This window comes from Onychomys torridus, chromosome 20 (assembly GCF_903995425.1).
Source record: "Onychomys torridus chromosome 20, mOncTor1.1, whole genome shotgun sequence".
NCBI classification, from domain to species: Eukaryota; Metazoa; Chordata; class Mammalia; order Rodentia; family Cricetidae; genus Onychomys; species Onychomys torridus.
Genome location: NC_050462.1, coordinates 38,031,815 through 38,103,903, shown reverse-complemented (window position 1 = coordinate 38,103,903; position 72,089 = coordinate 38,031,815). Strand labels below are relative to the sequence as shown.

Below are 72,089 nucleotides of genomic sequence, written 5' to 3'. Positions count from 1 at the left end.
AGAGATATTATTACTGTTACCAATTATATATATATGCCTGTTGAGGTTAATTTAAGTAACTTGCCTAACTTACCCAGCTTGTTGAGGCTTATTGTCTATCAGAAATAGTGCAAGCGTGGAGAGAACAGCCAAACCCAGAAATTACTTGGTGGCAATTTTTAAATAATAATAAAAAAAAATCAGCATCAAAAATAATGTAGCTGGGGCTGGAGAGATGGCTCAGCAGTAAAGAACTTGTTCAGCTCATCCAGAGGACCAGGGTTCGGTTCCCAGTAACTACATCAGACACCTCACTATCGCGATAGTTCACAACTACCCATCATGCCAATTCCAGACATTCTGACACCCTCTTCGGGCCTCTGCAGGCATGTGCCCTCATGTACACAAACCAATTCACAAGATACATAAACAAATATGCATAATCCAGAATAAAAATAAACCTTAAAAATAATTTTTCTAATCAAGAAAATATAAATCTCAATATTTCCTATATTAAGATAGTGGAGTTTTTGTAGATCTAACGGGGGAGGGGGGAACGTGCTACTAGAGAGGTAATTTTTTTTTTGGAGAAAAATTGAGTTTTAATAACAAAATTAAGTACTTACTTTGTGCCAAGTGTTTTATAATTGCTTCCCTTACACCTCAAATAACTCAATGAAGTAAATACAGCTCATGTTATTCTCATTTACAGAAGTTTCCCATGAATCCATGCTGTAGATATCGCTCTGTGTAAATAAAGTTCTGATTGGCCAGTGGCCAGGCAGGAAGTATAGGCGGGACAAGAGAGTAGAGAATTCTGGGAAGTAGAAGGCTGGGGAGAGACACTGCCAGCCGCCGCCATGAAAAGCAACATGTAAAGACACCAGTAAGCCACAAGCCAGGTGGCAAAGTATAGACTAACAGAAATGGGTTAATTTAAGAGAGAAGTAGATAACAAGCAGCCTGCCATAGCCATACAGTTTCTAAACAATGTAAGTTTCTGTATGCTTTCTTGGTTGGGTCTGAGTGACTGTGGGACTGGCGGGTAAGAGAGATTTGTCCTGACTGGGCCAGGCAGGAAAACTCTAACTACAAATGGCGCCCAACGTGGGGCAAGAATTTCCACCTAAAACCTGAAAAAAAAGGTTCTAAGATGGAGCTAAAAACAGCTTCCTAATTGTCTCTCTCAAGTTAGCGGCAGCCTGCCGGTTTGAGCTACTATGGCGGGTTCCTGGCATGTGCGTCTGACCTACAATGTAGCGGAAATGTGGAGTCTACAAGCGACACTTTACTCTGCTGCGTGGTAGATTTAGCCTTTGCTAGTTTAAAAAAAAAAAAAAAAGTTTCTGGGCTATGCACTACTTTGATAAAACTGCTTCTGATAGTTGATGGTACACATGGCTCCAGACCCAGAGCTGATGGTAAACTGTACCACCGCCATGTTGGGAAGCTGAGGTGGGCGGAGCCAGCAGCCACAGCGGCATTTCAGTCTTACAAAGATGGATATTACACAGAGAATCTGGTTTGCCTTGTCTTTGGGATTTTTAACTACAAAAAAAGATTTGATCATAAAAGTTGTTGAGTTAAACAAATATGTAAATTTTAAAGGTACCTTGACTTCAAAATTTGGATATAAGGATATGTTGCTTTGGAAAAGAGTTTCTGCTTTTGTTTCCACAGAAAGCCAGAGGCTATGGATTTGTTCAAGATTAAGATACATCAGGTTTGATCAGCCAAGACCACCTGAAAGGTCTCCGATGACACAATGGCCCAGATGATCCAACATCCAAAATGGTTTCAAGGCAACTGGCTCAGAGGTTCACCCTCATGGACTACTCCATAATCCTAAAATTTTCTTTATGTCCCCATAAGATACAGCGCCCCCCTCCAACAAAAAGTAGTAAGAGAAACTACGCCCAAATTCCCAGCTGGCTTTGGAGATGGAATTGGCTCACTCCTTCTCTAAACCCAGACATATTGCTAAAAGAAAAGGTTAAGAGATTCGTGTGTCCCAAATCAGAAGAGCCCTCTGATGTGGGACAGAAAAACCACGATTTTATTTAAAACAGGTTGATTATAAATACAATCTCTTTCTAAAGATAAAAAGGGGATATGATATAGATATAATAAGATGAAAGGGTAGATTAATGAACTTACTTCTAAATAGCAACAACTTGTTTAAAATGTTTTACATTGGTATAGATTTTAGTCTATTGATACAAAGTTAAAGTTAATTTTGCTATACTATGTATATATTTCTACTTGTGTTTAAGGTATTGTGTTTGTATAGCTCATTTAAAATTGTAATGGATAATTAAAAATAGATTAATAATTAATCATCTGTGATAATCATACTCATAGCCATGTTAGTTAAGTCTTCTAGGTATACATAGAGATATTTCAGATAGATAGGTAATCTTCAAATACTTCAAAGACCTTCAAAATATGGCATTTAAAATATTTTTAAAATTTAGACTTTCTGGACAGTGAGACATGTCTGCTCCTGGCAGCACCAATTTACTTCAGAGAGGAGAATGGGCATTGAAGACACTTCATATCTTATCTTCACCTTTACAAAAATAGCCATTTGGGCAAGAAACCGTTCTTGCCTGGACTGCTTGATCAACTGGACATGCAGAACCCATAGAAAGGTGACCACTAAACTTTGCTTGACAAAATGGTCCTTCAGGTTCCTGCTTCACAGAGGAAACTGCCAGACATTCTACAGGACACTGAGAGAAGTGACCGAGAGACTCTAGCCCTGTGGGCTGAAGACAAATGCCCCAACTTTACAAAGGAACATTAGGTGACTGTCCAGGCTGCCAGCTGTCTCTGTCTACCCTGCAAGACTCCCGAAAGTTGCTTGCATGCTTCTCCCATTTCTCAGGTAATATTATATCCTTCTGAGGTCTTTGATGTGGTTAAAGACTAGATAGTTATAATTTCCTCAGTTATGATACAAGATAAGTTAGATATAAAACTTTAGACTCACAAATATAAGATAGATAGGATATCTTCTTTAATATTGTAACTGTAATTCTTGCTTGATAATTGTTTTGTTGTATGTAATTGTACTATGTAAAAGTTAAAACCTTCTTTTAAAAAAAAAAGAAAAGGGGAAGTGCTGTAGATATCGCTCTGTGTAAATAAAGTTCTGATTGGCCAGTGGCCAGGCAGGAAGTATAGGCGGGACAAGAGAGTAGAGAATTCTGGGAAGTAGAAGGCTGGGGAGAGACACTGCCAGCCGCCGCCATGAAAAGCAACATGTAAAGACACCAGTAAGCCACAAGCCAGGTGGCAAAGTATAGACTAACAGAAATGGGTTAATTTAAGAGAGAAGTAGATAACAAGCAGCCTGCCATAGCCATACAGTTTCTAAACAATGTAAGTTTCTGTATGCTTTCTTGGTTGGGTCTGAGTGACTGTGGGACTGGCGGGTAAGAGAGATTTGTCCTGACTGGGCCAGGCAGGAAAACTCTAACTACAAATCCACATAAGTGGTCTTGTCAGGATTTGAATGCAGATCTAATATCATTTAGAGGAGACACTTGGCATCACCCTGCACTCTCGAATGCCATGCCAAGCTTAAGGTGGCTACAAGATTTAAGCAGAAACACACTGGAGTAGCTAAGAATATGGTGAGAGCATAAACAAAACAATTAAGTGTATGTTCAAGTTCTTGATACTATAAATATATCTATTAAGTGAAGTTAGCTGGGCAGCAATGGCTCATTTACTTTAAGAGCTTTTTCTCTATACTGGAGATCAAACTCATGTCCTGTGCATGCTAAGCAAGCGCTCTACCTCTTAGCTCCATCCACAGACCTAGGAACAGCTACTCATATGCCCTAAATCAAATATGCTCTTCTGGGGGAGTCCATAAAAGAACATCAAAGCCACTTTGACACTTAAAGTCTAAATAGTTATATTTTTCAGTAACATGCTTTTATTTTTATTATTTTGACTGTGTTATTGAAACACCATTAACGTCCAATAAGCAATACACTTTTTACAGTATACATGGTGATGAGTTTTGACATCTGTATGCACACGTGCAATCAGTACCAAATTGAAGTGTAAACACTTCTGTCATCCCCAGCTATCCTGGAGCTCTTTAATGATTAGTCCCTCTCCCCACTCCTAGAGACCACTGAGGTGCTTTGTGTTCTTGTAGATTAGGGTGCAGTGTCTACAATTATCTACAGTCAATGAGTAGATTCATAGATGATGTTTCACTCCCTTTCACCTGACTTCCTTCACTAAGAATTATTTTAAGCTTCATCTCCTGTGGTGTGTTCTACCCATGGTTCATCTCTCTTTGTGGCAGGAAAGCATCCACCGCATCGACATGATATAATTTATTTGTGTGTTACTCTGTTGGTGGACATTTGGATCATTTCCAGTTTAGGACTATTATTAATAGATTATTATGAGTGTCACGTTCTGTTTCTTGGCATGAGCATTTGCTTTCATTTCTCTTAGGTAAGTATCCGTGAAGGAAATGGATAGGTTATATGGTGGATGCATCTTTAACTTTTGAAGAAATTACTAAACTTTTCTACAGTTCACAAGAGTTCCAGTCATCCTATTGTCTTGATCAACACGTGGCATACTCAACATTTAGATTTAGCTATTCTAAGAAGTATATATTAGCATTCCATAGGAATTTATTTGCCCTCTGTAGCTTCTTTGTTGATGCGTCCAACCAAATATATTTCATACCTTAAAAATCAGGATTTATGCCAGACGGTGGCGCACGCCTTTAATCCCAGCACTGGGGAGGCAGAGCCAGGCAGTTCTCTGTGAGCTCGAGGCCAGCCTGAGCTACCAAGTGAGTTCTAGGAAAAAGGCACAAAGCTACAAAGAGAAACCCTGTCTTGAAAAACAAAAACAAAAACAAACAAAAAAAACCCACAAAGACACAAAAACAAAAAAACAAAAACAAAAACAAAAATCAGGATCTGAATCTTATTATTTAGTTGTATACACTGGTTGCATGTTATGAATTCTAGACCTTTTCAAATATGCCTTGCATGTGTTTTCCCTTGTTTTAGAGCTGGATTAAAGTGATAAAAGCAATAGCTCAATCAATAAATATTTTCTTCTGCACTGATCCTAGATAGTGGCATGGCTTAATGTTGAAAATAAATTACAGCAAACCAATAATGTTTTCTGGAAATTGACACATGCTTATAGCTTTTTTTCATGATATACATTGAGAAGTTACTTATAATGTTTTTCATAGGCCATATGAGAAAGGAAAGTGCCTATTTCCCAAACTGACATATACAAATAGTTGCTGGCTACTTTTATGTCTGCTTAACCCAACTGAGTCCTTTGAAAAGAGGGGACCTCATTCCCCCAACAGACAGCCTGTGGGCAAGCTTGTGGGACATTTTCTTAGCTAGTGATAGATGTGGGTGGACCTACCCCACTATGGGTAGGTGGTCCTGTGAGTGTATAAAAAAGCAAACTGAGAAAGCCACACGGAACAAGCCAGTAATCAGCACTCCTCCTTGGCCTCTGTCTCAGCCCCTGCCTCCAGTTTCCAGTCCTTCTTGGAATCCTCTCCTGCTCCATTTCCTGCCCTGAGTCCCCTCCATGATGGAATTTTCAGAGAGATTTTGGAGACTTTGGATTTCCAAGTGTTTGGAATTATAAAGACTGTAGGACTTTTAAAAGGTGGGATGTTTTGCATTGTAATCCTAATATTCATGTGAGATCTTTGGGGATTAACAAGAAGAGAAAGATTATGTCTTAGCATTGATGTGTTTGTGTGTCAAATTGACAAGAGGTCAATTGTATTGGACTTTGGTCATGTTACTTTATCACAACAGAGACTCTTAACTAAGACAAATAGTAAAAGCACATCTTATATAGCGGTTTTTTGGGGAGAGAGAGAGAGAGAGAGAGAGAGAGAGAGAGAGAGAGAGAGAGAGAGTTTTATTTAACCTATTAGGATAAGTAGTAATTATGTACTGATATTATTTCATAAAGCCCAAAACTATTTCTTTTCCCTCCCTCCCTCATTCCCTCTCTTCCTCCTCCTCCTGCTCCTCCTCTTCCTCCTCCTCCTCCTCCACCACCTCCTCCTCCTCTTTCTTCATCTTTTAGAAATAAGGTTTCATTTTGGCTCACATTCAAAAATACCGTGTATCATGGTGGGGGAAGCCATAGAAACAGGAGCTTGAGGCAGCTGGTTGCATTGTGTATGTAGTCAGAAAGGAGAGAGATGGACGCTCGATTTCTTTATATTTACTTTGATTAAAGTACTATTTTTCCAGCCTCACTTGCTTTAGTTTTTAAAACTTTATGATATGCAGGTTCATGACTTCTCTTTAAGTACCCCTTAACAGTTTTTCTCAAAAGCCAAAGCTTATACTGGTAGTAAGACTCTATTTTTAAACAAAAGGATGTGGCATCATCAACACAATATCTGTATTTAAAGAAAACCCTAGTGTTTGCTGGATTCTAGCACTTTCTTCTGCTTCCTTATGCCCCAAACAACAAGTTTGACATGAAGACAGTCATAATTGCATTAGTCCAAAAGTCCCAGGAAAACCCTCTTAGCAATTCATATCAGAAATATATGGCGTTTATTGCCTTTATTGCCAATACTGACTTTCATAAGTCAGACACTAAGCTAGAATGATAGGCATTCCAACGGAGCACCTCAATGACATAAATAATCTCTGTAATTTTCACTAATATGCTGCACATGTATTTCTAACTCTAAGAGAATAATTCCTTCACGGAAGAGCAATTACTTTTGATTTAGAGGACCACTAAAAATTAACCAAGTGTTCTAGCAGTTGTTTAGTAGAGAATAGATCATAGGAAGAACTATCTATTGGGTTGTTTCTCATCAGTTTGATATAAATCTCAAGATTCGTCTTATATGCATTTTCTTCGTTTGGCATCCAAGTTGAAGTTAGTATTGATAAATGATCCATAACAGGAAGCATTTGTGTCTATCTGAGTGTGAAGCTGTCTGCTCCCAAACACAAATCAGAACTGCCCTTTTCCCCCTCTATTAAAATACCCGCCTTGACAATCAAAGAGACATCCTTGTATCTTGGAAATGAATGACTAGTTTAATAAATAGAGCTCTCTTTTCTTTAACTCCACTCACAACAAATGTAGGAATTAATCATAGCCAAATTGACTTGGTAGAAGATTAATTTGAAAATGTAATTTTAAATTCGTTTTCTCCCAAAGATCTCTTATCCATCATAATCCAGCATTCAATTTAGAGAAAAATATCAAGAGAACAATGGTTTCCAAACTGAGTTTCCTGGTGTTTTCATTCCTTGAGATGGTAAATAGTTACTGTTTTAAACTCTGTGCCCAAGTGTATCTAGCACCTGGCAGACCTAGATGTTACTTATTCCTCTTTGGGACTTGGGATACATGTTTGCATATTAAGTGTTCTGAAACACTCCATAGACAAGAAAATGGTTTCCTAAGCTTTTTCTTTGAAAACATGTATATGGAGGCGGGGGGCGCCCATGAGTGTCACATATGCATATAAAAGTCAGAGGACAACTTGCAGGAGTCTGCTGTTACCTCCCAACACCTGGGTCACAGGGATGAACTCACAGCCGATTCCTTTGCTCACTGAGCAAGCTATCTTGTCAGCCCAACTCTTTGGCTTTTAAACACCACTCTATTACCACCAACAGTATATATTCCAAGACACCAGTGCTAGCTGGGTATGGTGGCGCATGCCTTTAATCCCAGCAGTTGGGAGGCAGAGCCAGGTGGATCTCTCTGAGTTTGAGGCGAGCTTGATCTACAGAGTGAGTTCCTGGACAGCCAGGGCTATACAGAGAAACCCTGTCTCAAAAACAGAAACAAGGGCTGGAGAGCTGGATCAGAGGCTAAGAGCACAGACTGTTCTTCCAGAGGTCCTGAGTTCAATTCCCAACAACCACAAGGTGGCTCACAACCATCTGTAATGGGATCTGGCGCCCTCTTCTGGCCTGCAGGCATACATGCTTAATTAAAAAAAAAAAAAAAAAAAAAAAAACAGAAACAAAACAAAAGTCTCAGGGTTGAAAATACTACATATAATTTGTCTTCATAGTTTTAAAAGCCATTCTAGTCAGACAGTCTGCCTCCCACCAATGTCCTCTCAGCTTCCGTGGGGAGAGTGGATGCTAAAAGAAATGGGGAACCTCTTGATGGGTGGAAAGCGTTGGGTCTTTCTCCCCCAGACTCACTATATAAACAATAATGACAACAACAGACAGTGAAGGAAATGAAAGACTCTTCCAGAAAGGAAGATTCAAGAGAGATTTCTGGTCAGTCCAGAAGTCATTCAGGGTGATGGAAAAAATGGACATTGTGATTGCAAATAATAAAGAAAGCATTCTTGTTGGTAAGCACTGCTGCTTCCTTATTCTTTGGTTGGCCACATCAGTGGATATTAAAGGAAATCAGAAGAGAAATACAGAGACATGGTGGAGTGGAGAGGGGCTGACTATGCAATGCTCTGCATTCCTTCTGTTATATGTAGCAAAGACCCATGGGTGTTTCAGCAGGAGACATGGACACATCCTCTAAAGTATGTTGGGTTTCAGTGCTCTGTAGTTTCCCATCTAAGAGTGCTGTTGCCACCTGGAGGCCTAGAGATATTCTCAGACCTATTCCATCATGGGAACTGTGCAGTGGGGTGATCTCTGAGACAATGTAAGCAACTCACAACCTCGGGCCTCACAAGAGAAGTGTTTGCGTATTTGGCAAAGACAGTGTTAACAGCAAGGATAGACTTAGAATGAAGAATATTTACCTCCTTTGTCTTATCTTCCTTTGTAATCTACCCTTAGCCTTACAGGATCTGGAAGCAAAAGGAAATGTCTGTATGATCCTGGTTGGTTCTCGGCTGCTCTAACGCAATCCTACTGACTGGGCAATTCTAAGGCATAGAAGTCTGTTTGGCTTGTGGTTCAGGAAGGTAGGACTTCCAAATCTGTGGCCTCAGCATGTGGTGAGGGTTTTATATCATAATACGGTGGAAAGGCCAGTGAGAATATGTGAGACAGAGAGGAGATCTGGGTGAACTTATCTCTTTAACCGGGATCTCACTCCCAGAATAATGGCACTAACCCATCTATGAGGACGGAAGACATGTGACATAATCATCTTTTAAAGATCTCATCTTTGGGCTGGGGATGTAGCTCAGAGGTAGAGTGCTAGAGTGCTTACTTAGGATGTCCAAGGCCATGCCAGCACACACACACACACACACACACACACACACACACACACACACACACACAGGGGGGGGCGGGGTTTAGGGAGCAGATGAGACACAAGCAGTTCTACCTTTTAAATTCATCATAGTGGTAATAAATTCCAACAGAGTTTTTGAACATGATATTTAAGCCACTTCATTTAGATTGGATTTTTAACACCTCCAAAAGTCTGGAAATCTATGATCTGCCCAGGAGGTCATTAAATGTCATTGAAAATATTTTATGTACACGTTTGTAATAATGTAACAGGTCATGCTGATGCATCAAGTACTCACTTAATGAATTATATGATATTTTCATTGTTGTCCCCCAGCCATTCACCTTTTAAAGCCCCACCCAGTCCTGTCATATTTAAACATGTTAAAGACAATGTTAAGTTCTACTTTTCATTTAAAATATCTACTAGAAAGCTATCTTGGTTCTATTCTCATGCTGAGATCCTTTTCTAAATTTTGTCTAATTTATGTGTGTATATGTGTTTGTGTGTGTGTGTGTGTGTGTGTGTGTGGTTAGTCACATGTATGTACTGAGTGTTTGACATCTGGTTTCCTTCCTTGTTTCTGTCTTAATTCTTAATTCTAAATAGATAGATAGATAAAGAGAGAGAGAGAGAGAGAGAGAGAGAGAGAGAGAGAGAGAGAGATATGTTTTGTCTGTGTGTACATCTGCACACCAGAAGAGGGCATCGGAATTCATGAGACTATAGTTATTGGCAGCTATGTGGGTTCTAGGAGTTGAACTCAGGACCTCTGGCATAGCAGCTGCTGCTCTTAATGGCTGAGCTATTTCTCCACCCCATTAATTCTTAATTCTTAAGACAGAGTCTCTCACTAACCTTGTGCTGTGTGACAAAATTTTCCTAGGAGGAATACAGACAGACAGACAGACAGACAGACAGACACACACACACACACACACACACACACACACACACACACACCTACTCACCCCAGATAGGAATCCCATGATAGACCAAAGTATGGATACCACTTAAGTACAAATTGGTGAACCAATGAGTGTTATTGGGGTGACTTACAGGACTATAGGCGAAGGGTCACTTACAGGAGCAGAAATGACTCAAAGACGGCTGTATCACTCCAGCATGAGTGACAGCTCACAGAAGCTGGGAACCTGGAGCACCCTGCACAGCCTGCAGGTGGCTTGACAGGTTGGAGGGTGTCCCTTCCAACCTCTTCCAGGCGTCTCTGCTGGTTTCTTCTTCTTTGCAGCCATTCTCTTCTCAGTTTCTTTTTTGCAGCTCATCTGCCTTCCATCTGGGGAGGACCTCAGCTTTTATTGCCTACTCTAGCCAGGGTGGGGGAGTGAGAGGAGAATGTGCTAATGAATCTGTTCAGTTTCAGGGACTTCCTGAAGCTATTTTGAGTTGTTTGCCTTCCCGTTTAAGAAGCTTCCTACAGGATTGAATGTTTTAATCTCAGAGGAAGCTGTTGCACAATTTGGGCCTCACAGATTTAGCTAGATTGGCTGCTAGTGAGCTCTCAGAATCCTCCTGTCTCTGTTTTCCCAGGGCTGGATTACGGGACCATGTTACCAAGAACAACCTAGGATATAAGGACTTTATATAAAATTTATGTTTGGATCAAGATGAGTGTTCAAGTTTAAAGAACGGGTCTTGTTTGTTGTTGTTCGAATCTTAGATGTTCTTTCAATAAAAATCCAAGAGCCAGATTATCAGGGTGAAAGCTGAAAGATCAGAGAAACAGAACAGCCAGCCACTAGTTCTTACCTCTACAAAGTCCTCAACCTAAAGAGAGTGAGTTCCTGTTTCCTCAGGTCTTATATACCTTCCTCTGCCCAGACATCACTTCCTGGGATTAAAGGTATCTGTGCTTCCCAAACAAAGGCACGAGATCTCAAGTGCTGGGATGAAAGGATGTGTGCCACCACTGCCTGACCTCTATGTCTCATCTAGTGACTGGCTCTGTCCTCTGATCCTCAGGCAACTTTATTAGGGTACATAATATACCACCACATTTCATCATTCTATCCCCACTGTCTACTACAGTGCTTGTCACAGGGTGGGTGCTCCAGATGTTTGTGAACTCTATTTATTGATGCTGGACATTTGTTGATGCAAGTCCCAACAGCTTGGACTGCATTTTCCTCACTCTCTCAAATTTCCCATCTGAACCTTCCATGCTCATCACTCTCTAATAGTAAAATTCTGAATTTAGCTTAATCTAGACTTACTTTTTACTTCTAGACTCCTGTTGACGTGGGGATTTTTGAAAAACATTCCTTTACTGTTCAGTAGAAGTGTTATTCCATATTTGTTATAGTTGTGTTAGTTAGCTTTCCATTTTGGTGACAAAATGCCTGAGATAAACAACTTAAAAGAGAAATAATATTCTTTTGGCTCATGGTTATAGAGAGAGTTGGGAAGAGAGAGCACTCCAGTCTTCAAGAACATCCCCAAGGATACCTCAGATTCTCTACCAGCCCACAGTTGTTCCACTTCCAAGAACACTAGTCACTACCTTGCCTGTTCTCCATAGTCTAGACAGGACTGGAACCAGTGGTTCTCCTGCCTAGGTTTCCCAAATGACTAAGATTATGGGCCAGTGCCGACATGTCTGACTCTAATTAAAAATTTGACTCTAGAAAGGCAATCTTCTAAAGTTCATTATTTTTCTCTCAAAGAAACTGAGGCTTGGAGACGTTAGAATGAATTTCCTAAGATGCATGGTAAGTGGCAGGAAAATGTGGTTTATATCCAGGGTATCTGGCTGCAAATAATGGAGTCTGTTGGAAACTGATAAAAAGAGCTGCACACCCAAAGACAAGCCATTTACTTGGTGTCTTCCTGGATACACACTAAAGAAGGACTATTACTAAATAAGTGAGGCTTCCAATTTTCAGATTTACATGAGAAAAGTGACCTGCTTGTGTATGTTGAGGGTTTACATTAAATATAATGTGAAAGTTACTTACAGATGACGAAAATAAAAGGAGACGTTTGGCATTAATGCAAAGAAAAAACCTACACCGATCCCATTAACGTCAAAGAAAGCATGAGGTGGGGAGGGGATGGACAAAAGCAGTGTGAGAAAATGGGGACCCTCACTGTGAACCCCATGTTTAATCCAATAGTAGTTGATATCGTAACTACTATTTTGTAATAGTTCGTTCGGTACTGTTACTTGGTGAATGTATCAAAAAGAAAACAAAATCAGGTAACTTAGCCTGGATTTGAAGAATTTGGAAGCAGAGAGCTATTTAAAGATTTATTATTGTTTGTTTGAGGACCGAAATAAATCCGATCCTTCCAATTCTTCACTGGGCTCTTTGTTCTTACAGACACATCCGCTAGCTAGTTCTCAGATTTTTAGTTCTTGATCACTGGCTGGCAAACTTTGGTGAAACATCTCAAATACTGAACAGGTTAGGAAACTTAGATAGTAAAGAAAGAATTGGCTATTTCACCTCTGCTCTCTGATGGTTGTACTGGTCTCTCTGAGGAAGACAGGAAGACACAGTCACGGGATCAAGTACACAAAAGCCAACCACTAAATGCTGTGAGCATAAACTGTAGGGACACTTTTTGTTTTCTTTGAGACAGGGGTGTACTATGCAGCCCTGGCTGGCCTTTGTAGACCAGACTGGTTTTGTACTTGTCAACAGCCTCTCTTACGCCTGCCTCTGGAGTCCAGGGATTAGCGTGTAACCACTCCCACATTTGGCCTTAGTAGGGGATGCTTACTGTAGAGGGGCCCCAAAACAGCTTGACCACACAGCCACCATGACAGGCTTAGGGGCCCAGACACAGCTTCTGTGATAGGCTTACTGGCAGGCAACACCAAGATCCACAAAAGCCTTAAGCTGACACCACCCAGGGATGGGGAAGTACCTAACACCCCAAACATTTCAACCATTAGATAAGGTGACCAGATGTCCCTGGGTCTAGCACACACCAGTTTTTATTTTACAGATACCCCTAGACAATTGTCAATCAGGGTCCTGAACCCTGGAGATCCCCTCACCCCAACCTCTACTGTAGTAAAACCCCACCCCACCTGAGCTCAGGGCTCCCTGCTCTCAAGGCTGCATTGGACAGAGAGACCAAGCCTGAAGCTTGAAGAAAATAAAGGCTCTTTGCTTTTATATGCAGGATTTGGTCAACGTGGTGGTCTTTTGGGGGTCCCCGAGATCTGGGCATAACACTTAGTAGGTCTCAACTGGTGGAAGGAAGCGGGTTCTATGCTGAATAAAGGGAGCGAAGTGCCCTGGCCCTGACGCCTTTTAGCAAAGCAAAGGTTAGTGCTAAGAAGTCTCAATTAGGACCCTTCCAAAACACCAAACGATACAGTGCGCTTGCCCGAACTAACAGCACAACATGAGGATGTGTGTATGTGTGTGTGTGTGTGTGTGTGTGAGCGCGCGCGCGTGTGATGCTTTCAGAGAAATAAACACTCAAGATAGAAACACAGACCAAGCCGAGGCAAAGGTTTTTATTTAGCAATAACCGCGTCGTCTGCCTGCAAATCCCAGCATTCTCTCTCCGATCCTGGCAACCAATGAGCAAGCTCCAGGTCAAGCAGCCAATCCCGTCCTCCGCGTATCGCCGGTTGAATTGTGGGAATTGTGGTTTTCACGTGGCCACCCTCCAGCATGGTTGCCAGGGCACAGTCCCGGCCACGCGTACCGTGCGGAAGGAAAGCTCATTTCACAGTGCTCCAGTGGGCCTGCAGGCCAGCTCTAAGCACCGTCACTCACGAGCCTCGCACGCTTTAAAACGCACCCATCTCTTTTTCTCTCCCTCCTCCCCCGCCCTCCGTTAAATGCCCTACGGAGGCGAGCACGCAAGCTCCCGCAGAAGAACTCTCCGGCCTGCGACGCTCACGGCCCGTCCTTTAACCGTCGCCTTAAGGTCTCGCGAGACAAGGCCCCCCCGGGAAGGCGTTGTCATTTCCCTCCCCCTCCCCCGGAAGGCGGTCCGCGCGAAGACGGACATCGGAGGCAGCCAACGGGAGCGACCTCCTTCAGCGGCGCCTGCGCAGAGCGCTCGGGACGGCCTCGGCGAACTCCGACCCCGCCTCCCCGCAGCGCCCTGCGTCGGCCGTCCTCCTCCTCCCCCCCACTCCCCCGCCCTCCCAGCGAAGGAGGCGGGCTTTGGCCTCTTGCCTTAGGGAAGCGAGTGCGGAGGGAGTGGGAGCGAGACGGCCCGAGCGCAAGTGCCTGCCTGGCTTCCCGGCGAGGCCCAGCCGTCCGTCCCGCCGCCCATGAGCTCGTTGCTCCGCGAGCAGCTCCGTCGTTAGGCCGTCACTCTCTGGTCCGCCCTCCCCCTCCCCTCACTCCCTCCCCGGGACAGGCACCACCCACCACCACCCACCACCCACCACCCACCCCATCCCGTCCAGCCGGGGGGGGGGAACCGGACATCGTGTCGAAGCGCCTTCCCCAGTCCGTGTCGCGCTGCGACCCTGGAAGCGGGCGCCGCCGCCAACGAGAGGAGGAGCCCCGGCCGCCGCGGGCCCCAGCAGCCACCGAGCCAGCAGGCGGGATCGAGGCCGGCAACATGGCGAGCGCTTCGTACCACATCTCCAACTTGCTGGAGAAAATGACATCCAGCGACAAGGACTTCAGGTGAGCCTGGAAATCCGACCCTCACCCCTCCCCACCTGGAGGGGAAGGTGGAGGGCAGACGCCGCCGACTACGCCGCCGCCGCCGCCCGGGCCTCGCGGCAGGCCCTGCCCCACCCCTCAAGTCCGGCGGGTCTCCAGCCACCCCCTCCCCCATCTCTCCCCCTAGGCCGTTGTCCGCTGCGGCCAGCGGGTCCCTTCTGCGTCCCGGCGTCCCCCAATCGCATCCTTTGTCCACCCCTAGGGACACGATGCTAGCGAGCTAGCGTCCCAGGGCACGCCAAGGGCCGCGGGCACCCGCTCGGCTAGGGCAGGAGTCTTTCCCGGCCCGGGGAGGCGAGCGGCCGGGCCTAGTCCCCGGCCCTCCCCGAGACACCAACCAGGCCGTCCCGGCGCTTGGGGGGTGGGGGGAACGGGGGACGGGGACAAGCTTGCTGCTCAGCAGCCACGCAGCAGCCGTCTGCTTTCCCGCGGATGGGAATGGGTGCCACGATCAACTTTTTTTTTTTTTAATTTACCCCCCCCCCTCTTTGGATAATTCTTGTTCGCGAAGGTGGGGAGAAGGGGGAGGGGAGCCTGGGTGGGTGAGTGGGGGGAAACTTGGCCTGCGGGGGTCCCCCCCCCCCGCCCCGCCAGCGTCGCTGTCACTTTCCCAGGTCAAGTGAAACCCCACTCAGGATCTCCGGGTTTCACTCCCATATCCCTGTACAGAATCATGGCCCCCAAGATCAGGCATGGCTGGTGAGCCTTTGGCCAAGCATCCGAATCTTGGAAAGAGGGGCTGGCTGGTGAGCCGTGAAGCTTAATGGTAGAGTTGTGTTCTAGGAGACCTGGACTTCTTTCCGTGCATGTTGATTGAAGGTGTTATATTTTCACGGATTAGCTTAGTCTGTTGTTTTTTGTTTTTTGTTTTTTTTTTCCCCCACGCTACACTGTTACACATCCTTCCCGACTTAAATAAACCCTCTGTCAAAAAGAAGAGGGAGAAAAAGCTATTACTTTGATACATAAGTTTTGTTCTGCGGTGCTTTGGGAGATACAGTATTGTGTACATTTAAAAAGAACAAGTAGTCTTTGGTTGAAACTAACCTAGGAGCTTGCTGTGTGAACTGTTTTAGTTTTAGCACCTGAAGATTTGTCCAAATTCTATCAGAAGCGATTTTCTGATCTGTGAAAGGAGACCTTCTCCCCCCCCCCCCCCCCCCGGGAAAATAATGCCTTTGTTCCTAGATAAAGTCGTTAAAGTGGTCAGTCAGGGAAATACAGGGTCGTTTCTGTGACCCAAAACCTTTCCTTTCTACTTAGGGATCTTCTGAGTCTTAACTTTTCATTTAAAAAAAATTAAAAGACGTTTCCTCCTCGGAGATTTCAGTGTTGTGATGTGGGGGAAAGAGAAAGAGAGAGCAACATGTTTGTTTGAAGCATTTTTTGAGGTTTTAGATTTGTTTGTTTCTAGGACCCAAGTTAAAGATCGAAGGGATTGTTACTAGACTTTTGAGGGTTAGAATGAGTTTGATTCCTTGTGGATCTTTGCTTTCTCACAGTTAAGTCTTGACATTGAAATAAATGAACTGCATGTAAACTCAACTATCAGAGGTGTGGGTGTTAAATCCCTCCTCCCTTCTGCCCGGTGGCCTCTTCTGGAGCACAGGGTTCACTCTGTTTCTCTGCTTCAAGACAGTACATTTGCTGGGATCATACATTTTTGTTAATTATAGACTCCTGGATGAATGTGTTTTGAAAGACTACAATCCTTTCCTGTGGTGATACAGTTTGGGCACCTATTGATTGAGGTAATTTCCTGTAAAACAATGTGTACATTCTTGGATTTTTCTTTTCTTTTGAAAACAAACTGGTATGAAAGAAGGATGCCTTGATGCCAAGCTACACTGATTTTTCTACCTTAGGTTGGAGTGAATCAAAACATTGACAAAACTATTGGCTACAGTTCTAGAATTTGGTGAACATTATCTTTAGTAACAACAACTTCCTTTAATTTAACATTAATAAATTTTTTTATTAACTCTTTCTTGGGAGTGGGGTGTCGACATAGGTTTCTCGGTATAACAATTCTGGCTGGCTTGGGTCTTGCTCTGTAGATCAGGCTGGCCTGGAACTCACAGAGCTCTGCCTGCCTCTGCCTCCTGAGTGCTAGGGTTAAAGGCATGTGCCACCACTGCCCAAGTATTAACCCTGTTTTTTTTTTTTTTTGAGCTGAGGATCGAACCCAGGGCCTTGCACTTGCTAGGCAAGCACTCTACCACTGAGCTAAATCCCCAACCCCTAACCCTGTTTTTTTTAAACTAAATTTTAACCATCTACTTTACAAATATTTGGGACTAAAACAGTATACATTAAATATTAAACATTTTTAAAGATTAATTAACACATTTGAGCTCAAGTCTTTTGAAGAGTTTTCTATATTTTCATTGTATAGACACATCATTTTTTTAAAATCATGCTTGGTTCTCATTAGAAGTTTAGTTTTTTGGTAAATGCCAAGATTTGTGGCTAAATATTTTTAAATACTTAATTGCCAGAAGGTTTGAAGGCAGGCTAAGCAGCATTATGTAATGTCTGACTTGTATAAAGCCCTCCAGGCACCCCTTGAGCTCCAGAAGAGCAGTTAGGTTTGGCCCAACACAGAATTGTGAGGCAAGCTGTTTTGCGGTTTTTGAGGTTTTATATATAACAGTTGTGTGGCTCTCTGGGATGAACTTTGTAAGTGACAATGTCATGTCACAATGCCAGAAGCTTGGACATGCTCAGAAGGAAAAAAGAACTACTCTCTCATGGTGCAGTACAGAGGATTAGGTCCAGTTACCAGGTCTGGGTTCTAGTCTGTGTGATTTCTTGGCTGTAAATTGTGAAGTCTTGGGAAACCTATGTAACTTGAGATTCAGTTTTCACTGCCAGAAGGCTTCATTATGTGTAGTCACAAAATCCTGAGGCTAGGTCTTTTTAGACAGCAGTGCAGTCCATTAAGGCAGAAAAGGTAAACAATGTGAACATAAACTTTAGGATATTTTTAAAGATCTATTTGTGGAATTTAAATAGTAGACTATTTTATTTAAAAAAAAACTCTACTAGCTCTTTAATTTTAGTGTTTTGAAGGTTGGTACTGGTGTTGTGAATAAAGGAAGTGTGAGGAGGTGAAATATGAACTTGGAAGCTAATGAGAGGGGACATTGGTATGTCCCAATGTCTAGGATGGATAATGCCTGTCACCTACTTGCTTTGATTTGGGGGAAAGATTATTTTTAAAATGATTGCCAATTCAAGTAATGCTTTAGAAGAAAAATAAAAAGACATCATTCATTGTCAGTGTACCTTAGAGCAGTTCACATTTCTCACCCCCCCCCCCACATCCCCTTCCCCATCCCCCAAAAAGCCACTTGAGTGTGCTCAGATACCTCTCCCCTAGATTTTATATCAATATAAACTAGTTACTTGGGTCCCTAGAGCTTTAGGGGTGTGCAAGAACCAGAGAGTACAAATGAACTGGTAACAGTTAGCAGTCAGCGGGCTCTATAGATAACAGTGAGCTTTAGTGATAGATAACTGAGTATCCATTTATGATTTGGTTTGTCTTTTGTTTGTTTTTGGTTTTTTGAGACAGGGTTTCTCTGTGTAGTTTTGGTGCCTGTCCTGGATCTCGGTCTTTCGACCAGGCTGCCCTCAAACTCACAGAGATCCGCCTGCCCCTGCCTCCCAAGTGCTGGGATTAAAGACGTGCGCCACCACCGCCCGGCCCGTTTATGAATATTAATAGTAAATATTCAGTGGCTTGTGATAACTTATGAGCTTTATCCACTTGATTTTGGTTATCCTCCTTTCTGGTAAAGTGGATAGTAACAACCTCCATTACATTTTGGAAACTTAAGAATTGGGTAAGGATTTGCTGGAAGTCAGATAGTAGAGCTGGGATTGCTCTTTATGCATGAGTGTCTGGTAACTGTTCTGTGTTGGTTCTCAGGACTTTGACTTATTGATAATCGGAGTCAGGTTTTAAATTTCAGTTGCTTCTAAAATCAGGTTGATGGAATGTTTTGTTCTGGAAGATAGATAGTTTAAATTCCTTTAGTAGAGCTTTGGGAAGTTTGGGCTCTGTTGCTTATCCCCCAAAAATCTGCTCGATGAATCGTTACCCTCACTGTAGAGGAGTGTAATGTCAGTAGTAAGTAGGTGTCTGGTAGTAAGTGGCAGACAAGCAAAGAGATGTCATGTCTGAGCTGATCTTACTGAGGTCTCGCTGGCAAAGTTCTTGGCAGAGAAAAGTATGAAAACACATGGCCTAAAACATGATTGAGGGGAAGGGAGAAGATGATTTATCCTATAGCTGGACAGTCATTGGTTCATTGGAGTCCTTAAGAATAGGGACCTGATTGTTAAAAATACTTGGGTTATTTTATTTTGTGCACACGAATGTTTGCCCTACGTGTATGTATGTGCAATGTGTGTGTGCCTGGGGCCCTCAGGTCAGAAGAGGACATTGGATCCCCGGGAACTGGAGTTATGGATGTTTGTGAGCCACTGTGTAGGTCCTGGAGACTGAACCCGAGTTCTAAGAACGACAACTCTTTAAGCTTGGAGCAGTGTCTTCAGTCCAGGGACCTGGTCTGTCTTCATACTCCTTTTACTTAGTTGTTGGACAGCTGGCTTCTGTGAGAGCTTGTAGTGCTTGAATTGCCTTTTAGTTCCAAGGTTAAGGAAGGAAAAAGCATGCAAGAATTTTGAGAAATCTCTTCAAGAAATCATTGTAAAACAATTCTGTGCTGCTTGATACAATCTTGAGATAATTTATGATGTTGACAGTAGTTGTTACAAAGTTTGTTTATATTGTTTTAAATATTAGAGGATGTTGCCCTTTGGAAACCTGAAGGTTAGTGAAAATGTAATCATAGGAGTAGGAAGGGAGCTTGGAGGGCTTGTTGCTGTAGCTGAAAGTGTGGTTCTTCACATAAACATAGAAGTGTAGCATCACACCTTGATTGCCTTTTCTTGAGAGCAGGTTTAAAGAGATGATAAGGTGATTTGGGATACTTTGTACATACTCTAAGGCAGATAGATGATGGTTACAGTTTGTTTGATCTTCCCGTATGCCTTTGTGCAGACAGCTTAGCAGTGAGGAGAGTTCAATACTGAAGGGGGAGAGAGGAATGTCAGAGGAAACTTGTCTCTATAGATAGATTACTCCAGGCTTATTCATAGGTCTAGTAAATACACGAGGGAAAGCTGGTGTGTGCACAAAATCTTTGAAAGGTAATTGCTGCATGATGCATTCTGGCTAAGTCACCTAGATTTCTGCTGTGGTTAAGAGTAAAGTTGTGTTTATGTATGAGGGGGAGTAGTGAAAGTTACCCGTTGTACAACACAGTATGCCACTTTCTGATGTCATTTCTGCTTCTTTGTGCGGAATTGACCTGGAATGAGTAAACTCTTCCAGCAGTAGAGTAAGTCAGGTGTGTAGGCTCTGGATTCTGACTCTTGTAAGTGACTATTTGAAGAGCTTCCCAGGAGCTCTTGATGCTGAGGCCTCCACTACCACGCCGCCCCCAAACACGAGTTGACTGTGTGAGTAAGGTGTCTTGCAGAGTAGGGCCTTTAGCCTCATGTTAGCTTATGAAATTAATGTTAGCTGGAAATTGCAAATAGAACAGCACCTGGATGCAACTCTTTTTTAGCCTTCCTCTAGTAAATATTTCTCAAACTATTCTCATGGCCTTAGTTCCTTCTGTCCATTAGATTTGTTTCCCCTAAAAATCTTAGCTGTTTTTTTTTTTTTTTTTTAAACTCTCTTACTAATTCTGATTGACTGCAAGAAAAACTTGGAACATCAAACTGGTATCTGAACTTATTAAAGTCACTCTTCCTAAAATCCCTAATAGTCTCTTCATGTAATAGATAGTGTACGTCTTCTGTTTTGTATTTAAACAGCACACTTGAAGTTTTCTTAAGTGCCATCCTTGATATCATTTAGTACCTCTGAAAGCTGTGAGTGTCTCAGAAAGAGGCTGTTGGAAGGAACCTCTTTATTTGAGGCATGTTTGGAAAGGCAAAAGGAAGCAGTTTTGCTTGAAATTGGATGTTATCAGAAAGGGGACAGTTTCATGATTGCATCTCAATAAATGTTATGGGGAGAACATACCTCAACAGTGGAAAAACTGGATCACTAGGAAGTGTTCACTCCTTGAACGTGAGGGGGATATATGATAGTTCTTATTATTATAAACTTATCTGCAGTGAATGTTCTTTGAGATTGTTTGAGTCCAAGGAAGCAATATGCTGTAGATGGAAGCATCTCATCAGTTTGTAGTAACTGGGGTTTAGGTGTGGGCCTCAGATTGTTGGTTTCTTAATGGCGTGGACTACTGTGTTTTTTTAAAAAATTTTCAGCCCCTGCTTCTGACTAGTGGCAAAGTTGAGCTATGGGACATTAATTTGTGATGTTCGTGTCTTCAAATTTGTTTGCTTCTGTTGCTTATGGTTAGAGGCATACCCAGTCAGGATAGTTTGGAGTTAACCCAGGTTACTCCCTTGTCGCCCTGGTGTGAACAGTGCCGCTTCATAACATGGAGATTCTGCCTCTCACAGAGATGCCCACAGCCTTTGCTCTTCTTCCTTGGCATCAGGGATGCTCTCTGATTCAGGTCTTAAGTCTCTTCCCACTTCTTTCTCTTAGCTCTGTCCCTGCACGCAATCCCTTAATCTCTTTCTTTACTCTCTCTACCTGTATGTAATTCACTCTGAAGAGAACTATTAATTTTACCCCTTAAATGCAAATACAAGGAGTTGCCCCTTAGTGTTTAGTGTAGTGACATGTCCTGGAAAATTTCCTCAAATCTGAATTAGCAGACATTGAACCCCAAATCATTGCTTTTAAGGAGATTATGAAGTTTGATTCCTGTGAGCCTCTGATTCTTGCATTTTTATTAATTGATATGTTAATAATTTTGTTTTATGTCTACTTGCATTTAAAAACACTTTATTTAATATGGTTGATTAAACGGTGAACTCATAGTCAATAGCAGTTTAACACATGCATGAATGAAGCTTATTTAACATGCTTTTTCCAGAAGGCAGATCACAGCCCTTTTGTATGTGGGAATGCTAGACAGTTCTTCAGATTATGCCTGCGGGCCATGTTAAGCAGCAAAAAAACGATCAGCAGAAAGTGTAAACGTGGACCACAAAGCTCTAAATAACCCCGGGAGAAGATTGGTTGTCTGTGATAGGACAGTTTGAAAGCAGAGCCCCACTGCAGTGAAGAGTGTTGGATGACTCGAACTTGTCATCACTTTGCAGCTCTCTGCAGGTGGTTCCAGAGTGGAGGGGATTTGTGTAGGGCTTACTGATTTCTAACAAGTTAATTCACAGGTGTGTAAGCCTTGTAATAAGAGTTGACTGTGTTTACCCCTGCCGGTTTCCGTTAGTCACTCATTTACTCTGCGTTACTGATGGTTGGCTCTCCGAAGTGTGGTAATGGCTCTTCTGGAAGGAAGTCTAGTATTTCTCTTCCCAGCTCTGCCCCACATGTCTTTGGGTAGCTTCCCAGTACTCTTAACCTAAAGTCCCAAGTTCTGGGATATTCTACAGATTTCTTTCATTCCCAGCCCTTGATCACCTGGTGTCAGTTTTTTCCCTTTTCCAGAATAATTCTGTCTTCTCCTCATAGCTCAGCATTCCTTGATGTGGGGGTATCAGGATGGTGTCCTTTCTTTTAAAATTTCTTAATTTTATTTTTGTGAATGGATTCCTTCTGTTCTGTGTGAGTGGATATACGTTAGTGTGTATTTGGGGAAGGGAGTGTCCTGTAGAGGCCAGAATAAGGAATCAGATCCCTTGGAGCTAGAGTTAACTGCTGTGAGCCCCGCCTGCGCGCCGCCGCCACCCCCCCCCCCCACCCCCCTATGAGTGCTGGGATCCAAACTCTGGTCCTTAGTACTCAGCACATTTAACCACTTACCCATCTCTCCATCTGCAGTTTCCGTGATGGGACTTTGCTTTGCTTTGTAGTATTTCCCCTTACTGGATTGTGTTGTAAATTCTGAAACAGCAGGGACTTGGTTCTGCTTTGGCTAGCCCCTGTAACCTTAGCAGTTTGTAGAATGCCTGGTATGTTGATTTCTTAGTACATGATTAGTGAATACCTGGGATCATTTCTAGCTTTACCTTAGCCTGCATTTCCATTCTCCCGGATTAAGTTTCTCTCCACTTGGTTCTGTGCTCCAGACACACTGCACAGCTAGGCATTATTCTGATGGGCTCTGTGGGTCCCCCCACCACCCTTACCAAAAGAGAAAGATAAGTCCTAGGACAACTTCCCGTTAACCCCCTGTTCCTGCTCTTGAGATCTAAACCAGCAGGTGCTTTGTTTGATGTGTTTGTTTGGACAGTCTCAGTAAGTGTTGTCTTGTTTTGTTAAGACGTATCTCATGTAGCTTTGTCTAGGCTCAAAGTCATTTAGCTGAGTATGACCTTGACCTGTCCTTCTGCACCTGGGATTATAGGTGTGCATACCATGCCAGGGTACTTTTTAGTGTTAGAAATTTGTAAGAAGAATAAAAGAAATAATTTTAAAAAGAGATGAATATATTTGAAACTTTAGATGAAACTAATACATTCTTGGAAAAAATTGTAAGGATGAGATTTTGTCCATTTATGTCTGTCCCATTAGATGAAAAACAGCAGACTGAGTGTATGTGTCATCTCTGCCTTAGAACCTAGAACAGTAGAGTGTGCTGGAGTCTTCCAAATTAGCTTTTCAGACTGGCTGAAAAACTTCCTTCCAAGAGTATTTATTATGCAGGTTTTTATATAGGACTAGGAAAGAAACTTCCAGAACTGTCTGTTTCAGCAACACCACTGAGAGGTAATCTTGGGATTATTGTACTTTCATCCAGGTTTTCTGACATTGAAAAATAATGTTGATAACTTTGCTGATTCATTTCAACTTTAAAAATTATTTAGCTCTTAATCACTGGGGTTTTGAAAATCAGTAGGCTTCTTTATTACATATTTTTGATGTCAAGGTGGAGGCTGGTTGACCCTTTGCTTGTGTTTAGCTTAGTCTTGGCTTTGTAGTTAATTAGACAGTGAATAAGTAGACGATGAGTAAAAGAAGTACCCATTCTTGTATCCAGTAGAACCCACCAGAACTATCAAACACCTTGCTATTGAGATTGTCTACCTTTTTTTTTTTAAAAAAAACTTACATTGATTATTGTTACTGGACTCAACAACTGGCATTACAAAATGCTGAGAGGTTGTAAACTAGTGAGTATTTAGTGTGTTTTATTTAAGGAAAGCATGCTAAAATGTTTTCAGTGCTTTGTGTAGTGTTTTGAATAAGGATGGCCTCATTGGGGGTGCCATATTTGAATGCTTAGACACCAGAGAGTGGAACTGTTTGAAAGGATCCTAAGGATTAGGAGGTGTGGTGGCCTTGTTGGAACCAATGTATCACCCTGAGTAGCTTTGAGGTTTTAGAACCCCACACCAGTCCCAGCCTCTCTCTCTTTTCTCCTGTGGATCAGATGTAAAGCTCTCAGTTACTGCTCTAGTGCCTGCCTGCGTGCCACCATGCTCCCTTCCATGATAGTGGACTCACTCCCTGAAACTGTAAGCAAGCCCCCAGTTAAATGCTTTTTCTCGTAAGGGTTGCCTTGGTCATGGTGTTTCTTCATAGGAATGGAATAGTGACTAAGACAATTAATATACCTTCATTAAAGTATTATGCAATTTTCCCCACTTCAGAATATTAATCAAAACTTTGACTTCAATATTGCAATTTTATGGAACCTGAAATAAATTGAATAAGACTTGATAAAAATTGAATTACATGCCTTTTTGTAGTTTAAAATTGACATTGGTGTTAAATGGATATTGATTCCTAATTATTGAAATTATCCTTAAAATTACCTTAAACTAATCACTTACTAAATTGTCTTGCCAGCTGTTGAGCCAGGAATTAGGGAAAACGTTCGTTTGGCTTCCAGCAGCTCCTAGTGCTTTATTTGTATGGGACCAACCTGTATCCAGCAACATTAATTCTAAACAATGTTTTTCTCTCTGTCTCTGTTTGGGGGTGAGGGGTTTGAGACAGGGTTTCTCTGTGTAGCCCTGGCTGTCCAGGAACTCACTGTGTAGACCAGGCTGTCCTTAAACTCAGAGATCCTCTTACCTCTGCCTCCAAGCGGGGATTCAAGGTGTGTGCCACCACTGCCCGACTGAGTTGTTTGAACTTTTCCAATTGGACCAGGTTTATGGCGACAAATGACTTGATGACAGAGCTGCAGAAAGACTCCATCAAGCTGGATGACGACAGCGAGAGGAAAGTGGTGAAGATGATCCTGAAGCTGCTCGAAGATAAGAATGGGGAAGTACAGAACTTGGCTGTCAAGTGGTAAGCGGGTCTGCATGCCCACTCCTGAGACACCGATCGATGTTCAAGTCTGCTGCCCGCCCTTTTCTGAAAGTTTCTGTTGGAATGTTCAAGTTACTGTGAATGCTGAGTGATGGCATGGGATGAGTGCAGGATGTTTCCTTACAGACTCATCTCATTAGTGTGGACTTCCATGAGATTGCTCAGCTGTTAGGAAGTATATGTAGAGAAATCCAGAAACAGTGCTTTTCATGTGACCCTGGCCTTTTGTTTTGTTTTGTTTTGATATGGTCTGCATTTGAAATCCTACTCTAGTTGAGGTGAAATTCAAAACCAGAGATGCAGTGAAAAACAACTTAAATCTTAGAAAATGGCAGCAGTAAAGACTGCATGTGCATGCCTGAAATCACAGGAGGCCGAGGCAGGAAGATCACACATTCAGGACTGCCAAGGGGTTCATTCCAAAGGGGGCGGGTGAGCAAGAAAGAAGGGAGGGCGAGTAAGAGGCAGACAACGGTTAAAACCAGAGTGAACTTGGTGTGATGCTGTGATCACAAGAACCTGCTCGGAATTGCAGAAATTCCAGTTGTTTTTAGTGTGCTTCTACTGAGCACTTCTTACTAGTTCGGTTCTTGGCAGTTGCATTTATGCGTAAGAGTATAGAATTTGAGTTCTCAGTAAATTCTTTTTGAGCAAATTTAAGCCCTGCATGTAATCCCAGGTACTCAGGAGGCTGAAGCAAGAGGGTCTCCAGACTCAAGGCCTACCTGGCAACTTAGTAAGACCTTGGCTCAGAATGAGGAAGTGGAATGAGACCTGGAAGAACAGCTCATGGGTGAGGGTTTGCTTAACATGTGTGATACCCTAGCTTCTTCCTCAGGGCCACAAATAATAATTATTGAGCCAGGTGGTGGTGGTGGCGCGGCGCATGCCTTTAATCCCAGCACTTGGGAGGCAGAGCCAGTTGGATCTCTGTGAGTTCAAGGCCAGCCTGGTCTACAAAGCGAGTTCCAGGAAAGGCACAAAGCTACACAGAGAAACCCTGTCTCAAAAAACAAAAAAAAAACAAAAAAACAAAAAAAAAAAAAATTATTGAGTCAATTTGTGTGCGCTAAGTCTTAGAAACTAATGTAGAAAGGAAGGTAGTTTCACTTGTGAACTCTGTCATTCAGTATCTATCCATTTAAAGTTTTGTTCCATTGCTGCCTTACTGGATTTGTATAAAGCTTTCAAATGAGTTTTTGCCTAGTCACTTCGATTTTTGTCTATAAGAAAAGCCTGTAAAAGGTAAGAAATCAATCAATGGTTGACATAGAATTTTTAGACTTTCAGTGCAGGTTTACGTAACCCTGAGACCGTTACAAGTTTAAGATAAGACAGGTCTGTAACCAGTGTTGTATCCCTGGCGATTTGGCTCAGCAGGTCCTGGCGCTTGCCGCCAAGCTTGAAGATTTGAATGCAGTCTCGAGTTCCCACGTTTGTCCCCCACTTTCTCTCATGCACTCTTGCGCATAGTGGAAGAATATTTAAAGTAGGACAAAATGTGCAAATATTTGTACAGGAATCTTTTGATCTTTTTTTGTTTTGTTTCGTTTTATTTGGTTTTTCGAGACAGGGTTTCTTTGTGTAGCCCTGGCTGTCCTGGACTCTTCTCTGTAGACCAGGCTGGCCTCAACCCAAGAGCTCCGCCTGCCTCTGCTGGGATTAAAGGTTTGTGCCACTGAGTCTGTGAATCTTTGGCTCTCTTAATGACCTCTTTTATGTTTTTGCATTTATAATTAAAGAGATTGGGGAGCTAAAGATGCAGCTTGATGGTAGAGTTCTTGCTTAGTGTGTGAGTTACTAGTTGATCCCTGGCACTATTACAAAATGGGGAAGAGACTTACATTATAGTCCTAGAGGACTTAGGATACACGCAGATACGACTGTTCGAGTTAGCTTTTCTGTTACAGTGGTAAATCACTAGCCAAAGGTGACTTAGGAAGGATTTTATTTCGTCTTATAGGCTATAGTCCATCATGGAGCAGAGCCAAAACAGGAACTCAGGGCAGGAGTTTGAAGTAGAAACTAGACAAAAACTACTTAACTGGCTTTTTTCTCAGGGTCACATCCAGCTCCTTTTCCTAGTCAGTCCAGGCCAATCTGCTTAGGGATGATACTGCCCGTCAACTGACAGTCAAGAAAATGCCCCCATAGGCCTACCCACTGGCCAATCTGATGAACCTTCTTCAGTTGAGGTCACTTCTTCATTCTGTCAAGTTCAAAAGGTCAGCCGTCATTGCAAGGCCAAGTCATGGTCAGGACTAAATAGTAAGAATCTTTCTGTGTGGTTAGAAGATGTCCAAGTGGAGTGTCCTTCTTTTGATAAAGGTAAAGCTGTGGGGTATTTCCACTGCAAGAAGAAAATGGAAAAAGAAGGCTCAGAATGGAGTCTTAATAACAGAGGGTAGCAAAAGCACCTTGTCCTTAGGAAACACGGTGGAAAAGGAGAGGTAACACTAGACAGATGGGGTCATAAAGGAGTCCACGGGTTCTGCCAGTAGCACACGAATTGTTCACTAAACATATCTGTACATCTGTAAATGGTTTCTTGGATATGCCCATTAGACCGAACATTAGCCTCTCATACCCGTGCACCTCCTGCAGCTGGTCTTTGTGGTCTTTGTGGTCACTTTAGTATTTGTGACTGCTCACAACTGTGTATGTACCTCTGTTTGTCAAAAAAGCGAAAGGGAGGCCAGGCGGTGGTGGCGCACGCCTGTAATCCCAGCACTGTGAGTTCGAGGCCAGCCTGGGCTACAAAGCGAGATCCAGGAAAGGCGCAAAGCTACACAGAGAAACCCTGTCTCAAGCCAACCCCCAACCTCATCCCACCCCCCACCAATATATGTGCAGAAGACCTGGTACGGACCTATGCAGGCCTGTGACTGCTGCTTCAGTCTCTCTGAGTTCATGAGCTTTACCCAAGTGATTTGGAGAGCCTTGTTCTAGGAGCTGTTTGATTATTATGTGTTCTGGCCAGAGTGTGGGTTTGCTGGGTTATGGACTTTTCTAGCTTTTAGAATTGGACTCATCTTTATTATCAAGTTGTAGGATTTTGTTTTGTTTTTCGAGACAGGGGTTCTCTGTGTAGCTTTGCGCCTTTCCTGGAACCCGCTTTGGAGACCAGGCTGGCCTCGAACTCACAGAGATCTGCCTGGATCTGCCTTCGGGAGTGCTGGGATTAAAGGCATGTGCCACCACTGCCTGGCCAAGATGTAGGATTTTTAAAGTATGTCTTTATATCAATCCATTGACATTTATTTTGTAGATATTTTCTAATTTGATGACCTGTGGTTAATTTTGATTTTTAAGTTTGATTTAACTTTCAAAGTGTTTATTTTGTAGTTATTTTTTTCATGTCCTAAGAAATAATTTGATTTAGTTTACAAAGATTTTCTTGTAACTGTGTGGAGGTAATTTTATGGAAAATGTTAAGATCAGAGCTGTTCACGTCTTCCCATGTGGATGGGCAGCTGTTGCAGCACTGTGTGTTGAAGGGATCCTCCTTTCCCCTGCTGGACTGCATTCAGAATTTACCTGGCATCTTTGAAAAAGAAAGTGGATGAGTATGAAAGTGTGTGCTTTAGACTTTTGTGCTCTGTCGACCCGTCTCTGTCCTAACAGCAGTGTTAAGCTGTTAGGTTGTCACTGTTCTCTGTCACGGCTTTCCCACTATTGTGTCTGTGTAGCACATCCCTGCCCGTTTTCATTGCTGCCCAGTACCACCTCTGCTTTCCCAGATGTCAGTGACAGATGTTTACAGATGGTGTCAAATACTTCTGAGAGCTATGATGATATAGAGTGAGTCTGAAGTAATGTGGCTTACGTTGTCTAGCTTGATTTTTTTCCCCCCTTTCTTGGGACTATATTGTTTCTTTAAAAGCCCTTATTTTAATCACTCTGTCAATTTCTAGATTTAAAATGTCAGCATGTTCAACTGCAGGTGTCATTATGGCAAAGCTGGAGGAATGTTTGAAAAGAACCCGCATACTACCTTGTTCTGTCTTTCAACTAGGAACCATGGCTTTTCTTATCTGTTAGTTACATTCATTTTTGTTCAATCCTTGGAGCTTTGTACGTAACGGTCACTTCAGTGTGAATCTCTCTCTTTAAGTCGTGGTTATTATTTTTTGGGTATTGGAGATAGATCTTCTCTGGAGTTTGGTTTGAATAATCTATTGACTGAGAGGGATTTTAAGGTTTCTGTGATACTGTTTTGCCATTCTTAGTAATATCAATCTTCTTCGCATGCATTTAAAAGTCTATGCTGTTAAAGGTGAATAAATGACTGATACTTGTTAAACAATAGGGAAGCCTTTACTCAAACTAGGCAGGCAGTTGGTTGTGATAAGTACCCGATTATTGCAGTAAGGAGAGAGATTGGATTCACCTGTGACTAAAAAGGCCGAGTGGGGAGTAGAGCCAGAAGGTAGAAGGAGGACATTAGGAGATGGGAACTAACACAGGTGGAGACATGAGTGAGGGGATTCTTAACTCACTGCTTGCTGTGCATACGTGCCCAGCAAAGATGGAAGCAAAGTCAAGGCCTTTGTGGAAAAGAGGGCTCTAGGGCTCCATCTTTATCAGTGATTGGGCATACACAGTTTTAATTGCTCTAACTAATGCGTGATTGCTTCACAGTACAGGAGTCTATTCATGTTTTGTAAACGTTGATACAGTTGGATTTGGAGAAGTTGCTTTGCTTGTCTTGTGTGGTTCCCACCAACCCACTCCTTTCGATTGCTTAAGCAGTGGCTCTTGGGGTGGTCTGGGGACCTCCTGAGGCGGTCCATTACCTGAGGTTCAGACTTGTCGCTGAATGCTGCTGTTGAGGACTTGTTTCCTCCTTGGATTCTAATGTTTTTATCAGCACACCAGTAATTATCCGGAGACTGCGTGACATGTGCTCCCACAACGAATTGAACACAAAACTGTCTATGGAAATTACGGGAATTCTTTTTTAAACCTCAAACATTACAGAAAATTTAAAAAAATACAAAATAGTACTCTACTGTTTTTGAGGCTATAATTTATTATGTTTGTGGTGTGTGTGTGTACTTATGGAAAGCACTCCACTAGCTGAGCTGTCTCTTCGGCCTCCTTTCCACTCATTTCTTTCAGTATATATTCAGTCTATTGTAGTTTCTGGTCTTTAGAAATGGTGGTTTGTTGGTTTTTTCCCCCTGTATATATTGTAACATCCTACCCCCCCCACTAAGTCTCATGACTTTGGTGACCCATGTATTGATTAGGGTTGCTTACCTGAGTGAGAGCTACTGAAATAGTCTTCTTTCCTAACTATCTCTTCAAAGCCTACTACCAAAAAAAAAAAAAAAACTCACTTATAAGTCTGCCAATAAAACTGAATGTGAAAGTTTTAGGAAACTGTAAAATTGTTAGTGCCTTTTTATATTTCATAGTTACGTGAGTTTCTTCTTACCTCATAAGCTTGATAGTAAATCCTCTATCTTAGGGCCCATGCCTTCTTCATCAGGAATCTTGACTAAAGGTGGTTTCCTGATGAATAGTCATATACCGAACATGCCTGCTATGTGCTCCAGTGTTTGGGCAGGACACACAAGAAGGATTTTATCCTCATGGAAGGGTTCACCCAGCAGGAGTAACACACCAGTACCAAACAGAAGATGTGCACTGTACTTTTAAAATTCAGACAGGAAATGAGAAGAATCTAGAACAATAACAAGAAAGGCCCTAAGTTGGCAGTGTAACATTGTATGGAGCCTTTCTTGTAGGCAAATCTTGTTGTGAGCAGCACCTGACTCCTAAAGCTTTGCTGGCTTGTTTTTGTGTGCTTGGAGGGCTAGCATGCAGGATGGAAACCATCTCCAGTTTCTTGGTACTCTGTTGGAAATCAGTGGGGAAAGCCTATCAGTCAGTTCCCCTTCATCCTCAGTTACATATCACTTATGATATAGGCATCCATGGTTAAAATTGACAGTTACTTTTTCTGTTTATTATGTGTTTGTCTAGATGTTAAAAGAACTCCTTTCTGTTGCAGTCTTGGCCCTTTAGTGAGTAAAGTTAAAGAGTACCAAGTGGAGACGATCGTTGACACCCTCTGCACAAACATGCTTTCCGACAAGGAGCAGCTGCGGGATATTTCCAGCATTGGCCTTAAAACGGTCATTGGAGAACTTCCTCCGGCTTCCAGTGGTGAGCAAGCGTGCTTTGTCTTATTTTCTTTCTATGGAGATACACCCTCCCTCTGTGGTCCAAGGCAGAGAGGGCTGGTTTGAAGCTGTATTTCTCTTAAACACAAGTGGAACTTTTGAGTAAATGACATTTAAATATGCCGAGTCAGTTCTGCAGGGTATTTATGTTGAAGCAGGGTGTTAATAGTGCTGCATGTTGTACAGGTGAGAGAGAGAGTGCTACTGTGTGTGCAGCTCTGCAGTGTGGGAAAAGATAACCCTAGCGACTTCTCATTAGTTTGCAGTACCAAGTTTGATTGAGGTTTTTCATCAAAGCTTATTATGTAAAATTTTTAAAAGTTAAGGCATAGCTATGAAATAGTTTGTACTAGTAGCTTTTTATTTATGTTTGAGCCCTTTTTGGTTACTTGGTAATTTAATAATTAATGAATTTGGTAATTAGCTATTGGCCTCTGCAAGAATTATCTAGGTACTGTGAGTATGCAGTTGGTTTTCACTGTGGTATTAGTGTTTAAATTAGAAGTCTGAAATGGGAATTGCATGCCTACTTTGTGGGAAGATTTGAGATTGGTAACACAGTGTGCATTTTGTGGCTACTAATAATTCACTGTACTTGTCACAATCAGTGCTCTGAGTCGCTTCAGTGAGTCTAGACATCACGCAGTTGAAATTTACAGAGATGAAGTTAGCACACAAAGTTTTGATCCTGGCTGTGTAAAGATGAAACACTTTGGGGCGCCTCTGAATGTGGTTCAGTGGTAGAGCATGCCTACCATGTACAGGGCCCTGGGTTCCATCCCTTGCACCCCAAGAAGGAAAGCCATTCTTTCCATCTTAAATGGGTGCTCATCTGCCAGAGCATGCCATCATTGCTTCGCTCTCCTTCTGCAGCCAGTAGTCTGTCAGCTCCCGAGCATGCGCCATGGGATTGTCTGACCTGTCTTCGCGTTCTCTCTCATGCCGCCCTGGGCTGGTTTTAACGAATTGAGATTCTAACTTTCACAGTAAGTTACCTGGTCCCTTTTCCTGGCATTTATCAGTAACACATCACCTACTTTAAAGAGAAGCGGTGGTGTGTGTGTGCCTGTCACAATCTCCATTTGGTGTGAAATAACTACGGGATACAAACATATCAGAACATAAAAGCTGTTGCTAGAAAAAGTTCAAGAACAGAAAACCCTTGATGCATTTCAATCTAGGCATTTGTTTGCCACAAGCACTACAGGCTTCTAGCCAGCATTCAATAGTTGCCCGGCAAAATGTGAATGGTGATGGTTGTCACCTTTCCTGCAGCCCTTTGACACTTACTGTTTCTTGGTTAGGTCTAATAAGGTGTTTTGTTTTGTTGTAACATTGTCTTCCTTAGCAAAGATCTCTGAAGTGTCTTGACCAAGTTTAGTCGGTTGGATATTTGGTAAGCAGTACGGCTCTTAGATAGAATGTACCATATTTGAACTTTTTCTTTCCTTCCCTACAGGCTCCGCACTAGCTGCTAATGTGTGTAAGAAGATTACTGGACGCCTGACCAGCGCAATAGCAAAGCAGGAAGATGTCTCTGTCCAGCTCGAGGCCTTGGATATTATGGCCGATATGCTGAGCAGGTAAATGTGCCCACTGTTTATTTGTATTAACGTGTGTTAGAAATAGAATGAGACTTGGCCTAGATTTCTGTGGTTAAAGGAAATGTAAGCTATTCTTATGTGTCACAGATATGTTGTGATTCTGAAAAGTCTCAAGTTTGTGATTGAACATTTTTTAGCAGCTTATGTTTTATTATTGTGTTCATGTTCAGTAATCTGCTTCAGTGAGGAGATGTTTTAGTGGAAGTCACTAATCTGCAGTTAAACAATAATAACCTCTCAGAACCGTGTTTCCACTGCATGTTTGTGGGGCGGGAGTTGGATTTCACTCATTGATGCTTTCCTTCATGCTCTGGCAGGCAGGCTTTGGAAGAAATAAGCCACTCCTAAGAAAATAAACCTTAAAGGGTATTTCAGTCTCAGTATGTCCTGTTTCTAATCATTATTAGTTCTTCATTGTTTGTGACTACTACTTGTAATTAATTTGGTTTAGTATAAGAATAGTTGAGAGTTTTGATAGAGAAATTGTGTGTATATTAACTATATGTGATGAGGGTATTATGGCCCTGTCATACAGAGTATTTATGGGTTGACTCTAGGAGATAAGAAGGGAGATGGCTGAAAAGCTATAGGGAGTCAGGACTAAGCGGGACTGGGTTCAGTGAAGCTTTTTATGGAAATACTGTAGTTTGAAGACTGGGCAGCACCTGGGTGGTTAAATGTGCTAAGGTGTAGAACGCACACGTGTCAGAATGTTGGAGCCGAGTTGTTATAGTCTGATTGTCCATGATAAATACAAAGGCAGTAGGAGGTCCTGCTGTGGTGGGTGGAAAGCTACACTTAATTGATAAGCGGTGATAACCTATTGTCCTGTGTGATTTGCTTATGGTACTGTGGACCCATGACGTTATGAATACTGTTGGCTAACCGTGCATGTTGAGGGATTGGGAAACACAATTTGGGGAGCAAATGAACCAATAAAACTGAGCGTGCGATGGACAAAGGAAAGAAGAGGGAGAAGGATGCAGAGACATCTGGGTTTTGATGTCATGAGTGCTCAAAAAAAAACAGGACTAAGTAGTAAATACTTTGAAGTCGTGGAAGGAGGAAAGTGACAAGGTCATTGTGCTTTTCGTTTGGTTTGGTGCTTTCACAGCCTGTGTGTAGTAGGTGATACTGGCCTCACTTCCAGGAGTTGGTCTCCGTAGCTTAGGGTTTTCAGTTGCAGTGGTAGGTACAATGAAAGGTCAGCTTTTCTTAACTCTGAGTTCCAATTTGTCTCAACCTAATTTGTACCCTAAGTATGTACATTGAGTTTAGAGTCTAGACATATTAGCGTTGCTTTGGCATGTTGAATTTATTTGTTTTCTTTCTGTTTTTCTTTCTTTCCTTCCTTTTTTTTTAAGGCAAGGAGGACTTCTTGTAAATTTCCATCCTTCAATTCTGACCTGTCTACTCCCCCAGCTGACGAGTCCTAGACTTGCAGTGAGGAAAAGAACCATTATTGCTCTTGGTCATCTAGTTATGAGCTGTGGGAACATAGTTTTTGTAGACCTCATTGAACACCTGTTGTCAGAGTTGTCCAAAAATGACTCCATGTCAACAACAAGGACCTACATCCAATGTATTGCTGCTATTAGTAGGCAAGCTGGCCATAGAATAGGTAAGACATTTTTAAATGTTTCAACGTTGTCTCTTTTCTTCAGTTGTCTGTATGTTGTTTGTGCATGATGTATGTGTGACTCAACATGCATGTGAGGTCAGAGAGCAAATCTGGAATCAGTTCTCACCTTCCACCTGCACACGGGTTTGGGGAATTAAACCTGGATCAAGGCTTGGGCAGCAGGTGCCTTTACCCTCTGAGCCCGCTCACTGGCTGTCCCCCAGAGATTGTTTTTAAATATTTAAGTGTGTGGTTTTAAGAAGCAATATGCTTTTCTTAGGTGAATACCTTGAGAAGATAATTCCTTTGGTGGTAAAATTTTGTAATGTAGATGATGATGAATTAAGAGAATACTGCATTCAAGCTTTTGAATCATTTGTGAGAAGGTGAGTTTTTAATATCTGTATTTTTTTTAAAATCTTTGTATTTAGAAAAGTTTTTCCTTAAGGTTGGAATAATTAAGATCAGGTAAATGAAGAGAAATAACAGGATTTCAGATGTATTTTATCTAATTTTTCATTAAGTAGTGATTGATTGCTAATAGAATATTTGTAACAAATGCCATCTTACTATTTACTTTGAACATGTTTGTCACTATAGAACTTAGAACACTCAGACAAGGGGAAATGCCATGTAATATAGTCTGTCTGCAGTCACAGCAGATATTCCAAAGAGAAGCATAGAAGATTTAATGTTTTCAACCTTTGTGTGTTAGATTTGTCACACCTGTTTTGCCAATACAGGTGCAGTAATTTGGAAACATGGACTCTGATTTTCTTTATAAAATCTTAATAAAAATTGTGTGAAGGCATTATTAGCTGAACATTTGCCTTTAGCTAATAGAGTCTGTTTGGATGGAGTCTTGATACTAACTGCTTTTGGTCTGAACTTTGCCCTTTTGCCTCACGGTTTAGGGAGCACCTTTATAGTTATGCCAATTTAAAATACTTTATCATTACTGCTATAATGTGCATGGGTGTTTGGGCTACATGCATGCCTACACCATGTGTGTGCCTGATGCTCATGGAAGCCACAAAAAAGTATCAGGTGTCCAGGAACTACAGGCAGGTGTGAGCTCCAGCCTCCATGCTAAATTTTGAAAATTGGGAATGTTGAGATTCATTTTATTAAGAACTACGGATTGCCCCTTTAATTTTGACTCTGTGGGCATATGTGTATTTTTATTGATAATTAGCATAGAAAGAGAGAAGACCATGCTAAATGAATGTTCATTAACAGTTTTACTTTACAAGTGCTAATGACTTAAAGATCTCTGTACTGCTCCCACTTGAACCATGTAGTTACTTGTGTGGGGACACACATCCTAAAACTAAACATCATTTGAAAGGGAAATATCTTGTGACGCTCGTGGGACAAAAATGTAAGTGGTCAGAAACCACTTTGGTGTTATTGCTAGTAACTGAAGCAAGAAGAAAAGTCTAGTTTTGTGTGTGTTTCAAAGCAGCTCTTATCTTTATATTTAGATGCCCTAAGGAAGTTTATCCTCATGTTTCTACCATTATAAACATTTGTCTAAAGTATCTTACCTATGATCCAAATTACAATTATGATGATGAAGATGAAGATGAAAATGCTATGGATGCTGATGGTGGAGATGATGACGATCAAGGTATCTCAAGTTTTATAGACGCAATCTAGCTGTTACTTCATAAAAGAAGCCAGCGTTAGAGGTGGAAAGACGACGTGGAACTACAGATTGTACCATAGTTTTGTTCCTTAGAATAGTTCTTTTTTTCTCATGGTGCTCAAGCCTGGAGTCTTAAGCCAAGTGGTGGATAACAACACTCTTCTTTATATCCCTAGTCCGGTGTCTATACTTTCTTTTACAAAGCATTTGTGAGCTGGGTGGTGGTGGCGCACACCTTTAATCCCAGCACTTGGAAGGCAGAGCCAGGAGGATCTCTGTGAGTTCAAGGCCAGCCTGGGCTACAGAGTGAGTTCCAGGAAAGGTGCAAAAACTACACAGAGAAACCCTGTCTCGAAAAACCAAAAAAAAAAAAAAAAAGCATTTGTGCAAGATGAGTCATTGTTTTTGAAAAATGAATCTAAATACATACATATTCAGGGTAGTTTGGTTGGTATTCAGAAATGCTAAATATTGTTTAAGAGCCTGTTTAATGTTCATGAATAATGTAAACATTTCTGTGACTTAAGTACATTGGTTAGTAGGTGTTCTGTCATTCTTAGTTTTTAGTTTGATTGTGTGAACTTATGTGATAATTTTTTATATAAAATCTATCTTATATAAAATCTGATTTAAGCCATCTGAAAAACAAATACATCGCCCCAATTCTATCTAGTCCTCTAGCAGGTACTCCCCATTTTCTCTCCACAGCAGCTTTCTTCCCTCACACAAGTGCTATTCCGTCTGTTTCTTCCTCGTCTGTCTTAAATGCGTGTCCAATACTGGACACGATTGTAAATGCTTGAAAATGTGTGTTACCCTCTCTTATTTAGCATCCAGGGACCAGGGTATCACACTTCTGTCTTTCTTCTGTTGTGGTTCTTACTCATCTCTGACCACTAAATAAGGATATGCCTGGGTTAAATCTTTGTACCTACCTGTAATACTATACTCTTAATTTTCCTTTGGGTCTCATCACCTAAATCTTCTGAGTTTAGTATCTATTAATTAGCTCAGCTCTATACCTTTCCTGTAAATCTGGGTTCATACATGATTGTTTAATTGATGTTCCTGATTGCTTAACTAAAATATCCATACCCTTCCTCCAGCCCCTGCTTCTTCTTTAGTCTCTTACATCTTAGACTAACTCCTTCATTCCTCACACCCCAGAACTTTCCCTCACTTGGTATAACTTTATACCCCTTTAGCATTTTTATTTTAGCACACTTAATCATTTTCATACATATTGTAACAGATTATCATCCACCTATTAGAATACAATCTTCCAGAAGACTAGCAAATGTAACCTGGATTGCTATGCTTCCAGGGTAGTGTCTAGGGTAATGCTGGCCCCGCAGTGGTCACTTGGTAAATGTGTTGTATTAAGGAAGAGAAGCCTTACGAATGAAATGTATGTTACAGGTTTTGATTTGGTGTTTATCATGCTAAATAACCCAAGTCCTTCAGCTGCTTTAAAATTAGAAATATTACTCAACCGTGGTGTTGCAATTTCAGTGATTAAGACATTTTTGGGTTTTTTTTGTTTTTGTTTTTGTTGTTGTTGGGTTTTTTTTTTTTTTTTTTTTTTTGAGACAGGGTTTCTCTATATAACTTTGTGCTTTTCCTGGAACTCACTTGGTAGCCCAGGCTGGCCTCGAACTCACAGAGATCCGCCTGGCTCTGCCTCCCGAGTGCTGGGATTAAAGGCGTGCGCCACCACCGCCCAGCTGACATTTGTTAATTTTCTATTAAACATATTTCTAGGATGCAGTTTTCATGATGTTTTGACAAAAGAAAGAATTTGGTTTGTTTTCTTGTTAAATTGTCTTATGTTGGTGCTACCTTGTAATTTTTAAATAGGTATTGTTAAATGAATGTGATGCCTTGTATTTTAGCAGTATTTGGTTGGCTTTTCTTATGAAAGATAGATGTCCAGTTTCTTTAGGCAAATTGATCAAAAGTTGAAAACATATCTTTGTTCCGATAGCATACACAAGAGGTTCAGTGAAAAGCTATGTACAAAATCAGTAACAGGATTCTTCTTGCTGAAATTTATTCATAACTTTTTTTTAACTACATCTGTAGCCAAATCTGTTTCATAGATCATCTTATAAATGTCCATTGATTGTTTTTTTTCTTCTCCTATTGAGTCTTGAATTTGGTTCAAAGACTGAGGAATTTGTGAGTTTCTAGGCATTCATTGTTGATAAAAAGGTTGTAAGCCAGTTTGTCACCTTCCTAACAAGACAGTGCTTAGCAGATTGAAACAGGCATGGTTGCAATGAGTTCTGTTTTGTTATCTACTTTTTAAAAGCCACCTGTTGCTGTAGATGTTAAAGCTAGACGGACTAATTGTCTTCATTGAAATAGCAGTTCACGTTCTGTATTAAATTATGTATTTCTCTACCATTAATAGCCTGTTCAACATTAAAACTTCCCTTTAGGGAGTGATGATGAATACAGTGATGATGATGACATGAGCTGGAAAGTGAGACGCGCAGCTGCTAAGTGCCTGGATGCCGTAGTTAGCACAAGGCATGAAATGCTACCCGAGTTCTACAAGACCGTCTCTCCTGCGCTGATATCCAGGTTTAAAGAGCGCGAAGAGAATGTAAAGGCAGATGTTTTTCATGCGTACCTTTCTCTTTTGAAGCAAACTCGTCCTGTGCAGAGTTGGCTGTGTGACCCTGATGCAATGGAACAGGGAGAAACACCCTTAACAATGCTTCAGAGTCAGGTCAGTGTGTGTGCTCTGAACGGCGTTGACAGTGGTGTTTACAGTTGTTCTTAAGGAGAACGGGAACGCTGAGACGATGGAGAGGAAAACACAACAACACCAATTTGGGTGTTTCTCCATAATTTCCTTTCTTGTGTTTTTCTATTTACAAATTGTATGTTTCAATGTTTGGTTGGAAGTGATTGAAGTCATTGAAGACTTGTTGCTTGTTAGGAAGTTTTTCTCCAGTTCCTTGATGCTGTCGAGCAGATATAGTTATAGTACAGTATGTACAGTGCATGAGTACATTTAAACTGGGTTCCTATATAATAGTGTCTGCCGCAGCAGTATTGGAGAGCTGGACTGGAAATGTGACCAGAAAGAGGCTTTGTCCTGTAAGTCATATTAAGTATATGGAGGAAGTACCTTTGGCTGATAAGTATGTGACAATTGCAGGTTCCCAACATCGTTAAAGCTCTGCACAAACAGATGAAAGAAAAAAGTGTAAAGACCCGACAGTGTTGTTTTAACATGTTAACTGAACTGGTGAATGTATTACCTGGAGCACTAACACAGCACATCCCTGTACTTGTACCAGGTATGTGGGGGACAGTCTCTTGGGGTACTTATTAAGTACTTTTCATTTTCGCACTTAAATCTGCCTGAAGGATTGTTTTGCTTAAAAGGGAAGTTTGTGACAATTTGGACCTATAACACTTTGTTACCATTTGAACACATGAAGTCATCCCCCTGTAAGTAAAGGGGATTTACTATTTTCTATATATAGATTGTAAGGCATCTGCTGTTTTAGAGGTTTTATGCAGATGGAAATTGTAACATTCTTTCAGGGGCTGTTTTTTAATTATTTCTGAGAACTGCATAGAAATGATTAGATGTTTTTGTTGGCTTTTCAGGAATCATTTTCTCACTGAATGATAAATCCAGCTCATCGAATTTGAAGATTGATGCACTGTCATGCCTCTACGTAATCCTCTGTAACCACTCCCCTCAAGTGTTCCATCCTCACGTGCAGGCTTTGGTCCCTCCGGTGGTGGCTTGTGTTGGAGACCCATTTTACAAGATCACATCAGAAGCACTTCTTGTCACTCAGCAGCTTGTTAAAGTGATCCGCCCTTTAGATCAGCCTTCCTCATTTGATGCAACTCCTTACATCAAAGATCTGTTTACCTGTACAATTAAGCGGTTAAAAGCAGCTGATATTGACCAGGAAGTCAAGGAAAGGGCTATTTCCTGTATGGGACAAATTATTTGCAACCTTGGAGACAATTTGGGGCCTGACTTATCAAATACACTTCAGATCTTCTTGGAGAGACTCAAGAATGAAATTACCCGGCTAACTACAGTGAAAGCGTTGACACTGATTGCCGGGTCACCTTTGAAGATAGACTTGAGGCCTGTCCTGGGAGAAGGAGTTCCCATCCTTGCTTCGTTTCTCAGGAAAAATCAGAGAGCTTTGAAACTGGGGACCCTTTCGGCCCTAGATATTCTGATTAAAAACTACAGTGACAGCTTGACGAGCGCCATGATCGATGCGGTCCTCGACGAGCTCCCTCCTCTCATCAGCGAAAGTGACATGCATGTTTCGCAGATGGCCATCAGCTTTCTTACTACCCTGGCAAAAGTCTATCCCTCTTCCCTTTCAAAGATAAGTGGAGCTATTCTCAATGAACTGATCGGACTTGTGAGATCACCTCTACTGCAGGGCGGAGCTCTTAGTGCCATGCTAGACTTTTTCCAAGCTCTGGTTGTTACTGGAACAAACAATCTAGGATACATGGATTTATTGCGCATGCTGACTGGTCCAGTTTACTCTCAGAGCACAGCTCTCACACATAAGCAGTCTTATTATTCCATTGCCAAATGTGTAGCTGCCCTTACCCGAGCATGCCCTAAAGAGGGACCTGCTGTAGTGGGTCAGTTTATTCAAGATGTCAAGAATTCAAGGTCTACAGATTCTATTCGTCTCTTAGCACTCCTTTCTCTTGGAGAAGTTGGACATCATATTGACTTAAGTGGGCAGTTGGAATTGAAATCTGTAATATTAGAGGCTTTCTCATCTCCTAGTGAAGAAGTGAAATCAGCTGCATCCTACGCACTAGGCAGCATTAGTGTAGGCAACCTTCCTGAGTATCTGCCATTTGTACTACAAGAAATAACCAGTCAGCCCAAGAGGCAATACCTTCTGCTTCATTCCTTGAAAGAGATCATCAGCTCTGCGTCAGTGGCCGGCCTTAAGCCGTATGTTGAGAACATCTGGGCCTTGCTGCTAAAGCACTGTGAATGTGCAGAGGAAGGCACCAGAAACGTTGTCGCTGAATGTCTAGGGAAGCTCACTCTTATAGATCCTGAAACGCTCCTTCCTCGGCTTAAAGGGTATTTGATATCAGGTGGGTATCTAGGGGCGTCTAGATGTTCTTACCTCTAAGTTTGTGGACTTAGTTGCCTTGAAAGATGTCCACTGAGGAACTAAAACCATCTGCTTTTGTATTTTGGTGTGTTAAAGTCACGTATGTGATGTATGTATGGCATGTGTTGTAATGTGAAGTGATATTCAAGGGACTGTTCTGAGAAGGATAAAGCCTGATTGGGTAATTCTTAAGATTTATTTATTTATTATGTATACAGAAGAGGGTGCCAGATCTCATTACAGATGGTTGTGAGCCACCATGTGGGTGCTGGGACCTCTGGAAGAGCAGTCGGTGCTCTTAACCTCTGAGCCATCTCTCCAGCCCTGAGTAATTCTTAAATAGTATGGTCTAGTTCTTTATGCTGACAACATTTTATTGTTATTTTTTGAATTAAAATAGAAGACAGGTCTTGAATTTAAAAATAAGACCTTGGTAGTACTTACTATATTAAAGTTGCAGAAATTGAATTTAAATGCAAGAAATAAAAGAGATTTTTGATTTATCAGTGTTTACCTAATTAGAATAAATAGGTGATAATGCTGTTCATTCTTAGAATGTTGTTTAGGTTAACAATTTGATAAACAGTTTATATAGACTGAACCAGTCCCTTCATGGAAGACAAGTTTTCTTGTAAAATCTAGTAAGATTGTTTCTTTAAGGTAAGAAAACTCCTGATTTAGTATCCCAAGAGCTAGAAGACAACCTTTGGGGACAGTTAGGAGTTTTACAAAGTTTGTGACATGGTTTTAAAATGTCATTCATGAACATTAGTGGAATGCATACCAATAGACTTGGAATTTGTTTTTGATTAGGGTCTTCATATGCCCGAAGCTCAGTGGTTACAGCTGTGAAGTTTACTATTTCTGATCATCCTCAGCCCATTGATCCCCTGTTAAAGAACTGCATAGGTGAGTGGAGACGTCGAAGACTGGATAGCTACTTGAGAAAGTACGGTTTTGTCATGGTACTGTTACTTCAGTAACTAAGACCAGCACTGCGAACGTTTTTATTACTGAGGAGGTAAAATGCACCAAGGTAATTGTTCCAAAGATCATGTATGGTTTTACAGGTTTTGCAGGTAAATTTATATAGACATATCTTTATCAAAAAGAACTACCAGATGATTTGCTCAGCACAGAGGTCGCTAAATATGGTAGCATGTCTTCATAGTTATCCTCCTTGGTCATCATGGTTTTGGTGATGACCTTAAATAGCCTTAGTGAATAAAGCAAATAGTTGTTAAATCTGTCTGACCAGTTAGAAGTTTCCTCTCAATAGAAAGGAATCTTACTGGAGTTGTTAGAACGTCAATTTTGATGGTTGCTTGGCACCCTCTATCTCTGAGAGGGTCCATGGAGAAGTTCCCACATAAGGGGAAGAAAACCCAAGAACAAAAAGGTGGAGCGCTCATTTTCAGAAGTATTGAGGAAAGCTCAGGAAAAACTAGAGCTGTCCCTGGTTTTGTTAAGACAGGAGTTAGCTTCTGGAAGTAGACTTGGACAACTTTGAGATGTTTTCTTGTCTTCATTGTCGACTATCCTGATGCTGATCGTAACCCAAACCCCTCGGGGTACAATCTGCTGTTTTAAGGACAGGTGATGGGGCAGAGGAAGAGACTAGGGATATGGCTACCAAGAGTGAGTTATCAATGAAAAATTACACACATTTATTAATAATGGTTTGTTTCCATACTGCTAAAATAAACTTTTTTTTTTTTTTTTTTTTTTTTTTTTTTGAGCTGAGGATCGAACCCAGGGCCTTGCGCTTGCTGGGCAAGAGCTCTACCACTGAGCTAAATCCCCAACCCTGAAATAAACTTTTAATGGCCCACTTAATCTGGTTCTCTGACTTGCATTGAAGAAATAGCTGTGAGACCCTTAATAACTATGTCAGTTTAGAAAAAATACTGTTTAGCTTGTGTTCAAAGCTAACCACAAGTATATTGTTTCTTTTACATTTTTCAGGTGATTTTCTAAAAACTTTGGAAGACCCAGATTTGAATGTAAGAAGAGTGGCCTTGGTCACATTCAATTCTGCAGCCCACAACAAGCCATCACTGATACGGGATCTTCTGGACTCTGTTCTCCCGCATCTTTACAATGAGACAAAAGTTAGGAAGGAGCTTATACGAGAGGTAAGTGAGAGAGGTCACATCAGTTCCCTTGCACTTGTCATGAGTTGTCACGTGCTCGCTTGCATGGTCCTTCTTGTTCTTACAGGTAGAGATGGGTCCATTCAAACACACGGTTGATGACGGTCTGGACATCCGAAAAGCAGCTTTCGAGTGCATGTATACACTTCTCGACAGCTGTCTCGATAGATTGGATATCTTTGAGTTTCTAAATCATGTGGAAGATGGGTTGAAGGACCATTATGATATTAAGGTAAGATGTTTGTGAGTATCTGTAGATTGACTTAATAGACTTTGATATAACAACTTTTATACTTGTAATTTACTTAGGGGTATGTAAGTAAGAAAAATTAAGCCATCTACCAGAATTTGTAGTAAGCATCTTACAAACTGTATGTGCAGAAGTCGTAGAAAGATATTGTGATATCAGTTAATTTACAAGAAAAATTCAAAACCTTTTTTTACGAAAGAAGGAAGAGAAGTGGACCTCAAATGTTTAAGAAATGTATTTCTGGCCTCCTTAATGAATAGTGCTTACCCATATTCTTTGCCTCCATCCAGACACATTTCACTGCTGAAAGCACGTTTCAGGCCTGTCCTAATGAGACACTAGCAACAGCTTTCTTTCTTTCCCGGTGGTGTCTTGATGAAGTTTCCTGAAAGTTTTGTTTTGTTTTTTTCGAGACAGGGTTTCTCTGTAGCTTTGGAGCCTGTCCTGGACTAGCTCTGTAGACCAGGCTGGCCTCGAACTCACAGAGATCCACCTGCCTCTGCCTCCCAAGTGCTGGGATTACAGGCGTGCGCCACCACTGCCCGGCCTGGTTTACCTTTTTATCTCAATACAACGTCAGCTGTGTTAACAGCAGGGACTGTAGTAGCGGAGATCTGCAAGAGCTGTCCTTTCAGACTCAGCAGTTGCAGAGCCTTAGAAGGAGTCACATTGCTTCTTAGGTTTAGAGCATGGATTTCGCTTTTTTTCCTATTTGTCCTATTAGTCATTTTTCTTTCAATATGTCAATAAATGAGTGATTTAAAAGACAATCAAGTAAGTGAATTATATCCTTTCCATGATACTCTTTTTTTTTTTTTTTTTTGCCAGAGCTGAGGACCAAACCCAGGGCCTTGTGCTTGCTAGGCAAGCGCTCTACCACTGAACTAAATCCCCAACCCCCTCCTTTTCATGGTACTCTTTAATGAGGGCCTTTGGCCTTCTGCTGAGCTTGAGCCATGCAAGGTACCAGAATTTCAGCTTTCATGATGCAATCACAGGCATTCATAGTCCAAGGAAGAAAGGATGTTTGAATAGAGATTCTCCAGGTTTTGTATGGACTTTGAAGAACATCTGCCCTTCCAAACTCCGCTGAGAAATTGGAAATGTCTATAGTTTGGCTTTTGGTTGAGCACATTCCTAATGCAGTGAATTGTAATTTACATTGCATGTGAGCACCTTCCTTCTGACAGATGAAATAACTCTCTAAGGGTGGGGCTGAGGAATAGGTATTATTAATGCATTCACCCAGGTGATTCTGCTGTGCAGTCAAAATTGAAAACAATTTTCTAGTTTTGTATTGTAGAACCCACATGGAAGCTGATGTTTCCCTAGCATTCACCTTAGTAAGGTTTGCAATGAACCTGACTCTGAGTAACAGATTAAATTACAGTGATGCCCTAATTTGAATAATAATCATTTTCTATTTACAAAAGTGTCAGAATGTGGATTTTTATCAGAAAATTTGTATCTTTTTTCTTCCTTATAGATGCTAACATTTTTAATGTTGGTGCGACTGTCTACCCTTTGTCCAAGTGCAGTACTACAAAGGTTGGACCGACTTGTTGAGCCGCTGCGCGCTACATGTACAACCAAGGTAACTGTTGCAAGGCAGCGACTTCCGCTACACTGGGCATGGGAGTTACGGGCTGTGGAAAAGAACTCTTTTCAGATAAAATGCTCAAATTTTGTGACCATAAATTTTAAAATTCTTAATTAGTATGTGACGTTTACATGGTATGTATGGGTGTGTGTATTCAGAATCTTAGGTTTTAGGTAGGCTGGCTTCCAACTCTCCAGCTTGTCTCAGCCGTCTAAATGCTGAGACTCCAGGCATACGCCACCAGGCAAGGCAATGGATTTTTGTTACTGTTTGTTTCATAAAATTAATTTAATAGTAAACAAAAAAAGCTAAGCAGTGGTGGTGCACACCTGTAATCCCAGCACTCAGGATGCAGAGGCAGGTGGATCTCATGAGTTCAAGGCCAGCTGGGTCAACACCCAGGGCTACACAGAAACCCTATCTTGACGGGGAGAGGAGAGAAAGAAAAGGAAAGATAAAAAAACTTTTCTTTTTTTGGTACTTCACAAACTCTAGATTCCTAGCTTATTATTTTCTCTGACTTTTCACATTTAATTTTGTTCTCTTTCTGTTTCACGGAACACTTTGAGGAGCATTGGTGTCTTCAAGGTCTGGTAGAATTCAGAAGTTCAGCTCTTCAGTCTAGGGTTGTCTTTCTTGGGAAAAATCCCATTGCATTTTAGTGTGCTTTCTATTGCTGTGATACAGACCATGACCAAAAGCAGCTGGGGAGGAGAGGGTTTATTTCATGTTACAGCTTATAGACCACCACGAAGGAAGTTAGGACCGGAAGTCAAGGCAGGAGCTGATGCAGAGGCCAAGGGAGGAGTGTTGCTTACTGCTTGCCTCTCCTGACTTGTTCACTTTGCTTTCTTATTTACTCCAGTACCTCTGCCCAGAGACAGCATCACTTCCAATGGGCTGCTGGGCCTTCCACATCAGTCTGTTAAGAAAATGCCCCCGCAGACTTAGCTATAGTACAGTCTGATGGGGACATTACTCAGTTGACGTTCTCTATTCTCAAAATTCTAACTTATATCAGATTGACAAACAACTACCATAACCACAGTTTTTTGTTGGGTTTTGTTTGTTTTTTGAGGCAGGATTTTCCATTGATTTGCATCTAATTTGTTAGTCTTCCCTAATGGTCTTTTTGGATTTCAGTGGTATCTGTTGTAATATTTCTTATTCTGTCTCAAGGCTAATTAATTTGCCTCTTTCTTCTTCCTCTTGAAAGAAAATGGTTTGTCAGTTTTGTTTATCTTTTCAAAAGACCAACTCTGTTCCATTAATTTTTGTGTGTGTTATTAGGGATCTCTTGATTTCTTCCACACTGATTTCAGCTCTGTTCTTTATTGTTTCTTTCTTTCTGTTTTGGGGGTTTTGTTTATTATTATTTTTCTAAAACTTTTGGACATTTGAGGTAGAATCTCACTCTTGAGTACAAACTGCCTTAAACTTGTGTAGCCCAGGTTGGCTTCAATCTCTTGATTACTGGAGTACATCATTAGCTTACTGGACATTTCTGATTTTTTTTTTTCATTGTAGATACTCACAGCTATAAACTTGTTATCTTATACTGAACTCAGCTGTATTCCACATATCCTAGTAAAGTGCTGTTGTACAGAGGGATGGAAGCCTGGTTAACTCAGAGCAGTGTGAACTCTGCTGTCAGAACCAGATAAAGACAACAAAAGTAAAATTGTAGACAGTTCCCTCAGTGGTCTTTGAACCAGAAATCCTTGTGTACTTAGGAGAATTGAGCAACACATTAAAAAGATCAAGTTGGTTTTAGTACAGGTTATAAGAGCAGTTATATACACAAATCAATAAATGTAACATGAAATATAGCACATAAATAAAATGAAAAGCAAATACTGTATAACCACTTAAGTAGATGCAGGAAAACGTCTTTTATAAAACTAAGCATCCCTTTGTGATGAAAGTCCTGTGGAACTGGAAAACAAAGGATCATTCTGCAATATAATAAAGGCAGTGTGCAACAAATTGAAGCCAACATTACACTTAATTGGGAAAAACTTAAAGCATTTCCTCTTAAATAAATGACAAGGTTGTCCACACTTGACATTCTTACTCTGTAGTTCCTCCAATCTTAGAGTAATAAGGCAAGAAAAGGGTAAAACAGAAACAGAAAAGGTAATTCATCACCTCTTAGGTGATGTTTTAGCATAGTGTGGCCTTATACTTAAAAGATATAGACTCTTAGCAAAGTAAAGAGACGCAGTAGTGAGTGGCTTTTCTGTGTACCAGTACAAACCGTAGAGAAACCATGACAACAAATTAAAAAACCATCACTAGCCAAAGTCATTCTGAGCAAAAATGTCAACATTGGAAGCATCCCAGCATGCTACTTACACGTAGATGCAGATCCATAGTAGCAAAAGCAGTGTGATATTGGCACGGAATCAGACACAGAGATAAGAGGCCCGAAACAGAATACTCAGGAATAAGCCTACACAGCTACAGCCATTTAGGTTTTACTGTATTCTTGTCTGTTTGCGATTGTTTTTAATAATCTGTCCCCTCCCCCTACTTTTTCATCTGATTACTGACAAGATTGGAGGAAAAAAACAGCCCTCTAAAGCTGATACTGGGAAACTGGACATCCTCGGATGGAGACTACAGTTAGAGTCTTCCCTCTCTTGTTTGGTTGGGTTTGGGGTTTTGTTTTTCTTTGGTTAGTTGGTTGATTGGGGTTTTTAAGTTTGTTTGTTTGTTTGTTTTGGAGACAGGGTTTCTCTGTGTAACAGCTCTGGCTGTCCTGGAATTTGCTCTGTAAACCAGACTGTCCTCGGAATCACAGAGATCCACCTGCCTCTGCCTTCTGGAGTGCTGGGATTAAAGATGTGTGCCATTCCTGCCCAGCAGATCCTTTCCTCTTACTCTGTACAGAGATCAACAACTCAGTATGATCAAAGGAGAAAACCTTGACCAGCTGTTCATGTGATAATGGGCTTGGTACCTAGAATATAAACAGACTGACAGAACAGACAATTTAGTATATAAATAAGTAATGAGTTGGACAGGTACTTTGCAGGTGAAGGTGTACAAGTGATCAGTATGTAATGAAAGAACGTCATTAAGGAAATACAAATCAGAAGATTTCCGTCTCACGTTCTCAAGTGGTAGTAAGGATGGAAGGAGAGGCGAATTGGAGACGTGCTGATAGACACAGAAATAATTTCGGCCACTGTGGAAGTCAGTGTGGCTGATTCTCAAAAACAGTAAAAGTGGCATGAACTACTATGACATACACACAGTACAAATACATGCATACCATGTTTATTGTAACACTCTTCACAGTAGCTAGAAGAAATGAAAGTAAAAAGTGGACTGAAGTAATGATATCTTCCGAGAGGGGTGCATGGCTGACACAGATGAGGGGCGCTTGAAATGAGTCTTGGAGAGTGAGGACTTTGAACCCTGAAGATGAGTTTGGTTGTGTTTTATTCAGAGTAATTCTAAATAAAGGCGTGCATGGACATAGTACTGGATTGTTCGGTCTTTTTATAATAGGGCTTGTGGGAATACCCACACTAGGAGAGAGCTAGTGCCTCCGGAAGAGGTTTGGTGCACAGTGCACTTGAGAGCAGTGTGTCTTCTGAGCTGTGAGGGAGTGTGAGTGCCTGTTCATACCGTACCAAGAGTTCCTGTCTGCGTGAGTTTTGTTCTGTTACAGCATGTAACCCGGTTCTTCTTTGTATTGCAGGTAAAGGCAAACTCTGTAAAGCAGGAGTTCGAAAAGCAAGATGAGCTAAAGCGATCCGCCATGAGGGCAGTGGCAGCATTGTTAACCATTCCCGAAGCAGAGAAGAGCCCACTCATGAGTGAATTCCAGTCACAGATCAGCTCTAACCCGGAGCTGGCGGCCATCTTTGAAAGTATCCAAAAAGATTCGTCATCCACTAATTTGGAATCAATGGACACTAGTTAGATGTGTGTTCCACATGGGACCATTACATTTGACCGCACAATGCACTGAATTGACAAGTTGACCATAGACACGGAAGAGAAGTGTCTAGAAGCTTCAGGATGTTCCGCTTTTATTTTCCTCCATGGAGAGTTTGTTCAGCTTTCTTCCATTGTTGTTTTTATAGCATTTACTTCAGAAATCTGTATTTCCATAATCCAGAGGTTGTAAAACCACTAATGTTTTTAGTGGTTAGGGCAACATTTGAAATGGGAACTAAAGTTAGGATTTATGGAATGTGGAGATAGGGTCCAGTATCTGTTTGCCCTGTAATGTGTAGGATTAAAATGTTAAAACTTTGTGACCATGGATTTCTTGTTTTATAAATTCTCATTTAAAATCAGTTCTTCAACACACACAAAAAAAAACATGTTTCTTTCCTTGTATAACCTCTTCTTTCAGCAACAGGCAGATTTTTAACAGGCAGATAAGAATATCCATTTAAAATGTTATATTTCAGAGATTGGCATCTTAGCAAAGATAATAAAGTATCACTTAAGTATAAGGCTTAACAATATCCCCTGTGCACACTGATTTTTGCATGAACAGGGTTACAAATAAGTATTGTCTGTAACAGCATGTGCAGATTATTCACAATACCAGTTAAAATAAGCATTAATGCAATTTTCAGATACTTTTGCACAGAAAACATCTGGTGAGAGAGGAGTTAATGTTGAAACTAGTTTCCTAACCAACCAGTATGAGTTTATAGATCATTTCAGCAAATCAAGTTACAGCAATTTGCAACTTTTTCTATTCTAAATTATCTTCACATTTAAGTACTTAGTTTTTCTGGGTTCCCCGTGTATGCGTGTGTTTCCTCAAACACTGGTTCATTCCTGTTGAGTGTCTGCCTTTGTTCCTGAAGGATAGACACCTCACCTATGCTCGCAAGGTTCCTTTTCAGGACATTCTGAAGCTGGCCACCTCTCACTTTGTTAGCTGCAGCTTTCTCGTAATTGAGTTACAGTCCCTCCCTCCCCAGCCGTCTCTTGTCAAGCTAACCTCCATATTGTCTTTGGTAAGTGTTGACTGTTTGCTGGGGGAGCAAAGCTTTTGCAGTTCTTTCTGTTGTAGCTGAAGTTTGATCTAACATTCCATGAAGCTCATTTCACACTGTAGCTCCTTCAGATTGTGGTGCTCCTGTTAACAGTAAGAGCTGTTCTGAAATAAAGACATCTCTCCATGCTGTGCAGATGGAGTTTACATGCATCGAAAGGGGGCAGTTGTTTGATCGGGTGAGCAGTTTCAAGTAATTGGTTTACAAACGGCACCGTTAGATATAAAACTGTGAATGAACTAAAATACTTCTCCAGTTATCAAACTTAGGTGCTGTAGTAGTAAAATGCAGAGTTGTTTTAGGTGGTAACAGACTGGCTATTCTAGAACAGCTTGGCTCTGAATGCCAGATGCTGCAGAAGACATTGGTACTGGTGAGCAGTTCCATTATACATTGGCTTGGGACATTATTAGAAGTTGGTGCCATGTCAAAATACGGCAGGTAACAAATTTTATACCATAATTTGCATAAAGCTAATAGTTTAGTGGATTGTGGACTATGCATTACTATGGTATAGATGAGGATATAGTTAAGATTTGGGTTAATGGTTTCACAGTTAGTTACATCAGGCTCTAGGACTGAATAAAATTGTGACAGTCATGTGTGCTGTGACTGTCCTAGTTAATTACCTAAAGTTAAACCCATGTACTTTCATTGGGTTTTTCCTTGGTTTGTCTTGAACTCAAGGTACATGTTACATCGTTTTGTTTTTCTGTTTTGAGTCTTGCAAGTCAGCTCATTTTCCTCCATTGATAAATTCTTTTCCGAAGAAAATGCTGCTTTAATAGTCCACTACCTATACATACAGAGCAGAGGAATGATATCTATACACAGGCCATCAGAAGAATGTCAGGTTTCAGTGCTGAGCCACACTAATGCGCTGGTGATGTGGTCAGATCTGAAATGAAGTAGTAAAGAATGGAATCCAGACACATCACCACTCCCACCAGAACGGTAGGGCTCTGCCTGGCAGCTCTCTACCTGGGAGGTTCCTAGAAGTCAGTAGTGTGAGAGCAGGCTGTTGGCACTTTCTATGAATACATTGAAGTTAGTTTAAAACTATCTGAAATTATTTTAAAAGAAAACTCAATGTGCATTGAGTTTTAGGTTTAGACTGTCTTAGGAAATTTAGGAAGAAGTCTAACAAGAGTTATTTATAAAGTTAGTAGGATTGAGTGCTACTATTCATATATTTTGTTAGTGATATCTAAAAGCTGCTTAACTACTAGCAGAATTCTTAAGAGATTGGAATATGATGGCTTTGTTAAATGTTTGTATATTTACATGAAATAATCATAATTAAGCAACCAAATGAGTCCTTTGTAATCTACACATTCCTTGTGTAAACAGTAACACAGGGATATACACAATTAACTTCTAGGATGTTTGGCTATTTTTGTATCTAGCTCAGCCTTGGATATACGTCATGATTGAAGTTCAAAATGGTGAAGTATATAAAATCCTCAGCTGCTGAAGAATTTGTTTAATTTAATTTGTTCATATGTCTTCAGAGCCACGTTCAGTTATGTGATGAAATTTATAGTAATGCTTCGTAATGGAAGTGATATTTTCTTCTCACGTTAAATTTGAGAATCTTCAGGAGGCTGACACAGGATCATGAGTTCAAGGACCGCTTGGGCTACATAACAAGACCCTTTCTCAAACGGGTGTGTGTGTATGTGCGAGTGTGTAAACCTAAGTTGTCAAAATTAAATTTTTGATATTTGGATGTGGAAGCTTCCAAGAAAAATTCAAATTGTACCCTTTATTCAAAATTTCATTTTTACTTTTAAGTTACTGTCTTCTTTAATTTCTGTTGAGTTGAAAAATTGACATTTGGTTGAAAAAATAGTACGCAATAGAAGTGTGCCAGCAGCTATCCAGAGCTCACCAGATAAAGCTGTTTTCTTAGGAAAAACACAAAGTGGTATTTATTTTTCCCTTTTCAGTACAAGAGTAGCTTGTTTTCCTAGTAATACTAATAAAGATTTTGTGAAGACCTGTATTATGCTCTAGGGCTTTTGGGTTTCAGTAACATGGTGGTTTCTATGTTGGAAAACTAGCATAGCATCCCAAAAAGGATTTCATTTTCTTGGGGCATTTTAACAACCAACTCTGAAAATGCCATAGAGGTGATGTATGTGATTATTTCCTGCTAGACCTACAGCATCAGTGAGTCCAATTCTGAAAGATTTTATTTAGTAGATTAAAGCTCTGTGTTGGGGCCTTCAGACCTTTCATTCTGATATCAGATCTCTGCGTTAGTTTTGGAATGTTTGTTTTGCTCAGGTCTTCACAAGAGAGAGAATGGAGAGAAAACTTACTTGAAACAAAGTCCCTTACAGATGAAGGAGAATTGGAATTAGCATTATTTAGCCACTTGGTAGTAGTGGGTGCTCCTTGAGTGACTTGGGAATGCTCACACACGGATGAAAAGCTATGGAGTTGTACTCTGTATGATACCACGGCAGCCCCTTGTTGACCATTTTGTAATAAGCTATTATCTGAAAAGTTACTTTGCTTGTTTCATAGATTTTTTTTTTTCACGTTTAAACAAAACTGCAACTGCTTGCTTAGGTGAGGGCAGCTAAATGTGAATGTACCTGTACAAGTGTAAGACATGTATTTGCTTGCAATCATTGCCACATGTAAACCAAGCAAGGCTTTCCTAAGAGATGCGGAAATAAACTCCTGGTTCCTTATTCTAGAAATAAAATCCATTTTTTTTTCCTTGAGAATTTATACTGCAGTAGACAAACGTTACTTCAGGTAAGGATTTTGGATGTTGACACTGTTCAGAGTTTGTGTTGTTGAGTGTGAGTGTACTGTAAGATAGCTCCATCCTGGCTGCTGCCTTCTGGGGGCCAGCCAGGACCAACACTCCTTCAGAGACTGCTCCAGGTCCAGATGAGAGACACTGACTGCATTGCCTCCATGGAGATCCATCCTGTTTGAGAAAGAATGTTCTTTCTAGCCGCTATCTTCAGCAGCAGTTAAATAGGTGTTTCTTTGAAGAAGGTAACCATCTCATGGAAGAGTTCTTCCTGTGTATCATTTTTTCATCTTAGTGTATGGTTGTTGCTTTTAACCAACTGATTGTGCTGGTTAGCATGAGTCAGTGAAAAGCGCTTACTATGACCCACAATGTGGCATCCAGTGTTTTAAATTGGCAATCTTCAGTAAGTCCTGTGATCTGCTTTCCTCTGGCTATAAAGTGGCATGTTTAATAGAAGTGATTATAAAGGGCCAGTAGTGCAATGTGTCTGAAACAGTTGAAATTGGTGTGCAGCATATTAGCTTAAGTGGCCAAAAGCATCTAATGAACTTGAGTTCTTAGTAAGACCCAAGAAATAGATTCAAAACAAAACAAAACAAAAAACCCTTTTTTCATGAGATTTCCCCCATTAATGTGTTTGCTAGTCAGTATGGGTCCTGTTTGTGCCAAACAGTGACTTTTTCGTGCTTCCAAGGCGTATTTGACAACAGCTATTGCAGTCAAGTTGACTGTAGCAGATTTTTGCTGTTTTGCTAGAATTGGCTCAGGGTCAGAGAGAATGTGATTTAGTGTGAACCTTGCATGTCTGGAATTCTGAAGATGGGGTGGGGCACAATGGCAGAAGGAACTGCTGTCACAAATTGTCTTTGAAATGAGGCCATTGCATGAGTGAGCTCTGTTTGCTTGGGAGGAATAGCATAAGCAACAATGATAACTTGATTGCCTTTTTTTACACAGTAACAGAATATTAATGAGCTTAATTTACCGGGTAATTGGTCTGTAGAATGGTGACTGGGTTGGTAACCTTAAGCACATTATTGCCTAGAGGTTTAATGTGTTTAAATCTACATTTAGGGACACCAGATGGCTCAGGAGGTAAAGGCACTTGCTCCTCGGAAAGCTACTGACCTGAATTTGATCCTTGAGATGAGTCCACATGGTAGAAAGAGAGACCATTCCTGCAAGTTGTCTTCTGGCTGCCACCCCCCCCCCCCAAGCATACTGTGGCACGTGTGCTTGGGGACACACACACACACACACACACACACACACACACACACACGCATAAAGTAAATGTAACAAATTTTTAAAAATAAAATCTACACTTCAAACATTAAACACTTGTTCTCCAGCCTCAGATCTATGGAAAATTAACAACCCAGAAGTCAGATAGGCATACAGGGCTGCCCAGGTGAGCACTACTGAAAAACGTGCTGCCTTGGGTCTTACACAGCCTGCATAGACACACCGAGACTAAAGTGGAGCTGGCAAGAGATCAGGCATGTGGTGCACATACTTACGTAAATGCAGGTGACACATGAAATAACGAAACATTAAAGGAAAAGGGCCTGTTGTAAAAGAAACCCCATTGCTGTTGCTCCTATGGACCATGAGGTGGAAGGCTTGGCCACATAAAGGTAGTAGTAAGTAGCATGAGAGTGGGGAAAGTGAAGTTGGGTGTGGTTTAGGGCAGAGAGGCTCTATTCTGGCGTAGGGATACCGGAGAAATACTGCATGTGACAGGGCGTTGCTGGCCAAGGCATACAGGCATGTCTGCATGGCGAGTTAAGGAGCACAGTGTGGCTCGTTTAAATGGAGTAGTGAGAGTCTAGGATGCAGGAGTTAGAGACCTGGGATTTGCCGGGACACTAGCAAGCTAGAAAAAGGATGCAAAGCTAGTCAGTGGTGGGATGGCATTTGCACTTGAAAGATGAGCTGTCTTTTAGCAAATGCGCTGGAAAGAAGGAGTGATGTAGGGAGTGGTTAACTAAACCAGTGTAGTTTGTGGTTTAGATCAAGAGTGTTTCATTCTGTGAACATTGTTGGCAGCGTGGGAGGGAGGATTTGTTCCCATCCCACTTGGGACCCAGGATAACCAAAACGCCCTTTTGAGACATGCTGGTGTTTGTAGTAGAGGGAAGAGAGAAGAGAATCACACCCAACTCTGTACTTTCACTTGGTATGACGCACCAGAGCTGACCACATTTGGGTAGGTGAGCAAACATGATGCCATCCAACAGTCCTTCACCAGGCTGGTGAAGACAGCTGCAGCTGAGTAGAAGGGCTAGGTCAGTTGTACACTCCACCACAAATGTCAGGTGCCCGTTACAGAGCCTTTTCAGTCACCCTGCTGCTAAACAGCTTATACTTTGCCTCATTTTCTCCCTCCCTTTACCTTGTCATTGCTATAGACTAAACTGCCCTCGCCCCTTCCAAGGCAACCTCACCAGCTTCACTCTGAGTAAACAAAACAATGGCCCCCCTGAGAGGGCCAGCAGGTTCACGTTAGATGTTTTCTAACATGCTTAGGTACCTTCATTTCACATTCCACACCCATGAGTCTTGTTTCAATCTTTACCATTTTTCTTTTATTTTGATTTTGTAAATTTTATATCATAAGTTGACAAATTAGAATGGCACATATTTATGGGTCACAAAGTATACGTGTGTGTGTGTGTGTGTGTGTGTGTGTGTGTGTGTGTGTAGTTTTAATCAAAGTGACTAAAGCTAGCACATCTATTACCTCAAATTTTTTTTTTTTTTTGAAATTTGGTCTAATTATGAAAGGTAACCACAGTCATCAACATGTACAGTAGATCTCAAATACTTCTAACTGAAACTACCCACTATTTCATCCAACCTCTTCAAGCTATATTGAACATTTCCATCTGGTTATTTAAACTTAAAACTCTAAGACCTTTTTTGTAGTCGTTTGAATGAAAGTTGCCTTGCTGTTTTGTATCAACGGAGAAGTAATACATTCTTCTATCCATCAAGTTCTGTGAGCCTTGGTCACTGAAACATCCCAGAGGCCTGCAGTCCAGTTCCTCCTGGTCCAGTTCCTCTTGGTCCTGCCTAGCTCTTTCCTGGTGTTGTGAATAACTTATTTGTGCAGTTGCTTGTCTCTTCCTGGGTTACAGGTACTTATTTTACGTGTTACTACTTACTTCTTACCTCCATACTCAGGCAAAACCAGTAGCCTTGCTTCACCAATGAAATTACAGCCTTGATTCCCATTATTGTGGAGATGAAGGAAGCCCTGAGTGAAAGAGTGAGGAGCTGATGAAGTCCTGAATGGATGTGTTATTGACAAGGACCCCAATGCCTCAGACCCATGGGAACTGGCAAAGCCTCCCCCAGGTCAGGGTCAGGGAAGTGGCAAAGCCCTCCTCTAGTATGTGAGCACATGTTGACAGTGTATACAAAAATCTACAACTGCAACTTCTTCCTCCTGAATGACTCACCTGAGGCTGCTCCCTGATAGAGACCTCCCACCAAGACTTGCTAACCCCATCCTGTGCTGTACGTAATAAAAGTACTGAGTTTCCAATTATGAGTGGTTGGCACTGGTTCCTGCTTGAGAACTGGCTTACAGGTCTGGATCTACAATACCAGTTCTGCTGTCCACAGCCAAATCTACCATAAGAGGACTAAAGGAATTGAAAGATGGGCTACTCAAAAACATCGCCATTCTTCTGGTTTACGTGTTGATTTTAAAAAATAATTTAGTTCTATGTGTCTATGTGTTTTTATCTGCATGTATGTGTACCATATGTGTGTCTGGTGCCCCTAGAGCCAAAAGAGTATTGGATCCTCTGGAACTGGAGTTAAAGATAACATTGTGAGCCTTCAGGTAGGGCTCCTCTACAAGAATGGCAAGTGCTCTTAACCTCTGAGCCATCTTCTCAACCCATGTGTTGTTGCTTTCTTAATCAGTTCTACGGGAACAGAGCCAATAGAATGAATATAATTGAAAGGTATTTTAGGTAGGCTTACATGACATGGTCTGGGTAGTCTAATAGTGGCTTTCTTCCCAGTAGACAGGATGAGAACTCAGGAGCTGTTCCATCCATGAGGATGGATGCCTCAGCAGTCTCAATGTGGTGCTGGAGGCCCAGAAGATTCCTGAAGAGCAAGCCACTGGTTTTTCAATCTATGTTGGCCAAGAAATCTGGTTTCAAATGTCAGCCGAGGATTGCAGTGGTGGCAGTGGCAGAAACAGATGAACTTGCCATCAAGATGGGAAGTAAAACAGGCAACAAGCAAAAGCTTTCCCTTTGGACCTTCTTGTAGGCAGGAGTTCCTCTCCTGCCTGTCTGTTCCCAAATAATAATTGACTCAGAGGCTTAATATTATTTATAAATGATCAGTCGGTAGCTCAGGCTTATTGCTAACTATTTCTTACACTTAAATTAACCCATAATTCACCGGGCGGTGGTGGTGCACGCCTTTAATCCCAGCACTTTGGAGGCAGAGGCAGGTGGATCTCTGTGAGTTCAAGGTCAGCCTGGTCTACAGAGCGAGTTCCAGGAAAGGTGCAAAGCTACACAGAAACCCTGTCTCGGAAAACAAAAAACAAAAACCAAAAAAATTTACCCATAATTCTTATCTATGTTTAGCCACGTGACTTAGCACCTTTTCTCAAAATGGCATTCTCATCTTGTTTCCCTTGCATCTGGCTGGCGACTCTTTGACTCCACCCTTCTCTCTCCCAGCATTCTCAATTTGGCCACCTTACCTTCCTGCCTGGCTACTGGCCAGTCAGCATTTTAGTAAACCAATTCCAGTGACAAATCTTTATAGTGTACAAGAGGATTATTCCACAGCACCTTTCTTATGTGTTGGCCTCGGGAAGACAGACTAACCCAAAACTCTCAGAGGCTCTGATGAAACTACACTGGGCCTCCAGGGGGGTGCTGCCCATGCTTAGGGTAGGGCCTCTATTTCAGATAACCTAATTAAGAAAATCTCTCACAGGTGTGCCAAGAGACTTGTCTCTTAGTTAAGTCCAGATGCAATCAGTTGACAACCAAATTTAACCATCACAGTTACCCACAGCTAGTATGTAGCAATCTGTGCTTCTACACACCAAGGATTTGAATGGGATTCTTTCTATTCTGTGTCCCATGGCTTCCAAGCCTTGAAGAAAGACTCCTTTGCTCTTCAGGAAATGGGAAAACATAAGCTTGGATAAAGAGTGAGAAACAACACTCCTCCTTGTCCACCTCCATTAATAACAATGAGATTGAATTCCATGCCACTTTAAATAATGAGATAATGGCTTCTCAGATAATCTTTTGTTTGTTTGTTTGTTAATTCAATATTTGGAACTAGAAAGATTGTTCAATGACTGTACTTGCTCTTCTTTCAGAGGACCTGGGTTCAACTCCCAGCACCCACATGGTGGCTCACAACCATCTGTAACTCTAGTCTTAGCATATCTGATGCCTTCTTTTTTAAGTTTAAATTGAGGGTTGGGGATTTAGCTTAGTGGTAGAGTGCTTGCCTAACAAGCACAAAGCCCTGGGTTCGATCCTCAGCTTCCCCCTCACTCAAAAAAAAAAAGTTTAGATAGGTTTAGCAGTTAAGAACACCAACTGCTCTTCTAGAGGTCCTGAATTCAATTCCCAGCACCCACATGGTGGCTCACAACCATCTGTAATAAGATCTGGCGCCCTCTTCTGTATACATAATAAATAAATAAATAAATAAATAAATAAATAAATAAATAGATAAATAAATAAATAATATTTTTAAAAAGTTTAAATTGAAAAAATTAGTATGCCTTAACTCTCAGGCTAGCCATGTTTTTGAAAGGAAGAGTCGATCAGAATGGAAGAAAAAAATAAACTAGACATCTTAAAATTTTTTGAGGAAGTTAATTTCTCTATGATTCCAGAGAGAAAACTGAGGAATAGAAAAAGCAAAAGAATAGAAAAGAGGGATAAAAAAATATTTTAAAGATTGATTTATTATGTATACAATATGCCTGCAGGCCGGAAGAGGGCACCAGATCTCATTACAGATGGTTGTGAGCCACCATGTGAGTGCTGGGAATTGAACTCAGGACCTCTGGAAGAACGGCCAGTGCTCTTAATACCTGTGAGCCATCTCTCCAGCCCGGGGGATAAAATTTTATTGGAGAATAACATAGAGAGAGCAAAGAAGGTGTTCTGGCTCAATAAATTATCAAAAAGTGAAAACATTGGTGTGGCCATCACTCTGGTCAGAAAAGCTGACCAATCCGCCTCCTGCTTCACCCTTGTTTCTCATTACATTGTCCTTTTAGTGTTTTAAGTACCAAGACTGAGACTTTGGGTCTCATACTCACTCCCTTTGTGGGCCAGGCAACTCCTAAAAATGTACATATTGTCTGTATACCTACAACTCTGAAATTAATGTCTCCAGTTAGAATGTTGCCCCTGAGCCTGAGTATATCCAACTGCCTACTTGACACCTTCATTTTGATATCTTACAAGCATCTCCAGTTTAATGGCATAGAACTAAATTCTTAACTCTCCCCTTGTAACTTCTCAGCCCACAGGTATGGTGATACATTGTGTACCCTAGTAAAACTAGCCTGAAGATCAGAGAACATAACAAGCCACTAGATTAAACACAGGGGCCAGGCAGTGGTGGCACACAACTTCAATCCCAGTACTGGGAAGCACACATGCCTTTAATCCCAGGAAGTGATGGCTGGGCGGAGAAAGGTGTATAAGGCGTGAGGAGACAGGAACTAAAGGCTTTTCGGCACAAGCGTCCCCTTCGGCTAGAGGCCTTTCGGATAGAAAGCCTTTCAGGCTGAGGAGTTGGTGAGGTAAGAAGAGGTGGCTGAGGCTTGTTCCTTTGTCTCTCTGATCTCTCAGCACTTACCCCAATATCTGGCCCTGGGTTTTTTGTTTGTTTGTTTGTTTTTGTTTTGTTTTGATTTTATTTAAAGACCTATTAGAAATTTGTGCTACACACAGGGTCCTTTGTCGTACTAAGTATGATAGCCTCATCTTCTAATTGAAAGTCTTCAAGGCTTCAAGTCATCCTCAATTCCCCTTGCCCCCTCATATAACATATACAATTCATGAAGCATCCTTTTCCTTGGAGGGCTCTTGCATCTTTCCGATCACGTCTCTGTATCTCTATCGACGCTAGTCTAGTTAGTTTCTGTGAGCACATCTGGTCTGCCTAGATTTTGGTAACTACTTCCCAGCTCTCCTCAGTGCTCTTTTGCTTATTCTCCTTCAGGCTATGTTAACCCTACTGGATGAGAATAAGACCACTACCACAATTTTTGAGTCAAACTTGAAACAAGCTTTATTAAATGCTGGCCAGGACGATGGACACTGGACCAGTCCATACTTGAGATTACCAGAGAATGACCATGAATCACATTAGTCTGGTGCTTATAAAGGCAAAACCCTCAAGGCTACTACATACTTCCCACCTTTGTCCAATGTGGTGGTGGGGGGGGGGGGGCAAACATACATCCTGCTTACATACCTCTCACCTATGTGTGATCAAGCACATCCTGTGCAGTTGGGGGCACCAACCTTGTTTGCAGAAGTGAAAACAGGTGGCTTGTTGTCTTACATGAACAACAGCCCCCAGCATTCCAGGAAGTATCTGTCCTTGGTTATGTGGGGCTTATAGGTGAGAGGCATTTTTGTTTTTATAGATCTCTTAAGCACAGTCATTTAAATTTAAAACATAATCCTAGCCCCCAAGGCAAGTCTCAGCAGCAGAATTAGAGTGGTCTTCTAGAAAATCTGATTATGAAAGAATCAAGCAGACGCCTTAACTGGCTGCTCAGTCTTCTCTCAGAGATCAGGCCTCAATTTCCATTCCCTGAGACTTGAGCAAGCAGTCTCTGGGAGGGCCATAAACAAAAGACATAGATAGTCCTTGCAGTAGCTCCCTTTCTGCATGTACTCTGACTGCTTAAGGTTCAGTCAATTGTTTACTGTCTGGGACACCTCACCAATTTAGAACTATGTGCATGAGTCAAGGACAGAGCCTGGGCCACTGAGTCAGCCCCCACACTCAGTATATGCTAGGCCAGTGAGCCTCCATGGCAGCTCAAGGACAGAGCCTGGGACTTGTCAAGGCCTCCCCCAAAATGATAACTGTAACCCCCAACCAGTAAATTCAAAGGTTACATACCCTCGCCCAACCATATGACGCAAAGGCTTATACCACCCTCCTTGCGGTTTTTCCTTTTCAAACCCCTCACTCTGAGAGTTCAGGGCCGTCTCCTCTACCCACTGTGTCAAGTGTTGGACACGGACCAAGCCCAGGCTTGCTTGTTATCAATAAATCCCTGTGTGTTTTGCATCGGATATCAGCTCTGTGGTGGTCTTGCTTGGGGGTCTCTTGATGCAGATACAACAATTATAGCACTCCATAATCTAGAGCCCTCTACTCAGAAAAGCAGACCTTTCCATATAGCTTTTAAGTCCCTCCAGGATCTAACTGTCCATTACCTTTCTGCCTTCAGCTACTCTCTGAGATGATGCACTCGGCTGCATCTCTCCTAGCCTCCTACTTGTTACCTCATGGTGCCAGGTACACTCCCACCTCAGGACATTTGCACTGGCTCTTCCTTCTGCCTAGAACACTGTCTTCCAAAGTGCCCTGTCTCAGCCAGATAGCCACTTTGAACTTTGATCATGCCTTCTAATTTATGCGCGTCCTTTCTAACTAGTCCTTTCATGTCTGGCTTTTGTTACTGCCCTATTTATTACGCAACAATTTCCACCACCTTATAATTTACAATATTACCTATGAATATATATACATATATATGTATATAGACTTCCCTGTGTCTTCCCTAGAGAACAAAACTGCTTTATCCAGTAGAGCAAGAGCTAAAACTTAAGAGTTCCTAGAAGAGAAGAGCAATTATTGCAGAGAGATACATAGACTTTCTGGATTCCTTTTACTGAGAAAAGAGAACAACTTTGTTTTACAGTTTGGTATATTTCAAGGGCAGAGTGTGGGGAGGTGGCAAGGTGTGAAGGATTACTGGGAACAGTAGGCCTTATCTAGAGCTCCACAGGTCATAAAGGCTCAGATCTACCTTGTGAACATACTTCCCCAAAAGGCACACCTAAAGGCATTATCCCCTCAGGCTATCAGCTTGTCTTGAAATTTTCTGAAAAGGCATTTTCCCTCCTGGGGGAGGACTAACTGAGTCACAGGTTAAATTTAGGTTTGCCTTTGAAAGCTTTACAGGATATATATACAGACTGGCCTCAAACTCACAGAGATCCACCTGCCTCTGCCTTCAGAGTGCTGGGATTAAAGGCATGCACCACCACTGCCTGGCTTGGGCCATCTATATGGCAACACAAAACCTCCAAGTGGGCAGAGGGTTTTATGTACTGAGTTGTTGTAGGACCCAAGCAGCAGCTTGGCTACACTGTTGCCATGACAGGCTCCATAAAAACCAGCTAAAAGGTAGGCCTGATTTTTCAATTTACTGGTGGGGAGCACCCAGATCCAGGAAAAGCCATTAGCTGATACCACCCAGGGAGGGCCAGCATCTAAGGGGAAGTACCTGACATTCCAAACATTCCAACTGCTAGATAGGATTAGATGCCCCTGAACCTAGCACACACTTATTTCCCTTTTTGCCAAGACACCCCTAGACAAATGTCAGCCATTCAGGGTCTTGAACCCTGGAAACCCCCTCACCCTCAACCTCTACTATAATAAAAACTCTACCCCACCCAGGCTTGGCACTCTCTGCTCTCACCACTGGTTTCGACAGATGGAGAGTCCAAGCTCAAGCTTGAAATAAAGGCTCTTTGCTTTTCCGTACAAGATTTGGTCTCCATGGTGGTCTTTTGGGGGTCTCTGTCATCTAGGCATAACAGTTGTAGCATTAATATATAAGACATGCATGATATTATACTCCTTAAATGTTGACTCAATAGATGGGTGAAAACATGAGTAAATAATCTCCCATATCCCTAAATGGCTGCAGATGGTGGTGTCATGCATGAGATTCTTGCAATGGACATGTTAATTCCACAAGAAGTATGATATCTGCACTTGAGGCTACTGATATTACATGGGAAGTTTTTATTTGAGAATTCACTGTTCTCTTGAATTGGTAATGACTTTGTTTAGAAGGGATATCTGATAAAAAAGCAAGTCTCTCTTCAGTATTGACCTCCAATTTTTCCTCTTGTCCTCAGGGAGTTGCTCTCGACTCTAGTGAAGTAGTTCTCAACCTGGGGGTCATGACCCCTTTGGGGGTTACATATTGGATGTCCTGCATGTCACATATTTACATTACAATTCATAATAGTAGCAAAATTACTGTTATGAAGTAACAATGAAAGTACTTTTATGGTTGGGGGTCAGCCCAGCATGAAGAACTGTATGAAAGGGTCATAGCAGTAGGAAGGTGGAGAACCACTGCTCTTGCCTGTCATGCCAAAAGTTGTTTAAACATATATAAGCATATCTGTATATTCTTTCTTACCTACTTAGGAGCATGTACCATCTTGCTTTTTAAAATTTATCAATGTAGCTTAAAGAATCTCATATGTTAGCTGTAGTACATATGCTTCATATTTTGAAAGTAATCTATAATATAAATTCACCATGATAGTAGATTTGGTAAAAATACAATTTTATGAAAATATTTCTTGACCTCCCAAAGGACTCAACTGTTGTTAGGCCTCTTAGCCAAGTTAATAACACACTTTGGGATCACTCAAGACTTCTCCTGCTGTCCTACTGTGTATCAGCCTGTTTAAGTCTCACTTGCCTTTTAGGAAAATAATGTAAGAATCAGACTTACTATGTGTCGGATATGCCATGCAATCAGCTTTTAAAATCTAAACCAGTGCAAAACTTTAATTTTAAGTTATGTACTTATCCATGTCTTTGACCCAGAATAATGCATGTGTTTATGTGTGTCTTATTTAAGGTTTCTATTGCTGTGCCCAAAACACCATCAATTACTAAATTAAGAAAATTCTCGACAGGCAGAACAACAAATATCTGCCATAAATGTTGGAAACAACCCAAAGATATAGCTTGATAGTATCTGTTTGCAAGACTGTTTGCTTTTATGAGAGCTTTGAAGTCACTTAGGGTCATTAAAATGACTTCTTGTCCTGGAAAGCTCTGTTAAAGATTGCTGTAAAGTGTCTTTCATTCCTTTCCTGTACCATGTTGTTAAGATCAATCCATGGGAGTCTATTTAATGGGTAGTAGGGATTTATTAAGATATAAATTGAGGAAATACACTCATGAATACAGAACGGAGTAGACAGCTGAAGTCGTCCTCTGATCTGACCAGGAGCCAATCCACTTGGCAGTTCGATCAGACCAGGAAGCAGGCAGCAGGCAGAAAGGGCTCATGACCCTTGCCCCTTACCTTTTAAGAGGTTGTGTACAAGGGCAGGAGGCACTGCCTCCTTTGGGCTGCATAGTCCAAGGTCATGGGTGGAGCAAATACCACTACACCATGTTTTCTAGGCTGCTCAGTAAATACAGAGCAACACCCTTTGTTAGGAGCAGACAGATACAGGGGCAGCCAGGCATCAGACAGTATTCAGGAAGACATAGACACCACCGAGTAAAGATAGGCCAATAAACACAAACTATAGAGTGACGGAAGGAACAAGGAGAGAAGTGAATTCACATTTGAGCTCATCTTGGACAAATTAATGAAAAGAGGAAGTCTGTGTTTTGGTTCATCTGAGGTTGTCTTTAATGTGTTAATCAATACGAAATTGGTTCCACCATATTCTTTCAAGTGCAATAAATATTCTTATTGTAACTGATAGGAAGGCATATATGATGCAGACAAAACAAACCAAAAAGAAAGAAAACATTTAGATTTAAAGTTTCAAAAGAGTTCTTGTTAGCAAGTGATTTATGAATGATAGTCTTTTTTCTATCTTTTTTGGAGTTTTGACCATATTTTGAAATGTTCTCATTGAAAGTATGAAATGTTAAGCTTGCTTCAGCACACTACCATCACTGGGGTATAAAACAGATGAGTGTGCGTTTTATAGATTCTATTGAAGTGTTAATCTAACTCTTAATAAGAAATCAGGAGTCAAATATTGGGGTAAGAACCTGAAGGATCAGAGAACCAGGAGCAGTCACCAGCTGCTTCCTATCTCTTTTGTTCCTCCATCCAAAAGGGCCGAGATCCTGTCTGCACCCTGCCTCATCACTTCCTATCTCCTCTCTGTACAGACCCCCAGACCTCTGTGGTTAACTAGTGGCTAGCTCTGCCCTCTGACTCCAAGCTTGCTTTATTTGTCAGAACAGAAACAAAATATCACACAACACTCTGTGTCTCCCTGTCTGTCCTGGATCTCCCTCTGTGGACCAGGCTGGCCTCCTCAAACTCACGGAGATCTGCCTGCCTCGGCCTCTTGAGTGCTGGCATTAAAGGTGTGTGCCACCACTGCCTGGCCTCCGTCACTTCTTGCTTACTATGGGCCACTGTGCCTCCCAGCTGTGGTGTTTTGAATGAGTATGGTGGCCCCCATAGGATCAAATTTGTATGGATGTAGCAGGAATCTTAAAAGTTCTTATTAACAAAATCAAACCTGAGGCTAGTTATTGGGGTGAATGCTGGAAGATCAGAGAAACAGAATAAGCCACAGCTACCTCACCTCACCAGTTCCTCAGTTGATCCTGTTTCCTCAGACTGGAAGCTTCTGAGTCCTCATCCAAATGAATCTCAGCTGAACTGTTGCTCCAAAGCCTGAAAGCTTAACCAGCCAAATGCTTCTAGTTTCTGGTCTTCACGCCTTATATATCTTTCTGTTTTTGCCATCACTCCCTGGGATTAAAGGCTTGTGTCACCAAGCCTGGCTGTTTCTAATGTGGCCTTGAACTCAGAGATCCAGAGGGATTTCTGCCTCTGGAATGCTAGGATTAAAGGTGTGCATGCCACCACTTTCTGGCCTCTATGTGTATCTAGTGGCTGTTCTTTTCTCTGACCCCAGATAAATTTATTAGGGTGCACAATATTTTGGGGAACACAGTATCACCACAGATGCTTAGTCCACAGTTAAACTGCTTGGAAGGATTGGGAGGTATGGCTTTGTTGGAGGAGAGGTGTGTCTCTGGGAGTAGGCTTTGAGGTTTCAAAAACCCATACCAAACCCAGTGTCTGTCTCTCTGTGTTCTGCCTGCCTGTGGACCAGGAAGTAAAGCTCTCAGCCACCGCTCAGTACCATGCATGCCCCCATGCTCCCTGCCATGATGATGATAGACTGAGCCTGGGAAACTGCAAGCCAGCCCCAATTATAAGGGTTGCATTGGTCATGGTGTCTCTTCACAGCAATAGAACAATGAATAAGCCACCAGCAATCCACTTGCTCCCTGCCTCACCAGAGATGAGAGAGAAAGAAAGAACCACCCCACAGCCAAACCACAGTTGTAGGAGTTTCTGTTCTGAGAGGCATTATTCTCAGCAAAGTGTACATTCCCTTATGATTAGTGAGGGGGGATACATATTTTATTACCTTATTATTTCCTTTACAGTCAGAGGGTAGAGCTAGCTACTAGTTAACCACAGAGGTCTGGGGGTCTGTACAGAGAGGAGACAGGAAGTGATGAGGCAGGGTGCAGACAGGATCTCGGCCCTTTTGGATGGAGGAACAAAAGAGATAGGAAGCAGCTGGTGGCTGCTCCTGGTTCTCTGATCCTTCAGGTTCTTACCCCAATATTTGACTCCTGATTTCTTATTGATTAAGAGTTAGATTAGCACTTCAATAGAATCTCTAACTGTGATTTTTGTCAATAAAATGCTCTCAATAGTGAAATCCTCTGTTTTCAGTGTGATGACCACGAGGATGGACTGAAGATCTCTGAATCAAGGCTATGCTGTCTTGGACCATCCTATACCCTGAGATGTGAATATTCTACAGAAGAGACACAAGTAAAGAGTCATGAAAGGAACATCATTAGTGGGGCATCTGGGCTATGAGGTAGTCTGGATGGCATGTGTAATCTGCAGTTCACACGTGGACACATACTTCGTTTCTCAAGGCTATAAACGTATTATGTAGCCAGGTTTCCAAACTTCCTTAACATATTTGGAGAGATAGAGGTATTTTTTATAGGCTTGCACAGTTTTAACAGACTAACAAATATATTAATACTGGTAGTATGTATTGCAAACAAGTCAAAACAAAACACTTGTGGTGATTAGAATAAGTGTGGGCCCCATAGACTCATACATTTGAATGCTTGGCCCATACGGGGTGGCACTATTAGGAGGTGTGGCTTTGTTGGAGTGGGTGTGGCCTTGTTGGAGGAAGTGCGTCACTGTGGAGGTAGGCTCTGTGGTCTCATATATGCTTAAGCCATGTCCAGTATGACAGTTCAGGAGTCTCAGCTCCTTCTCCAGCACCATGCCTGCCTATACGCCGCCATGTTCCACCATAATGATAATGGACTACTAAATCTCTGAAACTGTAAGCCACCCCAATTCAGTGCTTTCCAACAGTTGCTGTGGTCATGGTGTCTCTTCACAGCAATAGAGACCCTAACTAAGACAGAGTGAAACACTGAAGAAGAGCTTTGAAAACTGGTTCATTTTGAATTCCTTGGAAACAGGCGAAACCTGCCCTGTTTTATTACTTCTGGATGAGAGTGCATTAAACATGTTAATAGCTAGTTACAGACCTAGGCCTAATGCTCAGCCAGCCTTTCGAAATTAATTGTAAGTTCAGCACTGTCATTACATTCTGACTGCTTCTCTGTTCAGGAACCACTGCCTCTGAACTGATGCTGGCTGGATTTTTTGACTCCTGTTGGAGAGGTCATAGCATCTCTTCACAGCAATAGAAACCCTAAGACAATATCAAACTTTGGCATACTCTTTGGTGCATCTCCATCTGCAAATGATGTTATGCTCATGTGTCTGTGTTCAAATCGGCCCCTCTGCGCCTCTAATGATCTGAAGTCCATATGAAATCCATTGTCTCTTTAAGACCATGTCTTCCAATCACATTCTGAAACGCTCAGAAGCTCATGTCTTTTATGAGAAGACACAGCTCAATTTATAATACTTGGAGCTTAGTCAAGGCGGTTGGAAGGTGGCACTCCTTCCTTGAACCTTCACTGAGAACGTTTCTAGACTTTCCCACCTCTGCTGACTGCCTGGAAGACCCTCTGATCACTGCCTACTTCCAGAAATGGCACCACTCCAGCGCTTTTCCATCCATGCCTCTTCCTCTTTGACTGACTTAAGTGTCCTTTTATAAAAGTCCTTGCCATCACACCTAGGAAACTAAAGGTAATCTGTCTCCCTACTTCAAGCCCAACTTACTCACATCTGCAAGCGTTCTCTAACTACATAAGGAAACATTATCCATGTGACCTGGGGACTAAGAGTTAGAGACATTAGGACATTATGGATGGCGTTATTTTGTATACCTGCAGTGATTTGGATCTGAGAAGTGATAGAATCTGTATTGTATTTTTTTTTTTATTATCTCTTTTCCTGATTCTCAATGGAGGAAGAGCTTGAAGCAAGAGACTCATTAGGAGTACACTGATGTGGATGAGAAAGGTTCCCCCATAGGCTTATATACTTGAACACTTGGTCCTGAGTTGGTGGCACTGTTTGGGACAGTTATGGAACCTCTAGGAGGTGGAGCCTCTAAGAACTTTCAGGAGGAGTGGGCTACAATATGTCACTGGAGTGGGCTCTGAGCGTTTGTAACCTGGCTGTACTTTTTTTTGGTTTTTGTTTTTTGAGGCAGGGTTTCTCTGTGTAGCTTTGGAGCCTTTCCTGGAGCTCTCTTGGTAGACCAGGCTGGCCTCGAACTCACAGAGATCCGCCTGGCTCTGCCTCCCGAGTGCTGGGATTGAAGGTGTGCGCCACCACGCCTGGCCTGGCTACACTTCTTGTTCTCTCTTCTTCCTGTTTCCTGCATGCTGGTGAAATATGACAGCCAGCTTCTTGCTCCTGCAACAATGCCTTCCCTGGATTTTGCAATATCTTCCCCATTATGATGGAGTCTTTCCAGAATTGTAAACCAAATGATCCCTTTCTTCACTGACTTGGTTTCTGTCAGTATGTTTTATCCCTGCAACAGACTAGTAACTTGTATGGAGCTTGGTGCCGAGCACTGGTATTGCTGCTGTGATAAACTAGGCTGTGTGATTTTCAACCCTTTGTATTCTTTTGTGGAAGAATTTGACATGTTGATCTGGAAGAGCCATTGAGTGCTGTGAACAGAGCTTAAGGGGCCATTCTTGTGCAAGCTCAGAAGTCAGTGATGCTGAGAGAAATGTGGACAACAGAGGCCCAACTCATGAGGTCTCAGAGGAAAGCAGGGACTCTATAGGGTCTAGCCTAGGGGGCATTTTGTGATGCTTTTGCTAAAGATCTGGCTACATTCTGCCCTTGTCCTGAGAATTTGTGTGAGGCTGAATTCAAAAGCAGTGGGCTAATTTCTTTGGCAGAGAAGATTTCAAGATAGTATGTCATTGAGTCTGTGGAATAATTGTTACTGATTACTCTCAGTTTTACAATGAACAAGAAAAAGTGGGGGCAGAAAGAATATATAGTCTGGAGCAAAGGGAGTACTATGAAGCTTAAGATTGCAGTTAGTGTGGCCCCATACTCCTATTGCCTGTCCTCAGAATGAACCTGATCCCTCTGGAAATGTGAGCCAGGAGCCTGTGGTGATGGTACCAATAAGAGATGCTGGTTCCCTGCACCAGAATGGTTGGGATATACGTGCTGAAAAATGGCCAGGATCTGGGTATTCTGCGAAGATCGGCTTGCCTGTGAATTGCGTGGAAAAAAAATAAGAAAGAACTCCATGTCCACCCTTTCTCAGGTTAACATTTGGTCTCGTTCACATTTTTTCTCATTCACATTTGTCCACTATTTAAAAAATTTCAATGACTCTGCTTTATATCATTTTTGAGAGTTTTATATAGTACAGAGTGGAGAGTCAAAGAGTTAATTTTCATACTTTTATTTTTAGGGTTTTTTTGGAGTTAATTTTTTTTGTTTTTGTTTTTGTTTTGTTTTGTTTGTGTTTTTATTGTTTCATTGCTTAAAGTGTTTTAAGCACAGGACACTGTTAGTTAAGGGAAGCAGGTGTCTTCTGATGTTACCTATGCTTTATAAATAAGTACAGTAATCCCTAAGTGAGAGATTGTAGATGAATTAACATACACAGTGAGTTCAGACTATTGTCTGGCACGTGTGAGCTCTGTATAGTACTAACGATCATGATGTTTGTTCCTTAGGATTTTGAGTCAGTACCTCTATATTGTATGTAAAGGGACAATTCTAAGAAGCCAGAATAAATAAGCAAACAAGCCAGGCAGGGAAACAGCGAGGGTATACAATTAAGAGAAAAGAAAAATCTGTAATAAATTAGTTGCTACAGTCAAACATTTACTTTTGAAACATCCAGAAATCATGTCAAAGGAGAAAACTGGGCTGGGTAGACACTCAGTAGGTAAAACACTGGCCACATGAGTGGGAGGATTTGTGCTTGGATGCCCAGAACCCATGTAAAGGTGCACACAGTAGTGCACATCTGTGACCCCTGTGCTCCTGTGGTGAGATGGGAAGTGCAGAGAGGAGAATCCCTGGAGCTCTGTCCAGCTAGCCAGGCATGTACAGCAATGGCCAAGAAGAGATCTTGTCTCAAATGCAGGGAAGCAAACTCCAACACACAAGGCTGAGCCTGACCTCCAGATATGCACTGTGCTATTCATGTGCCCACACTAAAACACATGAACAAACACACATTTTTAAAATTTGAAAACAGGAACTATCACAGTCAAATAGAGTTCTTTTTTATTTGTATTGAAACAAACTTGAGATCATCTAAATAAACATCATTTTTCTAGAGGTCAAATTGTCGTTCGCATGCAGCTCCTTGAACAAGGGACTTCATACACACAGTTTGGGAGGCTTTCTCAGAATCCAAGGATAAAACATTAAATCTTAGTGCAGAGAAGTCCTGTTCTAGGCTCACATGCTTCAGGTGTTTACTTCTCATAAAGCACCTGTCTTCTTTTCAGAATGACTTTTAAATATGCAAACCCGATCCTGTCCTTCTCCTGCTGAAGATCCTTTCCTGATTCTTCATGGCCCACAGCTGTATTACCAAGCTTATTTTTAGCTATAAAACCATTTCTTCAGATTACAGTTTATTTGGCAGTGCAGGATGGGAGACAGAAATAAGATGGCTGCTCTGAATGTGAGTAGGAATGCTGGTGGACGCCCGATAGCCCTGCCCAGTTCTGCCCATCTCTCTTCCCTCGTGCCCTGGGCTCTGCTGCCCGAACAATCAGGATAGCACCAGACTCCTCTCATGAACTGACAAGACTGATTCATACTCCTGCACTGCTGTTATGAGACTGGGGTTGTTCAGAGAGTCACCAGTCTGACCATGAATATATGTATTTTAACAAAGAAGAGGGTTTTACTTGGGTTCTGGCACTAAAGCTAGATATGGAAATTGGGATTCCCAAAATGTAAGGCTGAGCTACATTAGTTGGAGGTTTATAAAGTCAAAAAAAAAAAAAAACAAACCCTAAAACAAACAAGCAATAACAACAACAACAAAACAAACTAAATACCCATAAGGCTATGTTCTGTTCATGGGTAGGCACACGTCCTATAAACAGAAGGCTATGTTCCAGTTAGCAAACAAAAGTCTCAGTTATCTTGAACAAGCAAGCTTTTGGGACCATTATCTTGCATAAACAAGAGTTTCTTAAAGATTACCAGAACAGCTCCCGGCATTCCTTGAAGTTATTTGTTCTGGAGCAGGTGGGGTTTCCAGGTTAGA

The 72,089-nt window shown here is 41.6% G+C and overlaps 1 protein-coding gene across 1 annotated transcript; it reads left to right on the top strand.

Annotated features, from left to right (window-relative positions):
• Positions 1-14,334: 14,334 nt before the first annotated feature.
• On the top strand, positions 14,335-53,217 carry Cand1 (cullin associated and neddylation dissociated 1). The gene is made up of 15 exons (XM_036169675.1): positions 14,335-14,840; positions 25,099-25,242; positions 31,283-31,437; positions 32,914-33,037; positions 34,423-34,679; positions 34,960-35,065; positions 36,164-36,309; positions 38,769-39,061; positions 39,497-39,638; positions 39,955-41,448; positions 42,282-42,377; positions 43,434-43,603; positions 43,689-43,853; positions 45,358-45,465; positions 49,181-53,217. The coding sequence occupies exons 1-15, from the start codon at positions 14,773-14,775 to the stop codon at positions 49,403-49,405; spliced, it is 3,693 nt and encodes a 1,230-aa protein (XP_036025568.1). The 5' UTR covers positions 14,335-14,772; the 3' UTR covers positions 49,406-53,217.
• The last annotated feature ends 18,872 nt before the right edge of the window (positions 53,218-72,089 follow it).

Excerpts from the sequence above, each read along its gene's own strand:
- Cand1 (XM_036169675.1), top strand. The coding sequence starts at position 14,773 with ATGGCGAGCGCTTCGTACCACATCTCCAACTTGCTGGAGAAAATGACA. Across the intron at positions 41,449-42,281 it reads TAAAGGGTATTTGATATCAG|GGTCTTCATATGCCCGAAGC; the intron begins GTGGGTATCTAG and ends GTTTTTGATTAG. Across the intron at positions 42,378-43,433 it reads CCTGTTAAAGAACTGCATAG|GTGATTTTCTAAAAACTTTG; the intron begins GTGAGTGGAGAC and ends TACATTTTTCAG.